Below are 72,089 nucleotides of genomic sequence, written 5' to 3'. Positions count from 1 at the left end.
CTGAATTTCTGATTTGACCGCTATCGACTTCACGTCCCATCACGTTTTATCACATTAGATCACCGCCTTTATGTAAGGTCATCACGGGTTCGTCTTTGAAGTACCATTGGATCGCCAATTCAAGAGATCGCTCTATCGCCTTGTTCTTGCACAGAAATACAAGATTAACTCAGTTTAATTGCTTTTATGTGATGAGAGTTAGCGATCGCGATTTTGTTTTTAGTTTGGTGCGTTCAATCGTAATATTACCTATTTACTGTCGCTTTCTCTCATTGTTTTAATAATTTGAGCTTTAATAACTTGTATTTCTACAAGTTATCACCTTTCTTATTGGTGGTTTTAATTTGTCATTTGTGTCCATTTCTACTTATCCACCTAATTCAATATTTTTATTAGTTCTTACATTTTTATATGTAAGACAATTCCTCCATTAGTCGAGTTTGAGTTTCAAAATATAATGCAAACAACATTAGAAATTACAAATAATGTATTAGTTAGAATATTAGAATATTAGTGAACAATCACAAAAAAAAAAAAAGAAAAAGAAAAACAAACTCATAACGAGCGGAGAATTTTAAGGTCATCGCAAGCCTAGCTTAATTATTTAGAGTCAATACTTTTGGCCAATAAATGAAGTATCTTTTTTCACCTTTAATTTTGGGGAAGTTGGAAATATAGCAATTAGGCCAAAAGTCTTCAATGAAAACCATATTGTTAATAGGAGTCTATCAACGATATAGTCTATTACAGATAAAATTTTCTATATTTGAAATTCTTTAAAAATGTTGGTATATACTTAATTATGAACCATAAAATTGTAACTCATTACAGTTGAGTTTTTTTTTTCTCTTGTACGAATTACCTTTTTACAGGCCCTTTATGATTAATGACTCACCCCTCACAAACGTATTAAATCTAGCCTTAGCTTATGTCAAAGTGCACTATTGTATTTTATAACATATCATGTTAGGGATGGTCATGTCTATTGTAACACTAACAATATTGTCATATCTATCGTAGTCTTCATTTTTCTCACACTTTATTGTGTTTTCTCCATTAATATTGTGGAGTGGAGAAAAACAAAAGATAAGGCTATGATAGACTTAACCATCCTAATGCGATATTTTGTAAAACCAATAGAGAAAAATGAAGATCGCGATAGATATGACCATCCCTAACGTAATACATTATGAAACGATGTTCTTTGGTGTGACCATAAGATCATATTTAGAACGTTTGTAAGGAGCTGGTCATTAATCATATAGAGGATCCAAAAAGTGTCATATGTAAAAAAATCACAATGCAATTACACTTAATTTTCTCTGAAATTGGGGTTTTCTGGTTGTAAATTAAGCCCAGTTGTTAGACCTCTTTGTTAGTAAAAAGTAGGGGAATTGAAGCATATGGCATAACTTAAAGTTTCATTTTGAAAAATAGAAAAACCACCCAAAAATAAGATTTATGGAAATTCACGTGACATGCACATGACCACAAATTTCTAAATCCCTGATTTGCCCTTGCATAGTTCGTAGGTATTGTCGATGAAACTACAAATACCAAGTAATTCTAGAATAAAAAACAACATCGAGGTATATACAAGGTAATTGTTGATATTTGTCAAGGACATCTGCCCTCCTAATTTTGCTCATGTAATTAACATAATCTCTATATTTTATTATTATTTTAGATTCCATTTAACCATTTTTCGAATGTATCTCATCTTAATTAAATATCCAAATTTTTCTACCAAATTTATATTTGAAATATCCATATATTATTAAAATTTATTTTATCCATATATTTTATTCAAATCTGTGAATGGTTTATACGTATTCAATTATATTCAGATCTTTATATTGTTTTTTCATAATTTTATGCATACATTCTTAATAAATTAGTTTTATATTTCTCATATTCTTAATAAATTAGTTATATATACTATTTTTCATATTATTTTAACAATTTAAGAAAAATAAATATCACTTCCTAAAAAAATGACCATAACTTTTATTACTCACACAAAGTGTTCATCGAATTAGGTTTTCTTGTGGTTTCTTTAACAAACTACCATTTTGCTATGGCTTTAAAGCGGATTAGACTCCTCTTTGATGGTCGATGGGATGAGAATTCTCACAACCATGATTTGTGGAATTTTAATGCGCATATTCCATCAAATTCATCGTTCCAACAATTTGTGAAATATATCCAGGGTAAACTTTTTCCCTCCGGTGAGTTAACTATATCTCGTTTGACAATGTACCGAATTGGTTCTGTCAATTCGAATCTTGTTAGCACTGATGAAGATAAAGATATTTTGTGGTTGATGTCAGTGTTATCAAATTCCCCCCAAATTGATTTATGTGTAGTGGTTGACCATGTATCATCTATTGTCGCGAACACTCGAAATACATTGTATTTGAATAATGAATTAGCAGACATTGATCATTCTTCCCTACCTCCTGAAGGCAACATTAAAATCGTTGATTTCCAATAATTAGATTCCTTTCAATCTTGTATTTCCATTAGAGTAGGTTTAATTTTTAGTAGTAAGTCTGTATTGAAGAAAGTAATTTATTTGCTTGCTCTTAAAAAACGATTTTGAACTTACTATTACTAGTTCAAACAAAACTTCATTTGAAATTCATTGCAAGGATATGTCTTGTGGGTGGTATCTACGTGCATCTGTCTATAGAGGGGGTGGAGTGTGGATGGTTCGGAAATACATCAATATCCATCAATGCTCTAATGACATTGTTAAAGATGGTCATCGACAAGCAACATCTTGGATTTTATGCTTAGTATACAAAGTTATCTTTTAAAATGAATGAAAAAGTCTCATGTCGACCTTGTGATGTTGTAAGCTATATGAGAAGACAACATGGTGTAAATATAAGTTATGATAAAACTCGAAGAATTCGTAAGATTGCTCTCAATTCCCTCAGGGGGACTCTTGAGTCCTCATATGTCGTTTTATTTGAAAACATTCCTGGTATTTTTCTTGTCTATATTTAGTTTAAGCAATTATATACAATCTATTTTGTCTTATATAATCAATCTAAATGTTTATTCCTTACAAGAACATATATAGCACACGAATATGATAATGAAGGTGAAGGAAATCGAAGCCAAGGATTTCCATGAGTAGCGAAAAGATCATTCCAAATTACAATTGTATATGAACATTAAAATTACAATCATAAACAGAAACATGTGGTTATGCAAAAAATACAGAAATTATAGCATGCTATACAAAAAAATTAAGGACAAGAATCTACACACTTTTGTAGACTCATCTTCAAGCTCTTTGATCACGAACGCTCGATCACAGTAACACCGCAACACACGAATGCTCATCCAACACGATCGCTACACTACATGATCACCACGTACTTGAACTCAGCGATTGCCAAAGTCACGAACACCCCGAACACCACGCATAACCTCCACAGAACCTCAACAGTGTCAGTTGAGTATGACACCATCAAGAAGGCTACCTTGGTATTCTCAGTGTGAGAATCCAGAGGGTGGGCTCTGTGTGGACTTGGTTTGAGGTAGAAAGACTGGAGGAACTACAATCGTGTAAACGATTGAGCAAGTGGGAGATGGACGAACCTATCGTATAGGTAGATGCCCAATCATTTAGCAAAAGCTAAGTGATCGTCTAGCAAAAGCTATGCGATCGTTTAGCTCATCACTTAGCTGAGTGTCTATCGCCTAAGAACACTCCACGATCGTTTAGCTAACTCCAAGTTGTTGGTGGCGGAAAATTAGAAGTCAATTTTACTCCACAACCAAAATCTCGTGGACGCGGTATGCGATCCATGTTCCTAAGATATGCGTTGATAGTCATGCGTCGATGGTCATGCGTTGGAATACTAATGCGTTAACAAATGTATGCGATGACCATGCCTCCTGTCACAAGTTTTCTTGCGCTCACGCCAAGTATAACGCGAACGTAAGTTTCTCGGGTAATTCGAGGTGGAACACAGGGACTTGTAACTATATGTATGCGATAATGTGCATGCGGCGGTTTAAATAAAAGAATGGAAAGAAGGTTGCTAAGTTAACCCTACTCTTACTCCTATCTAACAGACAATGCAATGAGAATATGCATGAGAGGTAGAGACGCAACAACACTTGGCGTGAAATAAATGTATGGGAAAATAGATAAAATGCGGAGATGATTTCATTGCAACCCTTAAGAGTGACCGCAAGGGCAACCTTAGTCAACGCAAACCATGCAATCATGCTACACATACGTGAACCTAACTTTAGGATGTATGTGGTGTATCTGCAATATTGCTGAGAAGTCTATGCCTGCCTAGACCTCTATAACCAGCTCACTAGCTCTCGCCGCATGAGCATGGCTACTGCATAACCCCTTATCCTACTTCCTGGACACATGTAAATCCATTATATAGGGTGCATATGCTGTGTGAAGCAAACAGAGCTTATCTCTAAGATCCTCATTCTTGCCTATGTGTTCCAATCCGCTCTCCCAAGTCTTAGATTTGAGTTTTAGACTACTCTCCCAAGTATGCCTAAATGATAAATGAAGTGCTCATAGGATAAGGTAACCACATGAACTTTGTTGACCTAAGATTGTTACTATCCCTATTGAACAATGCATACATTGCTTAATGCGACCAACCACTTACCCTCTCGGGCAGTGATTGTTGCTGACTTTACTCATAGACAAGAAATGCGTTAGCCTATAGACAGGCGTTGCAGCAGCTTCCCACTAAGCAAATAAGATTACTCACACACTCATGCAATGCACACCTCTCGGTGGGTTGCTATATGTTTCATATCCCTAATCCACATGACTAAGTATGCGATACCCAAGCAATCCCACTAATTGTTGCAGTGAAAGTAAAGATGCTAAGCAAAGAAGATGGAGATGGAGTCGAAGGAAACAGAGAAGTGCATTGAAAACAAATTGTATTAATTCCTTAAGCATAAAATGTCATACAATACAATATAAGAAAAGAAAGGGTGCATGAGCATGGCTACTGCATAACCCCTTATCCTACTTCCTGGACGCATGCAAATCCATTCTGTAGGGTGCATATGCTGTGTGAAGCAAACAGAGCTTATCTCTAAGATCCTCATTCTTGCCTATGTGTTCCAATCCGCTCTCCCAAGTCTTAGATTTGAGTTTTAGACTACTCTCCCAAGTATGCCTAAATGATAAATGAAGTGCTCATAGGATAAGGTAACCACATGAACTTTGCTGACCTAACATTGTTACTATCCCTAGTGAACAATGCATACATTGCTTAATGCGACCAACCACTTACCCTCTCGGGCAGTGATTGTTGCTGACTTTACTCATAGACAAGAAATGTGTTAGCCTATAGACAGGCGTTGCAGCAGCTTCCCACTAAGAAAATAAGATTACTCACACACTCATGCAATGCACACCTCTCGGTGGGTTGCTATATGTTTCATATCCCTAATCCACATGACTAAGTATGCGATACCCAAGCAATCCCACTAATTGTTGCAGTAAAAGTAAAGATGCTAAGCAAAGAAGATGGAGATGGAGTCGAAGGAAACAGAGAAGTGCATTGAAAACAAATTGTATTAATTTCTTAAGCATAAAATGTCATACAATACAATATAAGAAAAGAAAGGGAAATGGAATGACCGGCTGAAAGAAAAGACTTGCTTCCAGCAGATGTGCGTCAAGGCTGCCGATGGTGCCATGGATGGGCAGAGGAGCTGACTCTCTCGAGATCTAGCTCCGGTCGAAGGCTCCGGTCGTCACTCGGAATGGATGAAGGAGGTGAAGAACTCTCAGCCATCTTCTCACGCAGTTTGTCTGGATCACGGGGAAAATCCCCGGTTTGCAAGAATCATCCTCGAATAACTTGAATTTCAGCTCATCGACTTCTATTTATAGATAGCCTATAGACAGGCGTTGCATTAGCATTGGACTACTCTAAGTCTGATGCAATTCGGCATTGCATTAGTCCTTTCTGAACCTCTGCTACTAACGGCGATGTGCCATGGATGCAGAGGAGCTGACTCTCTCGAGATCATCAGCTTCTCAGGCATGTCTTCACTCGCAAGGTAACTTGAATTTCAGCTCATCGTATAGATCGCATTAATTGGTAAGTCTGATGTTCACACTTTCTGAACTGCTACTAACGGCGTTGAAATGTTAGCATCAGCATTAGATAATGCGTTCATTCCACCTATTGATCCCCTGTAGCCGCAATCATTTAATGGTCGCATTTGCTTAATATCGCAACTTTACATGATGACCACAATCATTTGACGAGCGTAACTCTCATGCAATGGACGCATACAGCTGATTATCGTACATCCATGCATTAACCGATGCGTTCGGCTTTGCGATGGAGTGTTTCTCGCATGAATCGTCTATGCGATGGTCTAGTTTCCGCGTTTGCATTCATTTCCTGCATTAGCTACAAAAATAGAACATTGAATGCATAATTATCGCGAAGTAACGGGTTACCTGAGATTCATCCATTGATAACGCGTATATGTAAAGGCCTAAGTCATTTCTGCATGCATGTCATCATTTACTTGAGTCTTGCAAATCTCCTTACCATAACTAACTTCATAATATATTTATCTATATATTTCCTTATAATCTTATAATCATGGTACTTAATGTAAATCTCATTTACATTAATCCTCCACTTGATGTATCTCATACACCATACCGATCATATCATATATAATCGAATTACCTCTTGTCAATTTGAACATTTCAAATCAACACCAAGAACTGATCCTCAGCTGAATCCATTGAGCTACCAAGGGGACTTTATGGACCTGTAGCTCGAAGCTTCAACGGTACGTGAATAACTGACTAACTCTTTAGTCATGAGATCCACCATCCATTAACCAAGCGCTCTACTAAAGATCGACAGCTGAACTCTCCTTACCACAGATATATTATGTGTCCATCTTAACCAACCAACAGTGCGACAACCTTTCACAGATCGCTCGTAAGTACAACTCGTCCAATAACTGTTATGCCCCTGTAGTTACATCTAACTCCTTAAGTGCCACTGAATCCTCTAATGAACATAAGTCATAGTCCTACTATGATTGAGTCCTCTCTTTCAAATAGAAGTTGTGGCCACTATGTTCAAGCCCCGGAATCAGCCTTTAAGGGAGCAATCTCTCTACTTACCCCTACTTCGGGGAAGGAGTGAATTCCATCTTATGTAATGAGTTCCCAACTCCCAGATCAGATAAGTCCCCAAAAAGGTAGGCATATTGAGTTGGCAATCTGGCTACTCTCACCCATACTAAGCAAAGGACCGCCCTCAAAGGCAGAAGTTTCCAAAACACTCAACATTGAGGTCGTGTCACCTATTATCGTTTAGGTGAGATGTAAGTCTCCAGTATTAACGGCGTTATATACAAAGTCTAGTAATCTCGTGGTTTGCTCTTATACAAACTCTTTGTATTGGACACCCCCGCTCGTATGTCTCCACATGAATGGTCAGGATCTACCATCTGTAGTAGTTTGCAATACTTGCAAACCTCTACAAAGCGGGTTGTATCCGTAATATCACTAAGATCAAGTATCCCACCTTAATCCTTATAATACAGACCTATTTAGATTATCACTTAAGGCGTATATCACATATACATTCTTAAGTTTACATAAGATAACCATGGAGCTTTATTTATTAGATATGAGTAAATGCCAGAATGAAATAACAACTATTTTATTCATCAAACAATGTGTATCATTACAAATAACGAGACTCCATGAGAATTAGGACACTAATCTCAATAGAAAGTAGGTTTAAGTATTATTTTATGGCCCTTGCTGCTTCCATAGATGCATGAAAATTTTGTTTTCCTATTATGTCAGTTGATGGTGCTACTCTAAAGAACAAATATTTAGGGACATTATTGTTTGCTTGCAAATTTGATGGCAATTCGCAGATTGTACTTCTTGCATTTGCCATTGTTGATTATGAAAATGATGTATTGTGGTCTTGGTTTTTCTTCGTAATCTTAAAGTTGTTTTTGGGGATTCTAATGACCATGTTATTGTATCGGATGGTCATAAAAGTAGCCAAATGAGTTAGTTCTGTCTGTGATTTTGCTAAACACGGGTTGTGTGCATTTCATTTTTATAAGAACCTTGTTAAGAACCATAAATCACGTCCAATGAAGACACTTTCCATATGTGTACAAGAGCAATACAATTATTGAATTTGAGTACTACAATGTCTTCATATGCAGAGAACATTATTCAATCAGCTTTAAGAGATAGTACGTCAATGGATGTAAGTGTTCTTTTATTTACACAGTATTTGTATTCGATTGAGCCTATTATTAATAGTAAATATTGTAAGTTTATCATTTTTTTTTTTTGCAATTATACCCCATTAACCGATATGAATTTGAAATGCATGATCGCTTCAATTAATTTATTGTTAACATTCTGAATCGTACTTACTCATGTCAACGTTGGGACCTAGACATGATCCCGTGCTCTCATGCATGCATTGCATTGTCTCATAGGAACCTTCAACTACAGTTATATGCACATGACTTCTATCGTGTTTCCAATCTACATTTTTTATACAGGAAACGTGGCCTATTGGCAATGTTCAACAATTCACTGCAATTCATGCAGTTGGCAATGATCCAGTTCTTCCTTCTAATGTCAAACGTTCGGCTGGGAGGCCTAAGAAAAAGGAATCACGTCTGGTTTAGAAAACAAAGCTACAGTCCGTTGTAGCCAGTGCTCATAGGGAACCTTCAACTACAGTTATATGCACATGACTTCTATCGTGTTTCCAATCTACATTTTTTATACAGGAAACGTGGCCTATTGGCAATGTTCAACAATTCACTGCAATTCATGCAGTTGGCAATGATCCAGTTCTTCCTTCTAATGTCAAACGTTCGGCTGGGAGGCCTAAGAAAAAGGAATCACGTCTGGTTTAGAAAACAAAGCTACAGTCCGTTGTAGCCAGTGCGATAAGAGGAGTCATAATTATAGGTCTTGCAAGGATCCCATACATCATTGAATGCACTTATAGTGTTATATTTTTTAGTATTGTTTTTCTTTACTTTTCAGTTTGTTTTCCTTTTCAAACAGTTCTTTAATGTTCAAACTTACTGACGTTTATGAAAGGAATTGTTATTTGTATTGATATTGCAGTTTGTTATCTTGCTTTTATGTTGGTAGTTCAGTCATTTGTAATACTTAAACCTAATTCATGTTGGTAGTTCAGTCATTTATATTTTTCAGAATGGCCAAAATTGAGCTGAATGTTTTAGAATTACAGTGTGTTTGTGAAACAAATCCAAAATGGTCAAATTGTATACCAAAAAAATAATGATATAACAATGATTGTACATGGAATTGGAAGTTAAATATTACTAATTTATGTTGGTTGTTTAGTCATTCATATTATTCATAATGGAAAATTGAGCTAAATGTTTTATAATTACAGTATGTTTGTGAAATCAATCCAAAATATTCAAATTGTATACAAAAACAGTAATGATATAACAATTATTGTACATGGAATTGAAAGTTAAATATTACTATGTTGGTTGTTCAGTCATTTGTATTTTTCATAATGGGAAATTGAGCTAAACATTTTAGAATACAGCGTGTTTGTGAAATCAATCCAAAATATTTAAATTGTATACCAAAACAATAATGAGATAACAAGTCCAAATCACTTGATACATTCATTGTTCATTTATGTTATTGAGGATTGGAAATTGAGCTGCACACTTTATAATTACAGTATCTTTGTTGTTATTAAACTTTATGTATGTGCAATGTGAAAAGTTCAATTCACCTAAAATTAAAAATAATTTATGTATATGCCATTTAGACGATTGAGACTTTAACAAACCCATTTTATCGAGGTTATTTAGTATAGTGCTGGCTAGACAAACTGTTCCATATATTTAAAATACATCTTGTATCGATATGAATGGGAATAATATATTTTGTGCCATTTTAGTCTATTTTAGTGTATCCATATTAAGACTTTAGAACTATAGTGTATTTTGTGTCACTTACATCATGTACCCATATGAATGGGAATAATGGAACACATGGTATATTACAAATACATTTATGTTATACTAAAATTTAATAATAACTTCGTATAAGACAGCTGCAAATTTAATAATAACTTCGTATAAGACAGCTGCACCAAATCCAAATCTATTATATTTTTAAAATCCAAAATAATTAAACTGTATACCAAAACATAAAATATATCAATATATCCAAATCATTCCCTTCATTCAATATAGAAACTAATTCTACTAAAAAGTTCTAAAGTTTAAAATATATACCAAAACAAGATTATAAAATTGGCCTAAATAGCTGCACAAAATCTAAATGTATTCTATTTCAAAATCCAAAATGGGAATGTCATAGAAAGTCAAAATCAGTTGGTTCATTCATTGCAAGTTCAGGCTTGGCTTAGGTGCAAGTCAGATGATGGGCCATCCGAGGGGTATTTTCATCCATGGTTTGAGGTTTTCGTATTATCCCTATTGCTGCATCTATCCATATACCTATCGTTGGTGGATTCACATCATTCACTTTTGGCAGTTTCCTTTTTAGTTCCAACTGGCTTGATCTTCTTTCCTCCTCTTGATTAGCCATCATGATCAACTCTTGCTTAGTTACGTTTAACTAACAACATTTAATGACTAATTAATTGTTGTTAGGACTTGACGAATTATAATAGTGATCAAACTTACAAGATCAGATATTCTTACATGTTTGAGTATGATCCTTGTAGTAGGGTTATTTTCATCAATATTGTACAACTTATCAGTCATGTCCAACTTTCTTTTGACCTTTTATTAGTTATTCAAGAAACAAAATTTGTTATAGATATGTATAAATACACATTATAAATTCAAGATCCACATTAGTTGTAGTATTACACCTCTTGCCTTTTTGGTTGTTGGTGTTGACCTGTGCACCACCATGGTTGTACCTTTTCAAGAATCTTAGTTGTTGAAGTTTTAGGAGTGTGATTCTTCATCCTCGTTGTCATCTTTTCTTCGAACTATTGTGGAAGCATCAGAAGCATCAACCAACTCCTTCTCTTATTCTTTCTCTTCTTATTCTTTCTCAATACCATCTAGTTCCTTTTCGAACTGGGATGCAGACTGCTTCCATATAATTCATAATAAGTTTGTACTATGAAATACAATTAATACAATCTAGTTAGCTACTATAAATAGATTGTTTATCGATGCTTATGATTGAATAGCCTGTGTAGTCTTCATATAGTGAATCATTTTGTTTAACAATTCCACCAAGTCATTTGTCTTCTTCATCAACCTTTGCTGACTAATCTTCATAGCATCACAGTTTTCATTCATCCTTGTGTTCATTAATTGTTGTATTTTCTCTATTCCTTCAAACCTTTGTTTCATTTCATCTTTGTCAGATGTTAAACCAAGTCCTCTATTCAAGGATAGTTCAACCACACTCTCTCTCTCGACCTATATCTTCTCATTTCTTCTTCAACCTCTTGCAGCACCCTTTTTTCCTCCTTGATGAATGTAGCAAAGTATGGCATAGTCATTTCCTTCGGGGTTGCAGGTACTGGACAAATTTCAAGCTTTCAAGTAAACAAGAAAATAAGATGTTAGTTTATAGTTTAGAATTTAAGACTGTATGTCAATTTTGTTTGTATAGATATTTATACCTATTTTGAATCAAATACTCCTTGTTTGAGATCCTTCCATTTGGGTTGGTTGTCTATAGCCGAATTTACTATCCTTTGAACATTATTAGAAACCTTCCTGACAAAGAAATTTTGTGATAAGCTCAAGGTGGGTATGACCTTGTATGCCTATGCTAAGATTGGGAATATAAATCCTCCCATTGATATTCCTGTTTTACCTTTGATGTGTATTGCTCTATGCACAATATCAACAAGTAAATTAAAAGCAATCATTCTCCATGGATAGTTATCAAAGAGGTCATCGTCATCGACTATTAGGATGTGGTCTATAATCACATTCACCGAATCTTGTTTTGGGAGAAGAAAACTTTCCAAGAAATACAACTTTGCCATTTTTATACTGTCACTTTCACATCATGCCTTGCTAACATTAAAAGCTATGTTAAGGAAATACCTAGTCACAACTTTCATATCTTCGAAGTACATTTTTCTTATATTACCTTCTTCTTTTATTTCACTTTTATCAATTATTTGCAATTCACCATAATTTAGACAAGTTATTATTGCAAACTCTCTCAAACCAGATTTTAGTACTCAACCCCCTAGGAAGAAATCAACTTAGATGACGACTTTGGTTTACACTATCTTTGTATTAGGTGTCACAATAGCCGGGAAGATTGATTTGTAATGGAAAAATCAAGGAAATGTCCAAAAATAGTTTCTCTAAATCTCTGTTGTAACTCCTCATTTAAATTTTCCTTGAGTTTATCAATTACAAAAGTCTTTGTATGCAAGTTTATTTTTAGTGGTTCATTTCTCCTTATACTATCCATCAGATACAAATAGTCCTAACACATTTGAAATAAACCATAAATACAAGCTTAATAATATGCTAATATTAAATACAATTACAGAGTATTTAAGTAAAAATACCTCACGTGTATCTATCATTTCGATTGTTTTTCCTTTTGGCATGTTGTTACTTTGCCTTTTCCTTTATCTGACCTAGTTATTACCTAATATTTACAATTATTAGTAAATATTTAAGTAAAAATACCTCACATATATCCATTCCATAGGTGATTAGCTTTTTTTCCTTTCTTTGTTTCCATCCTCTTGTCTGATTGTCCACTGGATGATCTTTTTTCCGATAGTGTTGTTTCCTCGTGACTTTGTGACTTATCTTCTTCATTGTCTTTGCTTTCATCTTGCACGTTTTCACATGTCTCTTAAAAGTTCTCTTCTTCCTCTTCATACTCATTACTATCTTGTTTATCCTGTTTCATTATTTATTAATTATATTATGTAAATACTTTAATAAATACATTGTATTAATAGATGATTCCATAAAATCTACATTATCATATCTTTCCCTCATGTAGTTCCTACTGTTTTTCTTCTTCTATTACATCATTTCTCCCTTTCTTTTTTGGCTCTATTGTTTTTTCACAGCCTGCATCGCAATTTAGATCTATAAGATCTTCAACCCTTAACATTTCTTGTTGAATCAAATAATCCTGACCTTTCTCTTTATCCTTGGTTTGTTTGCTTAAACTTTGACCTCTAGTGTAGAAGCATCCTGCTTTCGTTTGTTGCTAGTTATTGGAGTTTCACGTTTTATGTCTGATCCCTCTGCCATTATCTCTGTTTTCCCCTGTTTTACATACATGATCAAAATTTGATGTTCACAACTACTTGAAAATAAAAATAAAAACATACCTCGTTGTCACTGTTGAGAACTATTGGCCCTTTGGTTGTTTGTTTTTTTCCACCAGTTATTCCGGCTACTTTTAATCTTTTGCTAACTCTGCTTCTTCCTTCGACTTTCTCTTTTTTCATAACTTGAAATGTTTGATTAATCGTAGACTTATCAGTTTTATACAAACAACCCAAGTGTGAGATTTTATATCATTTTCATTAATCGTTTCTATTTACAAGTCCTAAGAAGACAACATTATTTTATATCCCAAAAGATTTGAATCTAAATATTTAACAATAAAACCATGTTCTAATATCTAAAAAACCAATATTAAATATTTGTTTATTTTTGAAAAAAAAAATGTAATATTTGTATATTATACATAAACAGTTTCATTCAACATTTTTTCATCTCTTCAATGTGCAAACAAGAGTTAGACCAGATTGCAATGCATGGATTAGAAGAAAGTTTAGGAATCGCAATGTTGTATGAAATTAGAAAATTTAAGCAGATTCCAGACTTGACCTTCCTCCCTCACTCGAATCAGTAAAGAAGGGGCTTCAATGTCGAAAGTTTGGGAATCGGTAAAGGAGGGGCTTAAAAGGATTAGAAGCAAGTATTAAGATTCAATACCTGTGGAGAAATATTTGATGCAGTGCAAAAGTCCCTTGAAGCTGCCACTTGAAGTTGTCGAGAAAGGGCTTCAATGTCGAAGGTCAAGCGTTTGGAGTTGTCAAGAAGGTATTTCTTCTCTTGAACGATTTTTGAAGAGGTCTTTCTTCCGTCGAACGATTGTTGAACAATTTTTGAAGTTGTCGAGAACCCTCACACCTACTTCTTGCTTTGAACGATTTTTAGGGCGAAATGTTTGGTTGAGGTTTTGGTTTAAATGAATGTGAGTTGTTGAAATTCATTGATTACCATATGAAGTACGAAGGTGGATTAGACACTTTGTCATAATACATTGTTTAGTGTGTGATAGTTGTAGGTAGAGCGTATTTGTTGGTTTCAAACGGTTTTGAAACCCTCAAACCTTTAGAATTCCATTAAGTTTTGACAATTGTTAATCATTATTTTTTAATTTTATATTTCGTTTGCTATTTTTATAATTTTAAAAGTTTTTGCTATTTATCCAAATGAAAACTTAAATTTTTCTATTTATCTAGTCAGCCCTAAAAAGTATATGTGGGCTATTAACATGAATAACCTATAATACTCATATGGGCTAGGTCCATTTACGCTTTGAACTCCTCTAATGAATACAGAGAGGAAAAGGTCAATCATCTAAAAGCCCATTGCCAAGGTCCAATAATATGTTCCTTGAAGCCCATCATTCCCTTCTGGTCCATGAAACACAAAGAAGTCTTTTGAGGCTCGGGCTAGGCCCATTAACACTTCATTCTATTACAAAAAAGACAGAAGCCCATCATACTGATACCCGTTAATTGAAGAGTCCATTTTAACGATCCTTACAAAAATGAAGGGAAAAAAACGGTTTTTAAATATATCATATTTCAAAATACTAAAACAAAGTTTTATTGCAAAAATGCCTAAATCTAATTTAAAGTATTTGTTAGATTTCTTGTGAAAAATCTACCAATCCTAAAAATATTTTAGAATCTATTAAACCTAATCTTATCACACAGATGCAAGCAAAAATAATAATAATAATAATCTGCATCTGGTAGATAAGATTAGGTTTAATAGGTACCAAAAATTTTGATTATTTTTTCTAATGTGATACTTTATTTGCACTCCAGTAGAGAAAAAAAATTTGGATCAAGTTTTAAACTTAACATTATTTTACATTGAAAATGGTGTTTTCCTTGTACAATTCTCTATGTTATGTGAAGTCACAAATACTCTTGATATATACTCAAGAACACTCAAATTTTTTGAATATTAGTATTAATTTATATGTATTTATTCATGTATACGTCATGAAATTCAATTTTTCGATAAGTTTTGAGTCTTTGAGTTTGGGCATAAGTAAAAACTAGTAATTGTTGTCTTTTTATCTTACTCTTGGTCTTGGATCTATGTTTTTTACTCTTCTATACATGTTCATATTAATAATAAGTTTTTTAATAGATGGAAAAACTTACGAACATGTATGACGTATGTATGCTTATAATCAGGTAAAATGATAATGATATGAAAAAAAATGTTTGGTTTTTTTTTGAGTATTTAGGAGAACTCTATGGGCTAGAGATTGTGGCTTAAATATGGGTATACAAAAGTAGAAAACACAGATCCAAGACCAAGAGTAAGATAAAAAAACAAACAATTACTAGTTTTTACTTATGCCCAAATTCAAAGATTCAAAACTTATCGTATAATTGAATTTCATGACGTATACACGGATAAATACATATAAACTGATACTAATATTAAAAAAATTTGAGTATTCTTGAGTATATATTAAGAGTATTTGTGACTTGGCATAACATAGAGAATTGTACAAGGAAAATACCATTTTCAATGTAAAATATGTTAAGTTTAAAATTTGATGCAAAAATTTTTTCCTCTGCTGGAGTGCAAATAAAGTACACATTAGAAAAAAGAAGAAGAATGACTCGTGATACGTGGAGTAAGTACAATTATTTTTTATTAATATAATGTCTCTTAGATAAAATTAAAATGAAATACATGAAAATTTATGTTCATAGCAAAGAGTTTCATATCAATGAAAGACGCGTGTACCTTCAAATATTATGATTTGGTTCTTAAATGGAATCATTTTAGGTTTTGCTCTTACTTTCTTGTTAACATAATTCAAAGAGGGATTTGGATCCAATTTCAAAGAGCTACTGTACATAACTTTTTTAAGTTTTTTTTTTTCCCAAATAATAGCTCATATTTATATATGCCTCAAGGGCAATTTGGGAATTTAAATTCTTCATAGCTAATCAAAGGAGATTGGAAGGAGAATTTTCATCCTTGGCACATTTAGCTACAGAATTGGCTTAGATCATTACATGATCAATGAACAAACAAAAAAAGAATCAACAAAAGTAAAAGTATTAACACAAGATAAATTCTATTCAATCCAGCAACTTATTTCACCATCCACCTTAATTCAACATATAAATAAAAAAAAAAAAAAAAAAAAAAAATCAAGACACATTTTTGTTTTTATTTTTTGATAGTGGAAATTCATTAAAAACCTGCCCCAAATTAGGTACAAAGCTCTCCTCATTAATTAGAGCGAGATGCCCCATTAAAAAAAAATGTCAAATGCCTCTTCATTGATAAAACCAAAATGATTCTTCACGAAATCATCTAAAACATTAAATTTAGCTTAATTCATGTGTAACATGGTTACACTTTCTTGTATGCCATCACAAAAATGAATGTTGTTGATGAGATTATTTAGGATTTTTATTTTTTAAAACGAAAGATTCAAATCAAAAGAAATTTACTTTATATAAAGTGAGCATATTTAGGAAGCACAATACCATAGTAGTTTAGATATTTTTATCATTCTTAGTGAGCCTAATATTATTATTTTTTTATAAAAAAAAAAGAAAAAAAAAAAAAGAAAAAAAAAGTAAAAGTGCTGAAGAGAGAGCCAATAAGAAATGGACAGCAGCAAAATTTAGAAGAAAGGAAATGGTGGGACCCAGTTCAATGAAAGGGAAGATTTATGGACTTATGACTTGACCATGACCATATGACTTTCTTAATTGCTTAATAAAGGGTTCTGCCTTTTATGCTGTAACCAAAGAAATCCATTACATTTTTCTTCTCATCCCATTTCCCATTCAATTAAAAAGCCTAAACTTTTGGGCTTACCATTTTCTCTTTCCCTTTTTTACTATTATTTTCTTTTTCCCTTTCCCATAAAGGAGCATGGTTTTTAGAAGTGCAAAATCCCTTATTTCGCCCTTCTCATGTTTATCCACTCAAATTCTTACATTTTTATTCCATTTTATTACAAAAAACCTCACTCATTTATCACTAATTTGATTCTATGCCTAAAGTTACTTTAATAATAGATTAATATAATAACATCCTTCAATGGGAGAACAACATTTACCTCTAAAGTAATTAATAAATGTTTATTAGAAAAATAAATATGTTGCTAAAGATAGACACTCACACAAAGAACAAAGCACTTGAGACGAGCATAAATTTATTAATTATGGCATTATGTTCAATGAACAAGAATTGCATGTTGTAGTATATGAGAGTATGAGAAACTATATAGATAGATAAGTTTTCTGTGTGTACTTTTTCTCTTATTCGTTGATGTTTTTATATATGAATTCTTTAAATTATCATTAAAGATCAGATTTGTTGTAATTTTACTTTGATATAGTGTATAAAAGTCGTTTGTTCTTAAAAACAAACAATAAATTGATTAATCAATAATCTATGGATCAACAAATTTGAACTGGATTATGTTTACACATTTATCAATCCACTCTCGAAAAACTACCAAGGTTCTCTTCAAATAGTAAGTTTGCTTGATTGATGCATTTGTTCATAATTCTATTATATGATTAACTTTAAGTTTGTCCTTAAATTCTTACAGTAGTATATATGATAGTACTCAATTACAAGTCTAAATCTCGTATGGATTGTTTTTATCTATAATGTTTCATATCAATAAAGATATTATTCTTACTCACCTCATGTAATTTTTTTGGTTAGAAGGATGAAGTATCAAATTTTTGACATGTGGCATGGAAATTTTGATTTCTTATCTACGGAACTATATGTTATTTTTACTCGTATAACTCGAATCTTCCTATATTCCAATCAATGTGTTTTCAATCTCAAAGTATTCTTTCTTTCTTTGTTTTTTTTTTAGAATATGTGGAGCAAATGAATCGAACCGTCGAGATTGATAGTACAAATACTATGTAAGTTGAATTATGTTCAATTTGGTGTGATATATATATATATATATATATATATATATATATATATATATATTGTGTTGCTCTTTTTTATCATATTGATGATTCTATTCAAGTCAAGAGATGAATAAATTGATACAATATTTCAATAATTGCATCAACTAAAAGTGTTCTCCAAAGATTGAGTGACTCGACAACAAAACAAAAAGTAGATTTACTTACATCAAATCAACAGAAGTGCTTTGTCAATTACCTCAGTAAAAAACAAGAAAGAAAACAAAAGACAGTGCTTATAATTCTTTGAACTAGGACTTCACTTTTGATATTCTACCACATAATCAAATCAACACAACCAACCATTATGGGATTAATATTCTTTTTGGGAAAAGAAAATAACACTATTTCGTAATTCAACAAACACTTAATTATCACTTATGATCACAACTTCACATCCGCCTCCCATACTCCCCTTTCTTTCTTAATTATTATAAACAACCCATTATTAACTAATTTACACCATAATTAATCTACTTTCCATGAGGTTTCCACCACGGTAAATTCCCTCATTTTTACACAACTTACAACCCATTTTACTCTCTCTCTTCTTTTTTCTTTTTTTTTTTTTACCTTGAATTTTCCGATTCACCGACTAACCGTACAACAATTCAGAGGCTTCTTCATTTCAAGAGATAGCTTCAAACACTCCGATAAATTAACCGACTTAGTCGAGGAACATGGAACCCATCTAAACCGGTGCAGAAAATTGGCTAGCCATAGGTGCACAGTGGCTAAACCCAAGGCCCTTCCTGGGCACGCCCTTCGCCCAGCTCCGAACGGCGCCAATCGCAAGTCCGATCCCATAATCGACATGTCGTTTTCAATGAATCGTTCCGGTTCAAATGTCCATGGGTCTTTCCATATCGATGGGTCGTGAGCTATGGCCCACATGTTCACCATAGCCGTTGTGCCAGCTGGGATTAAGATCTTGTCCACGTGGACATCGTGGACTGCCAAGCGGGCCCACGATAGTAATGGCCCAGGTGGGTGTAGACGAAGAACCTCTTTCACAATTGCTTGGAGGTAAGGAAGGTTCGGAATGTCGGAATCACGCACGTGCCTATTACTCCCTACGCACGTGTCAATCTCTTTTTGAGCTTTGGCTTGGATATCTGGGTGTAATATCATCCTGGCCATTATCCATTCTAGAAGAATTGCTATCGTGTCGGTTCCACGAAATATCATTTCCTGCATGGCATTTTTTCACTTTAAATAAATGAGATTATTTTATAAAAAAAAAAAGAAAATAACATAAAAATCATATATCACTAACATGCTTTGTATATCCTATTATGACATCGGTTTTATAATGATTTAGATGTTATTATATGTATTAAAATATAATTATAATTTATGTCCATTTCTAGTCAGTGGCCGATGTGCGTTATTATGTGGTCAATTAGCAATCATTTTTTCTAGAGATGGATACATATTATGATGATCATATCCGAATTTTGTAAAGCTTATAAAACTTTATGGAAAAAAGAATTGGCATAACATAAAAAAATTAAAAAAAAAAACAAAAAAGTATGGGCTGTGGGTCATATAATAAGATTGCCGATTCAACCTACAGCACACATATAATACACATAGGAGGAATATTGTTCATTTTCATGCATGGCCATATACTTTATTGTCTTCTAAATATAACCCTTAAAATCAGTAAATCGTTTTCTTATTATTTCTTTTAACAAAATATATTAGACTGTACAACTAACATGTAAACACCAAATATTTTGTTATTTAATAATAAAAGTAAATAAATCATTACTAGCGTAAAACACACTGGATGTTAAAAAATAGAATATAATGTGTATTTTCAAAAAGAAAAAAAAAAACATATAATGGAAGCATCCTATTTTAAAGAGAGTGACTAAAATATATCACCTTGTCACTCAAGGAAATTGTTAGACATGTAAACTCAACAAGAAAAGACTAATTAGAAATTATTTGGAATGATAGTGATTGAATGGGGTAGTAGCTAAACTTATATTCTTCACTTATTTTATTATTTAAAAGAAAAGAGTTTAAAAATTAAACCCATAATGAATATATAGTAGAGAGAGTGTGTGAGAAATATGTTACCCATAAAACAGCCACCATATCTGAATCACTCAACCGATCCTCCTTCGGCAAAGTTAGCAAAGTAGAAAGAAAATCATTATTAAACTCATTAATTTGTGTTTTTCTCTCTTCAACAATCTGTCCAATTACCACATTAACCCTGCCGGCCAATTCATTGCACCTTCGTTTCACTCCACCAAAATCCAAAAAGCTCACCGGAAAATAATCTTCCCAATTGAACATGGCGATCAATTCATACCCTTCTCTCACCATATCACTCAGCTCTTCCTTCCTCCCCATCTCCAAACCACTCCCAAACACACTCTCTATTATGTTCTTCAAAGAATACTTTTGCAGCACCTGTCTCAGCCTCACCACCCCCTCCGCCGCCATATTTCCCGACACCTCCGCCACCATTTCATCCGCCACCTCCCTACGGAGCCCCTCCAGGTCGGAGATTTTCCGTGGGGAAAACATGTGGTTGGCGGCAATTCGTCGAAGATTGCGCCAATAAGCCCCATTTGGAGCAAAGCCAATGGCTCTCTCGAACATCATGAGCCGAGCCGATTGTTTGACAGGTCGGTCAGAGAAAGCGGAGCCGCAGAGAATCTGCTTGGCCGTGTCAGGGTGGCTGCTTATGATAGCTGGAGTGGCACCCATGCTAAAGGACATAAGGCGTGTGGCTTTGAAGGAGTGAGCAATGGCAGCGAGATTCCGGTGAGCAAGCGGCCCCATTTGCGGGAGCGTGCCAAGGAGCGGCCAGCCAGAGGGACCAGGGAGGTTGAGGGAGGAGCGGTGGTGGTTACGCCAAGCAAATCCACCGGGGATGAGCCAGAAGTTGAGAGAGAGGGCGAGGAGAGAGCAAAAGAGGAAAGTGAGGAAGCTGAAAGGGAAGAGGAGTGAGATGGTGAGGGTGGCCAGAATAAGGAGCTTCATTTTCTTTTTCTTCTTCAAATTCTGGATAGGAGAAAGGGTATTGGAGTGCATGGGCATTCAGATGGAGAGTGGTTTATATAGTACGTGGGAACTGATTCTGGTTAAGCCTGCGGTTACTATTTTCCTAACTCTAGTTAAGCTTTTGGCCATACATTTCGCTTTCATGTTGCTCCTGTTTTGTTTATGCTTTTAAAGTGCACCTATGCTGCCGATAACTTGTTAAAGCGAACATAACTCAACTAATATATCGATACATTATGAAGTTGGCTATTGTAGTCAGTGGATTATAATAACTTGTAAGCTATATAATAGTCTGTATTTGAGGTATATACTACTTTAATTTGAGTTACAAGGATGAGAGAAGATAAGTGTATATATATATATAAGTTTTAACTTTTAGGGTTTAACTTTAGGTTAATTCTTAATGTTTTTATTAGAAATGTTTCAATGCTTGTTTATTTAAAGTTCATAATAGATATCCATTAAACATTTGAGTTTTACGGTCAAAACGAACATAACTTAATTGACATATAACGTACTAAAAATCATGAAGTCATTGGTTTGAATCCCTCGTCACCAAAAGGTTTGAGTTGGATTGGGTTAAAGATCATGTCTCTTGGGTAGCCAACTCACCAAACCCAAATTTTTGGGATGGTCCAAAGAAATCCCCAACGCAACCCAATATGAAGATTTGAACAAGGTACATGCTAATTTCAATGAAACTACTATGCTCACTTGGGTGAATAAATAGCCCTTTTAATTAATAGAATTGATACAAATAAACCCTCAAAATGGTTGCAGTTACTTCCCACATTCATTATTACTTCAACAATTCAAAAGTTTTCATGGATTATTGATAAAAGGTTTATAATCAGCCAATAAAGTAAAATGAAATAGAAAATGACATTATATGGATATGGAACAAAGCTTAAAAACATGGAGGCTTTTCTTATTATATTGAAAAGCAAAAAAGGAAAAAGAAGCAGAGCTCATATTTTGGAAAAGCAACAAAGTTAGTGGAGACATACCACCATTTAATACAGCCAAGGCCGAGGGAAAACAGTTCGAAGCATGCCAGTTTTTGGAAAACTCAGAATTTACCTAATTTTGCATCGGAATTTTATGTTAAAATAATTCAAAGCTAAAATGGGAAAAACAAAAGAAAACAAAAAAGAGGTTTTTAAAAGCTGGAGAGTTGTCCATGTGACATCACTATTTCTTCTTTCTTCTTTTTCAGCACAAGCATCTTCACACTTTGCTTTTCTCTTTAATATTTGTATGGTTTCTTTTGCAAATAAATCTTGTCATTGTGACATGTCCATGAATTATATGCCTAAGAATCTCCATACACCCACAGGTACAAACTTCAACTCTCCATAATGGATATAGACACCATAATGAGCACGATGCACTTTTTTTTCAACTCATCCAACAATTGGAGTACACCACAAAAAACCCAAAAACCAAATTCATCAACTTTTTTGGTTCAGCTTTTTAGTATGAAATTGGACATCTTTTGTTATTCATATTTAAATAAAACCAAAAAATATTAGTTTGAATTGATTTTTTATTTGAAAAACCAATCAAAATCAAACTAAACTGAGCATATATATATATATATATCCTAAAAAAATAAACTCTAACATTAGGTATTTTTTAGTATTTTAATTATTATGATGCATATATATTTGTTGTTTAGAAAAAAAAATACCAATTATTATGGACCGTATATATTTCTTATTTACAAAAGTGTCAAGAAAAGAACAAAAATATCCAATTTTAATCTACAGAAAGAAAAAAGAAAAATAAAAAGATTCAGTTTTAATTTAAAATTAGCAAAAATGAAAATAAAAATTTAAAACAAAAAAGAAAATGTCAAAAATCGAGAACCAAACTAATAATAAACGAACCAAATAAAAACCAGTCCATTATTTTATATTCTTTATTAGACATTGGTTTGGATCCGTTCTTTATAAAATCTATTGGTTTAATTTGATTGTTGATTGACCCAAAACCGATTATCATTTCTACATCCAACCAATCACACAACAGATAAAATTAATAAACTTGGCAAGTGATAAACTATAGTTAGACCATTAATTGAATTGAAACGCAAAAAATAGTGCATCAAAATGCATGCAAATATATTTTTCAGGATCATATTTTATACTGTCCTTTGTAAAATAATAATAATAATAAATCTTATATTTAGAAGTGGACAACAATCAAATATGTGGCACCTTCCACCGTCCTTGTTTTCTTGTTTACATGAAAGGGGTCAAATCGAAAAATAGATTTTTGTATTTGACTTTCTAAATTCAACTTGGTGCAAAAAATAATGTCATATGCAGCGAAAAAGATAAAGAAACATCTGAATAATTGGTCACCTCCTTTCACTTCGAGGTTAGAGGATTCTTGTAGTTTCATTGGTTAGGATGTCTTTCATACTTCAATTCTTTTATAAATAGTCCTTCCTCGACAGAAATAATTGTAAAAATAATTTTAACCAAATAATATTTATGTCTTTCAATATGATAAAATAATAATAATAACAATCATATATAAATTTAGGACCCATTTTGATTGATTTAAGAAAAAAAAATGTTTTGTTTTAAAAAGCTGATTCATTTTTATTTAAACACTTTTGATAAAAATTAATAAAAATATATTTAAAAAACTATTTTGAATGATTGTCAAACACTTCGATTTCTTTCAAAATATTCTAAAATGACTTATTTTTTAACTTGAAAACTTGAAAACGTATTTCAAACACACTATTCTAGGGGTGTTTGTTTCAAGGGTTGAGATTAGATGGGTTAGACATCCTAAGTCAACCCTTGTTTGGGGTATGGATTTAGGAAGTCTAGCTTCCTATATCATTTTCCCAAGGGTTTGAATAGTGTTTACTATTCAAACCCATGGGTTACACTTTTTTCTTCCTAATTTAATGTAGGAAGCACGTCAGTCAACCTCCGGACACCACCTTCGGTGACCACTACGGCCAACTCTGGCCACCTCCCTCTGACGACCGCTACCGTCCAACTCCGACCACCACCCTCCGACCACCACCATGGGCCAATCCAGCAAACGTCGTCAGCCAACTTCAGCACCACCTCTGACGACCTTGGTCGACCAACTTTGTGTTAAGGGTATATAGATGCCCTAGTTTATTGTATTCTCTCATTACTCAACATTGTATATATCTGTATATATGTAAATTCACTGGAGTTTAGTCCACATGGGAGTTTGTTAGGTTGTATGTCTTAAAACTTGCAGTTTGTAATGTAAATATTTTTCTATTATCAATAAAGAAGTTATTGACATTTATTCAATAAAATTGTTGTTGAACAAGCAAATTGTACTTGTATAGACTAAATCCAATAAACTAAGATCCATGACTATTACATGAATACTTGAACTTTATGTGGAAACATAAAGATGGATAAAGTTCAAGTAAATAAATAAAACGATCTATAGTATATGAATAAGGTTGGGTACCTTATTCTAGTAACACTATTGGACACAACCCACTTTGTAGATAGTACAAACGATGTGATCCTGAATCGTTCATGTGGAGACATATGAGTGGAGGCATTCTATGCAACGAGTTTGTATAAGACCAGAACCAAGAAATAAGTCACTCTTACTTTATAACGTTGTTTACTGTTTAAGACTGACGGTTTCAAATCGATGACCTACGTAACTCGACCTGAATCTTGAGCTAACTATGAATTCCTATTTATTCGAGATTATTCTTAGATTTGCATAGGTGAGGGTTGGCTAAACAACGCCGACTCAATAAGTCTTCCATTTTAGGGGTGAGACCAAGTAGATAGCTAAGGACATCGGGTGCAAGATGAAATTCACTCCTACCTGATTTAAGGATAGTAGAGAGGTTGTTCTTGTAATTATTGATTCCAGGTCTTAAACAAGGGGCCTCACCCTCTCATTTTTAGATTTTAGAGGTTAAACCCAACGATGCTTCCGAATTGAATAGTCAAGGTTGGGTATTGACTTAAGAAATCTTATCCATTCCCGGAGTTTGAGTTGTTTTGAATCCCATGTTATGAACCTTCTAGAGGATAGCTGATTGTTAAACGACTAGCGTAGGTAAAGTCAACAAGCAGGTGTAACATAAGAATCTCACGATCCAAACTAACAGAAGAGATCGCAGGACATGTTGACACATATCCTTCATCCACTTACTATGAACTACTTCCTCTATTCACCTTGCTATTGACTTATGCAAACACTTTCCGAATGGAGGTCACTCCTAGGGTGACAGAAGCCGAACATGAATCTCATATTGTGAACTCTTAGGGATGTGAGAGCTAAGAACAACATATCCTATATGTTATTAATCTCCCACTGAACTGTTATATGGTTTGGGTATCTTTTATACTTAGGTATATTTCGACTAAAAAATATCCTAAGTTTATGTGGTTTATCTAAGTGTAACGTTAATATTTTGATTTAATCTACGATGTCTAAGTGATAAAACCATTTTATTATCTCACATCGATCACGCATGCTCATAAAATCGGTTAACAACGCTCAATAATTCGACTAAAATCCCCAGAGAGGTGTTACGTAAACCGTCAACTTAAGTACCTCCAGCCTTAGACAGGATTATAGACCGATTGAGTTTGTAACTGTTGGGATTGATGTCCTAAATCTCGTAGGGTCCTATAGTTTGCAAATCTTGTATGAACAAACATTTGTGTGATTAATAATATTTGATATTTTATTCACTTTGTCTATGAAATATATGATATTTTAGTTGCATTAATCACAAACGAATGAACTAATATTCGTGGTTATCGTTGTAACTTAAACATGTATGTGGAGACATACAGGTGGATCAGGTTTAAGTGATAACCTAAATGGTTTGTAGTATATGGATAAGGCTGAGTACCTTATCCTGGTAACACTACAAATATGACCTACTTTGTCGGTGTTATAAATGTTGTAAAGTGCTACAAATGATTTGATCCTGATCATTCGTGTATTAGACATGCGAACGGGAATATTCTATATAAAGAAATTTGTATAAGACCAGACCACGAAATGTTTAGTCTCATTATGAAACGTCGTTCTTAATAGAGACCTTCATTTCACTAGAATGACCATAGATAACATGACTTTAATCCTGAATGAGTTGTGAACTCCTGCCTATGAAGGCGGTCCTTTGATTTGTATGGGTGGGAATGGCCAAATCACCGACTCAACAAGCCTACCATTTTGAGGATTTGTCTGATTGTAGAGCTGGGAACTCAGCTACAGAAAATGGAATTCACTCCTTCCCCGAAGCAGGTGAAGTAGATAAATTGCTCCCTTAAGGACTGATTCTGGGTCTTGAACAATGTGACGCCATACCCTCTCTTGGCCAGAGAGAGATTTAGTCATAGTGGGACTATGATCTATATTCATTAGAGAGATCAATGGTACTTAAGAAGTTAGATGTAACTACATGGGCAAAACGATAATTTGGCCCAGCTGTACTTACGAGCAATTTGTGAAGGGTCATCGTACTGTTGATTGGTTATATCCAATGGACACGAAAATATATCTATAGTACGAAGAGTGCAACTGTCGGTCTTTAGTGGAGCACCCAACAGTTAATGAATGGTGGATAATGTGATTAAAGAGTTTAACCAATTATTCACGTACCATTAGATCTTCAAGCTACAAGTCTATAAGGTCCCTTTGGTAACTCAATGGATTTAGTTGAGAATCAGTTTTGGGTTACTTTGAAATGTTCAAATTAATAAGAGGGAATTTAATTATATTTGATTCAATTATATATGATATAATTGACATAATTTATTTGATACATTATATTTTGATTGGAAGAATAAATATTTGAATATGATTGAAATATATTTTCTATGAATAAGATTCATAGTTTTTAAATTCAATATAAATATGATTTATATTAAATGCCATAAAATAGAGAAAAAGAACTATAGTTTTAATATAGCATGTGATGCAATATTAAAACTATAGGTTATAAATATAACATGATAAGTTGGTTATCATATTTATTTATAATTATTAATTATTTGATAATTATCCCCCTTTTCTCTCTAACCAGTTTAATGGGTAGTTAATCGATTTTATGGTAAAATGGAATAAAACAAATTATGATTTTATTATTCCAGAAGATAAGTGTTACACAATTGAGATCTTCTATACGATTTGCTTGAGAGCCTATGTGATAGACTCAGTTTAGTACATGATTGGAGAGTTCATCTATGCGATAGAGTTTTTCCTCTTCCATTCGTCTTCCTCCTTCAAAGAACAAACTCCCTCTAACCAAAATAGTCAGAGCCTACCACTCCTGGGTTCTCACACCGAGAATACCAAGGTAACTAAGTGGTAGTGTCCTCTACCTTTTGGTTCGAGTTTTGTTGCTGCTTGTTCGAGGAGAGTTCATGTTGTTCGTGAACAAGTTAGTTCGAAGGATTTACTTGAAGAAAAGTTCTTCAAAGTTATAATCTCTTAAACCTTGTTTCTTTGTTAGAAAGCATGTTGTAGTTTAGTTTTATGCATAATTTGTATTGTTGACTATAAATGTTTGTTTCAATCAAAATAGGATTAGGACTATAAATGTTTGTTTCAATCAAAATAGGATTAGGATGATATGCTTTCGCTCATAGGTTCTTTGTCAAAAGAATTCCTTCAAATGGTACCAGAGCTAGGTTGTGTTCTGATTTTCAAATTCCATTTTCTGTATTGAATTCATTTACAGTTTGGTAGGTTTTACTTATGCATTGCATTTAACTGTTAAATGTATGTGGATGTTGTTGATGGATAATTTTGGGATAGTTGTCTTGGTTTATGGCTTTCTTTTTACGTTACAAAAGTTAATTTGTAAGGGCCCCTGTGTTTTTGGGATTAAACCTTGCAATTGACTTTGTATTCGTTTAGAGTTTTGAGTCGTTCGTGAAGCAGCAAACGCAAGAGTTGTAGTCTGTTTCACTGGAGAAGACGAAACGATGGTCGCATCGTGTAGCTTAAGCTAGACGATCATTTAGATTTGGCTATGTGTTCGTGTAGATTTTTCTATACGATCGCGTAGCATCTGCTAAACAATCAAATAGCTAATGCTACACGATCATGTAAAGTGCTTACTCAATCATGTTGAATTAGCTGCATGATCGCATAGGCTCTCGAGGGGTAAATGATCGTGCGATATTTGATACTTGATGCAAGGCATGTGTGCTAAACGATCATGTAGACTATCATGCTCATCACATAGTCAATAGCTACACGATCGCATAGTATACGATACTTGGTGCACGCTACTCGATCGTGTAGACTATCATGCTCATCGCATAGTCTTTAGTTACACGATTGCATGGCATGCGTTACTCGAAGCGTGTTGCACGATCGCGTGGACTTTCACTCATCGCATAGTCCAAAGCTATGTGATCGTTTACACTCGACGCTCGTCGCTCGACGATCAGAAGCTTTGCTACACAATCAAGTGACAAGGTTTCAAGGCGGGCAGTTCAAGACCCGGTTCACCTGCTCGAACTGGAAGACTCAAACTTTTGTAATAGATTAGCCTTTATTTTTCCGGTTTTGAGATATACTATCCTGGCCCCTCAACTTCAATTTAAATATGCATGTGATGTATGTTTATTTTATATGTCATAATGTATTTTTATTTTATATGCCATAATGTATATCATATAGTTTTAAAACCCACCATATTGCATCATTTTACATTATAAATGTTATAATACATTAGTATGCATGATTAAATTACATTAAAGCATGCTCATGCATCATATGATATAAAAGTTATAATATATGCATGTATTATAGCATATCCATGCATCATCTATATTATAAATGTTATAATATAAAGTTGTATGTATGTATAGGTTGTATGCTTAGTTCATTACTAGATTATATAAAAGTTATATATTTGTAATGAATGTTCATTGCATGAAGCATGACATTACTTAAGTGTTATAAATAACTTATGTATGTCTAGCTAGCAATGTGGAATGATTTTAATTGTTTCATTTTTTGTAAAAGTTATAATTAATGAAATTAGAATTAAAATCAATAACAAAGAGTTGCATGCACACCTTAAGCTTTAGTCAATTTTTAGAAGTGTTTTAAAATTTGATTGAGATAGACCTAAGAACACATTTCTAATAAGATTAGAAATCTAAGTTTAATCCTTTAAATTAGTTTGATAGGATTAAATTCATTCTAATAAAAGATTAAATATGTAACAAATGTATCTATAAGGGACCTTTTGGCTAAGGCTGGTTCTGGTCCATCAGTTGGGGTATTTAAGACGATGGAAAAGTCGCACCCCTACCTGAAAAGGTGAATTAGATAGATTTGTTACATGCATACAAATTTGATGAAAGTCTGTTAAAGAGTTTAATAAGACTTGAATCAAAGTTGTTTAATCATCAAAAGCAAGTGTTATTTTTTAGAAAATTAAACAAACCACTTAGTTAAAAGCAATAGTCGGATTTTCTAAGCTAATGAACCCTAGGTAGAACATTCAGTGGGAGGTAAATAGGGTTTATGATATTGAAGGAAATCGAGCACGAGGATTTCCATGATCAGCAGAGGATTTTTCTAAATTTTCAATCGTATATGAACATTACAGTTACAATCATAAACGGAAATGAACGGTTATGTATAAAATAGAAATTACAGCACGGTTTACTATAGATCAAGGAAAGAATCAACAAACCTTTATAGACTCATTGATCACGAACGCTCGATCACAGCAACACAGCAACACACGAACGTTTGTCTAACACGATCGCTACACTGCACGATCACCGCACACTCGAACTAAGCGATCGACAAGGTCATGAACACCTTGAACACCACGAACAGCCTCCACAGAACCTCGACTGTGTCGAGTTGAGTAAGACACGACCAAGAAGGTTACCTTAGTATTCTCGGTGTGAGAATCCCAAGAGTGGGCTCTGTGTGGACTTGATTTGAGGTAGAAAATGGGAGGAGGAACAATCGTGTAAATGATTAAGCAAGTGAGAGATGGAACAACCTATCGTATAGGTCGATGCCCAATCGTTTAGAAAAGTTATGCGATCGTCTAGCACAAGCTATGCGATCGTTTAGCTGAGTGTCTATCGTATAAGAACACTCCACGATCGTTTAACTAACTTCAAGCTGTCACTAAGTAAATCTAATTTACTTGACAACTATCTATGAGAATTATCTGGGAATGGAAACAGTTTGTACAGTTTGTACGAACGCTTGTGATAGACACAGTTGTGTCGCACTACAATGAATCTCTCTCGAGCCATGAGAAGGTGTGTAGCGCCACATCGTTCAAGCCCTGGGATTAGCCCTTAATAGAGCTATCTATCTACTTACCCCTGCTTCGGGAAAGGAGTGAATTCCATCTTGTGTAATTGAGTTCCCAGATCCCAAATCAGACAAGTCCCCAAAAAGGTAGGCATGTTGAGTTGGAAATCTAGCCACTCTCTCACCCATACTAATCAAAGGACCGCCTTCAAAGGCAGGAGTTCCCGAAACACTCAGGATTGAGGTCGTGTCAACTATGGTCGTTTAGGTGAGATGTAAGTCTCCAGTGTCAGCGACGTTATATACAGAGTCTAGTCATCTCGTAGTCCGGTCTTATACAAACTTTTTGTATAGGACACCCCCGCTCGCATGTCTCTACATGAATGGTCAGGATCTACCATCTATAGTAGTTTACAATACTTACAAACCTCTACAAAGTGGGTCGTATTCGTAGTGTCACTAGGATCAGGTATCCCACCTTAATCCTTATACTACAAACCTATCTAGGTTATCACTTAAGGCATGATCCACTTGTATATCTCATATACATGCCTAAGTTTACATAATATAACCATGGAGCTTTGTTTATTAGATATGAATAAATGCCAAAATGAAATAACAGTTATTTTATTCATAAAACAATGTGTATAATTACAAACAACGAGACTCCGAGAGAATTAGGACATTAATCCCAACAGATACTTCACCTTTACATATTTCTCCCTAAAAGTTCACACAGTGAGATCTATCATCGGCCTCGAGGCACCTCTGGAGTGTCCCCCTACAGGTGGAATTTGAATAGGTCAATACTAAGGTGAATGGAGAGAATGTTCATAGTAAGTGGGAGCAGGACGTGTGACAACATATCCCTCGGTCTCTCTCATTAGGTTGGATAAAATTTTTGTGCATCGCCTCATAGCACCTTGGGAGTGTCCCCATAATGGATGGCAGTTCTGCACAATTCTTTATTTGATCTCCAGAAATGGATAAGGTTGCTTTAGTTTCTTGTCCTAATCGGATTTTCCCTAAGGTTGGCTCATTAGGGCGGGACTCTAGAGCCTAAAATGAGAGATTGCACTAACACAGAATTGTTAAGGATGTTAACAAATTCTAGACTGAACAATAGTGACTATTAGATTCAGTTACAAGGAGTTGTTTATGTCTAATGGTTGTGATTGTCTCATTTCAATGAAGGGGCACTTGATCACCCTACGATGACTTTTGTCCTGCCTCACTAAAGCATCATTGCAAAATAGATGTCACTTAGGGTACACTAAAACTATTTTGCTAAAACTTGATTGGTTTTAAAGTGGTTTAATGCAAGTAGACTTATTAAGTTTGTTCATTTTTCAGCAATTTTAATACGGCTACCGCTACTCTTTCTTTACTTGCCATCGATAAACTGACTGTGAAAGTTACACTAGTTGGAAAAACACCATTAACACGATACTAATCATCAATGACCTAAGATTCGTCCTTATGGAAGAGTGTCCTCCTATTCCACCTCCTACCACTGCTCGAAATGTTCCAGAGGTATAATTCTTGGCGGTAGGTAACCAGTGAGGGTTGACAAGGAAAATATTCCCAGTGCAACCAGGATGGGCACTGGAAGCAAAACTACCCAAGATATTTGATTGAGGAGAAGAAGGCCAAACAAGGTAAATACGATTTACTAGTTTTGAAAACTTGTTTAGTGGAGAATGATGATTCTGCTTGGATTATTGACTCTGGGTCACTAACCATGTTTGTTCTTCATTTCAGGGAATTAGTTCTTGGCGGTAGCTTGATGCTGGTGAGATGACGATGCGAGTTGAAACCGGACACATAATCTCAGCTGTGGCAGTGGGAGGTCTCCAGTTGACTTTACAAAATAAATTTATCATTCTGAATGATGTATATGTAGTTCCTGAGTTAAAGAGGAACTTAATTTCTGTAAAGTCTTTGCTTGAATGTAATTATCAAATAAATTTTTCTGTAATAAAGTGTTTATTTCGAAAAATGGTGTTGATATTTGTTCTGCACAACTGGAAAGTAATTTATATGTGTTAAGGCCGTTAGCAACAAATGCCCTCCATAACATAGAGATGTTTAAAACCGTCGTAACTCAAAATAAATGACTTAAATTTTTTCCTAAAGAAAATGCCCAACTTTAGTAAGGTTATGACACATTAATCTCAATAGGATTGAGAAGTTGGTGAAGAATGGACTTCTAAGCTAGTTAGAAGAAAATTCTTTACCTGTGTGTGAGTCATGCCTTGAAGGCAAAATGACCAAAAGACCTTTTACTGGAAAAGGTTATAGGGCCAAAGAGCCTTTAGAGCTGGTGCATTCAGACCTTTGTGGTCCGATGAATGTACAAGCCATGGGAGGTTATGAATATTTCATCTCTTTCACTAGTGATTATTCAAGGTATGAGTACGTTTATTTAATGCAACATAAGTCTGAGTCCTTTGAAAAGTTCAAGGAATTCAAAGCTGAAGTTGAAAACACATTTAATAGAATGATTAAAACACTTCGATCTGATCGAGGTGGAGAGTTTTTGGATTCTGATTTCTGGAACTATATAATAGACATGGAATAGTATCCCAACTCTCAGCACTTGATACACCTCGGCCAGATGGTGTATCAGAGAGGAGAAATCGAACCTTACTAGGCATGGTTCGGTCTATGATGAGTTACGCTTCCTTACCTGACTCGTTTTGGGGTTATGCAAAGGAGACTACAACTTATATCTTGAATTGTGTTCTCTCCAAGAGTGTAACGACCTGACCCCCTAGGACTTAAGTTAGGCCGTTACTAAATACAGGCATGCATGGAACTCAAAACGACACTCGGTTATGGTGAAATAAATGCTAATTAAATAAGGTAAGTTTAAAAGACTTTCATTAATTTCAAATATTAAAACAATAATAGGGTACCCATAAATCATAAAGGATAATAAATAAGTCTAAAAAACGATTCTTAAAAAACTAGTCCCAGTGGCTCGATCACGAATTTTGCTTGTCCATCGCCAGTGCATCTCTACCCTTACCTGAAACAACAACATGAGAAAGAATGAGTATAAAATACTCAGTAAGTAACCCCACTACTAGGGTCAGGCTGGACATCTATGTCCTCTAGATACCCACCTCTGGTGAAACATATAACTACTCTAGTCCTCATGGGACACATATGCACATGAAATAAGAAGGAGACTGAGTCCTATCCTATTGTAGTTAAGTATGCCCACTACCTCTGGTGAATCCCGAAGGAGATACAAACTGATGAATCCCAAAGGAGACATAAACTGGTGAATCCCGAAGGAAGCACAAACTGGTCAATCCCGAAGGAAGCACAAACTGATCGATCCCGAAGGAAGCACAAACTGGTGAATCCCGAAGGAAACACAAACTGGTCAATCCCGAAGGAAATAAAAACTGGTGAATCCCGAAGTAAACACAAAATCTAATGGGCATCTAACTAATCAGTAAGGACATTTGCACAGTTTCAACATCATAATCATCACTGTACGAATCTATGACATACATATAAACCTCAACATCATGGCTCTACAACATACACATATACCTCAACATCATGGTTCTACAACATACATGTATACCTCAACATCATCAGATCAAATACAACCATGGAAGCACATACCATCTCATACTAACATTCAAGTGTCTATGTGTATAAATAAATAATTCGGATCTCGTAACAGAACATACTTTAATCACATTATACTATCAATCTTTCATGTTGTCATTCTGCCATAACCTTCATTTAACATGCTAGCATACATCTAATGCCTGGCCTGTGGGCAGTTCCAGTAGTAAGATTACTTACCTTGATATTAGGTCGAACAAAAAAGCAATTGAATCTTTGTGAAATTCTTGAATCCTTAATCAAGCCTAAACATAAACCAAGCTTTAAAATTAATAGTTAAGGCCAAACTCCAAACACCCAAATATTACAAAATATTTTCAGATAACCTTACCTAAGGTGTGGTCCAATTCGAATTCACCTTCCAAACCTCCAATTTTAAGTCCAAATAATTAGTAAATCAAACTCTTCTTCATCTTGAATGAAATTCTTGAATCAACCCCCTAATTATAATTTGAAATTAGGCTTACATGATTAAAACTTGAATCAAATACATACTTCACTACCAATGTCTCAAATAAATTATCCATATGTAGCTTTGTCAAAAAAATCACTTCCAAATGACTTTACCAAAATTTCTCAACAACCAAAATTAATCCACAAGAGGGTCATTAAAGCATAAAACTTACCAAAACTCGCTAAAACAAACTCCAACTTCACTGAACAACACCTCAATACCTTCACAAACTTGAATCCAAAGTTGAAACACAATGGGTATCAACCAATTGATGCCAAAAGTAAATGAGTATTCAAGAATCAACCGAAAACAATCCAAACGACAGAAATCTTACCCAAATCGATTCATGAAGAAGAAACTGACGCGGCGGGCTTTGGACGGCGGCTAGGGTCTCGGTTGGAGGAAGAAGAAATTGAAGGGGGGAGGGTACCGGTGGGTGCGTGAGGAAAGAAATGGGGGTGGGGTTTGATTTTTTATTAAAAAAAACAACAACAATAATAATAATAATAAAACAAAAAAAGAATTAAATATAATTACATTTAATTCCTTTTCGTTTATACCATTAAATTCCTTTTCGTTTCAAAAGAAAATTAATTCCTGCCATTAATTTTCAGTTTGAATAATTTCACGCCAACAATTAAATTCCTGCACTTACATTTGAAGTCCAAAATTCCAAAAATGCCCTCCAACTAATAACAATTACTGAAATTCCAAATAATAAAGTTACTGAAATTACATTATTACTAAAAAAATGTGCGGGGTGTTACAAAGAGTGTTACCAGAACACCTTTGGAGTTATGGAATGGTCGTAAACCTAATTTACGTCATTTCAGGATTTGGGGTTTTCCAGCATATATGCTTGAGGCTAATCCTAAGAAACTGAAACCACGTTCAAGGTTATGCCTATTTGTAGGCTACCCCAAGGGAACGAAAGGAGGTTATTTTTATGATCCTAAAGAAAACAAAGTGTTTGTATCGACAAATTCTACTTTTCTTGAAGATGATCATATAAGGGAGCACAGACCTAGAAGCAAGATCGAGTTGAATGAACTTTCCAAAGAAACTACTGAATCTTCAATAAGAGTTGTTGAAGAACCTTTTACCTCAACAAGAGTTGTTGAACTAGGTTCATCTAGTAGGTCAAATACATCTCAAGTGTTGAGGGAACCTCAATGTAGTGGGAGCGTTGCAAACCCACCTATTCGCTATATGGGTTTAACTAAAATCCTAGCTATGGTAGTTAATGACGAGGTTGAGGATCCACTATCTTATAAGAAGGCAATGGAGGATGTTGATAGAGATGAATGGATCAAAGCCATGGATTTCGAAATGGAGTCTATGTACTTTAATTCTATTTGAGATCTTGTAGATCAAACTGATGGGGTTAAACCTATAAGTTGCAAATGGATTTACAAGAGGAAATGGGGTACTGATGGGAATGTACAAACCTCCAAGGTTAGACTGGTGGCAAAGGGTTATACCTAGGTAGAGGGAGTCAACTATGAAGAGACTTTCTCACCTGTTGCCATGCTAAAGTCTATTTGGATCATCATATCCATTTCCTCATATCATGATTATGAGATATGGTAAATGGATGTCAATTTTTTTTTTTTTTCTGAATGACAGTCTTAAGAAGACCATTTATATGATGTAGCCCAAGGGATTCATAGTCCAAGGTCAAGAGCATAAGGTTTGCAAGTTGAATCGGTCCATTTATGGACTAAAACAGGCATCTCGATCTTGGAATATAAGGTTTGATACTACGATCAAGTCTTATGGCTTTTATCAGAACATTGATGAGTCTTATGTCTACAAGAAGATCATCAACAGTTCAGTAGTTTTCTTAGTATTGTATGTAGATGATATCCTACTCATTAGGAATGATGTAGGCTTACTGGCTTCAGTTAAGAATGTTAGAGTAAGAAAACATGCAGCGAAAGTATCAAGGATCCATAAGCATTTAAATTCACTAATTTTGGTAGAAACTATAGCATGCTCATCTAAATAAGACGGTTTTTAGATCATACCTTTGTAGAACTCTTGAAGAACTTGATCAAACAACAACAGTCTTCACTAAAGATCACCGTGAACCACCTCAAGATCTTCCTCACTATCCTCTTGGAGCTTTAGACCGAGTTGTGGGACTCAAGAACAACTTGAAGTGATGAATAACAGAGAAAAGCACACAGCAGCACACTTCCAAAGAACCCTTTCTTCCAGTTGAAATTTTCTCTCGAAATTTCTGTGTAATACATGCCTTCAATTCATTCCAATCTTCTTTATTTATTACAAATGAACATGCAAAGAAGATATATACATGACTTGCAGCTCATGCTTAGAGTTTTAATGAAGAAGAGGAAGTGGGCTTTGTATGAGCATGAAGAAGATGATATTGGAAAATCAAGTTTTTCCATTTTGTGCATGCAAACTAATTTTCCAATTTTTCTTTAAAACCAAAATTTTGTTTTAAAAACCATTTTGATTTTTAAAACTGAAAAATCATATTTCTAAAGTTAATTTCATAAATTAAAATATTAATTAATTTAATATCAAATATTAAATTAATTTTTGCACAATAATCATCTTCATATATTTAAATCATATTTAAATATATATTCTCCTATTCCATTTAATTTGAACGTTTCAAATTAATTTCTCAAGCACTCTAAAGCTTAACCATTTACAAGCTAGTAAGGGAACCTTGCGGACCTACAGATCATGAGCTCGAACGATTCGAGATTAATCGGCTAAACTCATTATCCGATCTAACCCCCATTCGTTAACTAATGGGACACTCCACTATAGTCCATAGTTGAACTCCCCCTCACTGTAGATATATTACGTTCACTTCATAACCATAATCAGTAAGTCGATCCTTCACAGATTATTCGTATTCACAGCTAGGTCAAAACTACTGTTTTACCCCTGTGAATACATCTTGTTTCTTAAGTACCTACTGACCCTCTAATGAATAATTCTGATTCATAATCTCTATGAATCAAATCCTTTCTCTATTATGAGAAGGTGGGACCCCGATTGTTCAAAACCTGGAATCAGTACTTAAGAGAACAACCTATCTACTAACCCTAAATCGGGTAGGAGTGAATTCCATCTTGCAAGGCTATATCCCCAACTATTCATCCGGTCTTATCCCCAAAATGGGAAGCTTATTGAGCAGTGCTATTGGATTACTCTCATTGTTTGCAGATCAAAGGATAATCTCGAACAAACAGGAGTTCATAGCTAGCTCAGGATTAAGATCGAGTTAACCTAGGTTATTTGATAAATGAAATAGTCAGTTTTAACAGTAAACGGTCTTTATAAAGAAAAGTTACTATTTTTATGGTCCACTCTATATGCAAGCTCATTGCATAGGATGATCCCACTCACATGTTCAACATGAACGATTTTTGGATCACATCATTTGTAGCACTTTACAACTTCTTATAACAACTATAAAGTGGGCCGCATCCAATAATGTTACCAGGATTAGATACCCAATTTCATCCATATACTTATTATACCATTTAGGCTATATACTGTCAACTTGATCCTGTTTATGTCACTACATAAAGTTACAGTATTCAAATTATAGCCATGGATATGTTTATTGGATTTTCATAATAAGATACAAAATAAACAAGTCATTATTATTGATAAATAGAATGTTTAACACGAACTGCGAGTTCTATGACATTCCCAACAAAGAACTGGCTAGCGACCCAATTCCAAATGAAATATTTAGGAGAGACTCGATTTTTTCTTTGTATACAGATCTTTTGGGATCGAAAGAACAAAATGCTAGCACTGTCTCAAGCATCGTATATTGACAAGATGTTGATCAAATATTTGATGTAGAACTCCAAGAGGGGCCTATTGCCTTTCAAACACGGAGTTACTTTGTCTAAGGAACAATGACCTAAGACACCTCAAGAGGTTGAGGAAATGAGATGGGTCCCCTATGCATCTGCTGTGGGCAGTTTAATGTATGTGATGTTATGTACTAGACCTGATATCTGCTATGTAGTGGGGATAGTCAGTAGATATTAATCTAATCCAGGATATGATCACTGGACAACCGTCAAGAACATCCTTAAGTATCTTTGGAGAATGAGGGAACATGCTTGTGTATGGTTCTAAGGATTTGATCCTTACAGGATACACGGACTCTGATTTTCAAACTAATAGGGATTCTCGGAAATCCAGTTCAGGATCAGTGTTCACTCTTAACGAAGGGGCTGTAGTATGACGAAGCACCAAGTAGAGGTGCATCACAAACTCCACCATGAAGGTTGAGTATGTAGCGGCTTGTGAAGTTGCTAAGGAGGTCATTTAGCTCAGGAAATTCCTGACTGATTTGGAAGTTGTTCCAGACATGTCAAGGCCCATCACACTTTATTGTGATAATAATGGTGCTATGGTGAATTCCCGTGAGCCTAGGAGTCATAGTTGTTAAATTTAATATAAATATGATTTATATTAAATTCCATAAAATAGAGAAAAAGAACTATAGTTTATATGGTATGTGATGCAATATTAAAACTATAGGTTATAAATATAATATGATAAGTTGGTTATCATATTTATTTATAATTATTAATTATTGGATAATTATCCCTTTTTTTCTCTCTAACCACTTTAGTGGGAAGTTAATCAGTTTTATGGCAAAATGGAATAAAACAAAATATGATTTTATTATTCAGAAGACAAGCGGTACACAATTGAGATCTTCTACACGATTTTCTTGAAAGCTTATGCGATAGACTCAATTTACTACACGATTGAAGAGTTCATCTATGCGATAGAGTTTTTCCTCTTCCATTCGTCTTCCTCCTCCAAAGAACAAACTTCCTCTAACCAAAATAGCCAGAGCCCACCACTCCTGGGTTCTCACACCGAGAATACCAAGGTAATTAAGTGGTAGTGTCCTCTACCTTTTGGTTTGAGTTTGGTTACTGCTTGTTCAAGGAGAGTTCGTGCTTGTTCGACGCGTTCGTGAACAAGTTAGTTGGAAGGATTTACTTGAAGAAAAGTTCTTCAAAGATATAATCTCTTAAACCTTGTTTCTTTGTTAGAAAGCATGTTGTAATTTAGTTTTATGCATAATTTGTATTGTTGACATTAAATGTTTGTTTCAATTGAAATGAGATTTGGACAATCCACTTTCGTTCATAGGTTCTCTATCAAAAGAGTTCCTTCAGTAACCGTGTTTTATAAGATAATGACTTATTTTAACTATTAAAACAAGTTGTCATTACACCTAAGTGAGCATGTAATTTATCTTTGTTATAGATTTTAAATGTCTAATTCATTTTACTCTTATAAAAATATAGACATACTATAACAAAAACTTAAGTATTCCACTCATTAATATAACAATTATATTAATCTTATTTACCCTATTCATGCATACTATGTACATTACAACCAATTTTATAACATATATCAATGCATGAAACATGCTTTCCTATGTTAGGATTTTAAATCTACATGACATACAATATGCACATACATGTTTAATTTAAATATAACATACATCACATGCATAAAATATTTAAACAACACTGATATGGATCAACTTTGGCATCCTAAGCAAGCACTAAACAATTTTATAACAAAATTAAATAAAAGACAACTTGAAGTTGCCTCTGGACCGCTTGAACTGACTCGAATCACTCGAACCGGCCTTCCAAAGCTTCAAAGAAGTCTAAACTGGTCCATTGAGAGTTGAACCGGACCCTAGGCCACCGAGCTATCGAACCGGACCGCTCCCGCGAACCAATTCATGGACACGAGCAATTCTGGGCTAGGATGAGCAGTGTCGTAACGCTCCATCCCAGCATTGCAACGCCTCGATTTCATGAAGAACAGCATTGCAACGCTATCTGGGCATCGTCGCGACACTGCCTGACAGTGGCTTCTTCTCCAGATTTTCCAGTTGAACTTGCTTCAATTTTCAATTACAGCCTATTTTCAACTCTATTGATTGCAATAAAATTACAGACCCTTGCACATACATTAAGGCTCATCAACCAAGAGCCAATTATAAATTTAACAATTGAATCAAAGAGAATTCTAATGCCAAAGTTGAATTAAAAATCATATCAGTCATCAAACATGCATTGCTAGAAATTCACCCACCAAACTCAAATTAACATTAATTGAGTGTTTAAATCATGCTCTGATACCTATTGATAGAATAAACATACATAAAGCGGAAGCAAATAAAATCATTAAGCAATCTAATTACACTTAATTTGAATTTAAAACATGCAAAAACCGTTTTCAAGTAAAAAGGTTTCAAGTATGTATACCTTTGTAGATTCCATCTTGATCCTTATTGTACTCTACGAATTTAACCTTCAAATCCTTAATAGATCACCACGAGAGTCTTCTCTACTATTCTCAGCCGAGAGAGTTTGAGAGAATTTCACAAATTCTCAGAATTTTCAAAAATTTAGCATGCAAGGACAAGTTCAATTTTGAAAATTGAAGTATTTATTTAACATAAACATGCAAGCATTAAGTCCTTCAGCCATTTGACACTTCAAATGACATTAATATAGTGGGCTAGGTGTTGAAATTAAGATTAATCCATCAAATGTTGGATAATTCCACTATGATAATTTAAGACCATTTTAAATTCTCAACTTTCAAATTCAATTTCCAAAATTCTTAGTTTTGAAATAATTTAATTTAAATAATTAATTAAACAAATTCAATTAATTAATTTATCCATTAATAATTTAATATGAAATATTAAATTAATTAAACAGCTAATTCAAACATGAATCCCTATTCATGTTTTCAATATTTAAATCAATATTTAAATATTTTGAACTCTCTAATTATGTTTAGTTTCAACAAAATTAAACGTTAATTATATCAAATAAAATTGTACAAACAATAAATTGAAATTGAACACTTCAAATTAAAATCCTAAATTGAATTTGAATACTTCAAATTCACTCAATATTCTAATCCAATGTGTAATATTTTACGAGCTAGTAGAGAGACCTTATCGCCCTATAGATCATGAGCTCCAACGATTTGAGATTAATCGGTTAAACTCTTTAATCTGAATTAATCAATATTCGTTAACCACAAAGACATACCACTATGGTTCAATGGTTGCACTCTTCTATATTTCTATCCACTTGATTTAATCATAATTAGTAAGTCGACTCTTCACAGGTTGTTCGTAATAACAGGTGAGTCAAATGTTGTTTTACCCCTAAAATTACATCTTGCTCCTTAAGTCCCACTAATCCTCTAAAGAACAATTGGTTTATGATCCAATCACTAAACCGAGTCCCTCTTTGATCAATGAGAAAGTGCCCCTTGTTCAAGACCTGGAATCAGTACTTAAGAGAACAACCTCTCTACTATCATTAAATCGAGTAGGAGTGAATTCCATCTTGCATCCTATGTCCCTGACTATTTACCGGTCTTACCCCTGAAATAGGAGACTTATTGAACCGACATTGTTGCTATGCAAATCCAAGGATAATCCCAAATAAATAGGAATTCATAGTTAGCTCAAAATTCAGGTTGAATTACCTAGGTCATTGATTTGAAATAATTAGTTAAACAACGTTATAAAGTAAAAGTAACTTATTTATTGATCTGATCTTATACAAACTCATTGCATAAGACGTCCCTACTTGTCCCCACTCGCATGTCTCCAATGAATGATTTAGGATCATATCGTTTGTACTATCTACAAAGTGAGTCGCATCCAATAGTGTTACACCAACCTTATTCATATACTATAGACCATTTTAGCTATTTACTCTAACTTGATCTGTCTCTACATAAAGTTCAAATATTCATGTAATAGTCATGAATCTTAGTTTATTAGATTCAGTTTATACAGGTACAATTTGCCTATCCAACAACAGTGTTATTGAATAAATGTCAATAACATCTTTATTAATAATAGAAAAATGTTAACATTACAAACTGCGAGTTTTAGAACATACAACCCAACACTCTGCTCGCCACCTTCTACGATCGTCATTGGCCAACTCCGGCCACCACCTCGGCGACCGCCACCGGCCAACTCTGGCTGCCACCTTAGTGACCACGTCAGCCAACCTCTAGTCGTCATTGACCAACTCCGATTACCATCGACCAACCTCTGGGAACCCAACCAACCTTGAAAAACATTAATAAAAATACTCTTAGTATATAACAAACTAAACAAATTTGTATATAAAAACACTTTTAAGAAAGAATTGCAATACATGTATGTTTTTTTTTATTTTAATGATTTTTATCAAAAGTGTTTAATTAAAAATTAATTTTTGAAAGATATTTTTCTAAAATTTAAAATGTTTAAAACAACTTAGCGATCAAATAAAAACTAAAACTCAAAATTAACAACCAAATAAAAACTAAAACTCAAAATTTATGATTTTTTATTCCTCAAATGAATTTGGTAAGAAATATATAGTTTTTAATCATTGAATTTAATATTAAAATATTAGTTTATTTCAATTTTAAGTCAACTTATTATGGTAAAAAAATTTATCATTTTTAAATTAGTTAAAGCGACAAAAGTCTGTGAAATTTTATTTCAAAATCTAATAAGATTAAAATATCAAATTATTAAAACAATAGATTAAATAAAATTATGATTTTAGTCAAAATCTCTATTTTAATTTTTTTTTTTTAAAAAATATTCTTCGAAATTTTTTAAATTTATTTTAAAGTTAACTATATTAAACTAATTAAGATAACAAATTTAAACTAATATAAAATCTAATGGATGATTAAATACAAAAAAAATATATTTCACAAACTAAATATTTATAAATTTGTATTTCATTCCCAGGTTACTTATTGCACTCTAAACACAAACTTCTTAAATCCAGATTTCCAAAACCAAAACTCCAAATATAGTTTCTTAAACCCAAGTTACCTAAACCTCCCAACCTAATCTAGACTTAACATTCTCAAGTTTAAGATTCCAAACTTGCACACCAAACGCTCCCGTAATGTCTAGATTTTCAAATTTGTAGCTAAAAGGTCCATAACTATCAATTTTATATCTAAAAAGTCTTTAAAATTTCAAAATATGTAACATAACTTTCAATTTTATATCTAATAGATCTTTAAATGCTAAAAATTTTTAAAAATTAACAAATTAGATATGTAGTTTAATTTTATAACTAATAGACTCCGAAACTTTTAATCTATTGTTCGCAAGTTTGTGAACTTTAAAAAATTATTAAATAGACAAGTGATTTATTATACACAAAATTGAACTTTCAGGAACTTATGGACAAAAAAATGAAAATGTTTGGACTTATTACTTTTTAATATGAACTAACTAAATATAAATTTAATAGTTCAAGACTTATGAGTCTCATACACTTACTTTTCATAAACACAAATATGAAAGTTTTGTAATTCAACCAAATATATAATTCAAACGATGAAACAGGTTATTATTATATTTGTTTGGGATAAACATGAAAATTATTCATGCGTTAAAAACAAAGTGAAAGAACAGGCTGTAAAGCTACACATCGGAATGAGCCTTTTCTCCCCTGTTTAGTTTAGTTTTTTTTTTTTTTTTTTTTTCCTCTTCTCTTCTTCTTTTTCCTGTCAACTTTTAAAACATCCGCAAATATTAATTATTTCCTCCATTTTATTTTCAGTCAGTTTATTTTGTAAACCCAGTAGTCTTTCCAATTTTAGCCGGAAAGAAAAAGCCCATCCTTTGGAGAGAAAAATCAATGTCCCAAATTGAGAATGACTCAACGATGGAACACACTAATAACATTTTCGGCCATAATGAGCATAGCTCAATAAACATCAAATATATACTATAAACTTTAAGATTAGAGGATAATCCCTTATATATTGTAAAAATTTAACAAAAAAAAAAAAAAAAAACCCAAAAGTTTAAGCTGATGGGTAAAGGTAAATTTAATTATGTATCACTAACATTCCCGAATTATGGGCTTGAAATATGAAGAGGATCTAACAAGTGGAAATCAATATTAAATGAAAGGAAATAACATTGCATGGGCTTGAACCTAGGACATCTTGAAGCAACCTACTCTGATATCATCTTAAATCATCGATTGACACAAAAACTTAAGCTTATGGACAAAGGTAAATTTAATTATATATCACTAATAAATAATATTCCTATACCTTGAAGGTTCAATCCTCTATCTAACAATTATGATGTTACATTCTGAAAAGGAAAAGAGAAAACAATCAAGTTCCCTCACCCCAAACAATTTTAAGGGGCATTTAACCTACCGAGTGGAGTTAATAAGTCTGGAATTAATATATTAGAGTTAGTAAGTTTGTGTTTAGGGTGCAGAATTGTAAGATGAAGTTTCTTGATAATTATGAAATGTAAATTAAGAACGGAAGATGAAGTTACTCGATAAATGTGTAAAATATAATAGTGTTTCACAGTGAAGTTGAGTTGTTTATAAAAAAAAATTAGTGTTCAAACGGCCCATTAATGCCCAAAATTGGTTTTGTTGAGATTAATTTTTCATAACAATAATGAAACTAATCATCATCGATAGTGGGAGAACCTTTCAGTACATTTCTTCTCAGAAATGAACCTTTCTGTATATCCTAATAAATTAAATTAAATTAAATATATAAATAAAGAAATGCCTAGGTTTCATACCTTTGTGCGCATGAATTGGTGTATAGTTGCCTGACATAAAAGGCCGGCGGCTGCTCTAATGATTTTTTATCTATTGAAAAAGAAAGGATTCGACATTAGTAGGAAGATATCGACATGAAAATGAGGGAATATGACCAATAATCGATCGAAATGTCCAAAATGCCAAAATCAACTTTACACTTTCACCTGAAATGGGCAACGGGGCTGACCAAATTAGATTCACAAAGCTGCATACCACAAACCAATAATAATAGTCATTATCGTATAAAAACAAAAATAATAAAAAGAGGGGGGGACATATATAACAGCGACCCATTTGTTGAAATAACTATGACATCCATTACTGCACGATTCAATACTAGTGAGAGAAGAAAACCATAAGAGATATTTCCAGTCAGTATTATTATTATTTTTTCTAAGTATTGAATTGCTAAAAAGAGAGGTAGACCTCAAAATCACAACTCGAGGTCAAAGTACAAAAAAACAACATAAAAGCATGAGAACAAGTAATAAAGCACACATGACTCGAGGAAAGAAGTTCTGAGGACAACAGGCCATTTGAGTCCAAGCCCCACGCCACTTGGAACAACAAATAAGAACCTTAGACCGAACAGTTAGACTAATCACCCATGAAGGACTCAATGTAGTACCATAGATATGCTTACTACCCTCATGCCAAAGCTGATAAATAATAGCACACTAAGTAAATCTCCAGGCCTTACGCCTTAACTGACTACTTGTGCTAAAGTAACAAATCCAATTGAACTCCCTATCCCAAATATGAGATTCTATGACAAATCCAAATAACCGTCAATTTTGTTCGATTCATTATTTTACAAGGATAAATTCACTAATAACCATCAAATCCTTAACCAATTATCTACGCTAAAGTGACAAATCTAATTGAGCTCCATATTCCAATACGAAATTTCATGAGAACACCTTTAACCATCAATTCTATGTTGATCAGAATTTTACAAGAACAAATTCACTAATAACCGTCCAATCTAAATGATTATGTCACCATTTGATGACACCCCGGCCAACACATAATACATCATCCCGTACGAAGGCCCTGTGGCAGTGCTTTCTTTTTACCCCACCCCACTAATGAGTAATGAGTAATTAGATAATTCAGCAAAAAGAAGAGTCTCGCCGACATGAGCACCCAATATATTTTAATCCTCCGCAGTCCATCCGCAAAGCATCCCCCATTATTGGGGCCTATAATCCACACTGCATATCATATTGGAAGAAACAAAAGAGTCCCCAATATGTACAAACTTGGATGTGCCAAACAAGACGCGTGGCTTCCTCTACTTGGGTTCAATAATAAAAAGAGATCTTTCAATTTGGGAGGATGACGATTCTACTTTGCTCAAAGCAGGGAATATAAAACCCCCCCCCACTTACTCCCATATTCGCTGGCGTGCTATATGACCTGTGGTTTTCCCAGGCTGGTGATTAAAAATTTGGGACAAAGACCACCAATTAGAACTGGACTAGCAGGAATCAAAGAAATGATTTGTTTAGAACACAAGTGCTAAAGCAAATTGTCTTTGTTCTACAAAACAAATTCTTTAGTAGACTCTTCTTGAAGACTTTCGTCCTGCAACAGAAAAATAAAGCCGGCATAATTCGGAATGCTGGCTAACTTTTAGATTAGAATAATATCCTTATCCTAATCTTTCTTATATCCACTAACCCCAGTCGCGGACCACCCCCCTGGCTGTTACCTGTTACTTTCTTCCCATGAAACCTCTTTCCACTAGTACCAAGGTAGATTTGCCTGATTGGCACCCTAATACTAATAACAAGGTGTCCTCTATTAGATGATATTATATTATATTTACTTTCATCTATCAAGATCCTCTACCTTCATGTAATGTAAAATACAGTAAGAAATAGTCGTCACAAGATGTAAATGTTGCTTTCTGAAGATAAGAACAGCAAAGTGCTAGCCCATATGATGGGACCCCCCCCAAATAAAGTATTCAATAAACTAAAAAGATTGCTTAATCCGGAACTTATATTTCATAGTGAAGGAAAAACATGTAGTGCAAGAGAATCACAATAAAATAAGCTTAATGGCCACTGCTTAATAGCCAAAAAGCTTCTCTACACCACTTTTCCTTTATTAGATTTCAAGTATCCAGATACGTCCAAAAGGCCTGAATTCTGAAGCATATGGAAATGTTTTATTCTGATATCGTATAAATAAAGTAATTAGAAGCAATCTCAGAAATAAGAATAATCGTTCAGTTAATTATACACAAAGAATTTTATATATAACTAATGACATTGAGGAATATGTAAAAAACACCATGTCTGCATATCATAAACGTTTCAGCATTTGTTTTTCAGAATATTCTAGCTTAGTTTAGACATTGGAGAAAAAGCTTACATCTTTACGACAATCCATTGCCAAAATTTAGTTTAAAGTTCACACAGAATCAATTCAACAGATATAGAACAATCAAATCTAATCTTGCTGGATAAGGCAGGATCTTCTTCACAACAAAACTAAAACCAACTATTACAGTCTCAATCACTAGTAAGGCAGAAGTAAAGGCATACTTTCACAAGAAATATATACATAACAGAAAGTTTGCATCCTATCGAGCATCAAGTACAGCTTCTAGCATCAGGATTATTCAAGGAAAAAAAAAATGGGGAGGGGTGAAGAGAGAAAAGAAGCTCTACTTTGTACATGGAAACAAAAGCACTTCTTCTTCGTCTTCTTCTTTTTATATATATATTTTTTTAAATTATCTAGGAGTAGTGAAGACCAACTCACACCTTGACTAATCTCAGAGGACAACTACTGACCCTACAACATTTAGTGTCAAGGAAGCTTGTAGGATATTAAATCCTAGGTAAGTGACCACCATGGATTGAACCCATTACCTCTTAGCCTTTTATCAAACTCCAACCTTTTATTACTACTAAATCAACCCATGATGGTTAGAAACAAAATCACTTCAAATTGCATGCCCTTCAAAATTTTATTTAATAATCAGCTTCAGTCTTTAGAAGGAGATCTAATGTGGGACCATTAGAAATATATGTCTCTAACCTATTCTTAACAATAAGTGGTTCAATACTCTCGAGAAAACAATGAGTGAATCAACCAATGAAGTATGAAAAATGAAATTTAATCACGTTTTCAGCATATACGTGCCTTAATATTATCTTGTTATTTAAATAATATTTACAGATGCTAGTTTTTCTTTATATTATTTTCTAGATATTTTTCCAAATGGCTACTTTCATTCCACATCCTTGTTCCATATGTAATTAAAACTACTATATGTTAAAATCTATGTATATCATATATAAAATAAAGAAATAAATAAAAACAACTTCCTTTGACAACATATCTGTGTGTGGACATTGCCAACTGCAACTCTTGGCAATCAAATGTTCCCTGGATCCATTATTAACAATTTTAGCTATACAAACAGAAGTTTCCTTTAGACCACAAGCTACAGATTTACCAAAGGCGCCCATCAACCAGATTATTATCAAATATATTAATGTTTGATCATTTGTAAATACTAAATGTTAAAAGACAATACTCTCTACATATCTCCACAATGAAATGATAGTCCACTTCATAAGCCTTTCACAGCTTTGCTTTTGGAACCACCCAAAAGATCTCATACCTCATGATCCTTTCCTTATTTAGCCCATATAGAACTTTTGCTGCCTATCCAATAGAGTTCAAATTCACCATTTAAGGACAAAAACTCTTCACATATCTCCACATTGGTGTGATATTGGGCATAAGCCCTCAAGACTTTGCTTTTGAAATCACTCAAAAAACCTGATACCATTTGAGATAGTTGTCTTCACTTATATGTTCATGATCTTCCCTTATCTGGTTAATGTGGGATTTTAGTCGTACTCCTAACACTAAAGAAGATCATTGATCTCAAAAGAGGGGCCAGTAAATTCATTTATTTATGTCCCATTCATTGACAGGATAGATACTTGTGTTAGCAGGCACAAGCAGGATTCTAATGTTTTTGGTCTGTTCTTAAGGTAGTATTTTAAAATGAAACCTTCATAATTTTTAAAAAAATATATCATAACAAGTACTCCTTTTGGAAGAATTTTAATCATTAATTTATTTGTTATTTTTGCAATTAGGAAAATTCGCTTTATAAAAATATTGTAAACTAACTATTCATCAGTTAGGTCATCTTCAGCTCATTGTTTTAAACTTCGACATCTGGCATGGGAACTTTAGGTCGTGAGGATGTAATGCTAATGCCACAACTAGAGAAAAAGAGAGAAACTTCTCCTTGTCCATATCTTTCTTTTCTGTCCTTTTTGCTTTTTCTTTTTTGAAGCGGAGAGGTTAATGATATGTCTATTTCAATCGAGAAAATGTAAATCATAAAGCAGAAGCTCAGATGAAAAAAAATGGAAATATATTAAAATCAAGATGGAGAGAATATGCTATGTATGCGGATCTCCAATTGCATTCCACGATAGACCATTGGTATTTCTAATGACAGCATGAGCACATAAAGAATTGTTTGTTACCAACTTACAAAAGAAGAAATCACACAGACGAGTCCAGATAGATGCAGAGCAATGGAAATGCAAGAATAAAATAATCACAGGAACGAAAACTTTTGTATTAAATAAGGAGAAAAAATTTATGTGCATTATTATGGGATCCCAACGCACCTGTACTGCACCAATCGCTCCTGTTTCAGCCAAAATTCCAAACCATATGATCAACCAACCAATCCTTCCCTAGCAGAAGCTACACGCCTCTGATTCACAGAATCGATTATCAGGAAAACGTTCCACACCATTTCGTTTAACCAAAACGTGTGTAACAGAAAAATTGGGAAAATTGTAAATCAGTTGGAAGTAGAAGCTAACAAACGGCTGCGAATACTAAGTCCAGATTTGTGTTTAGATTCATTCATTCTCTAATGGCAAATTTGGTGATAACAATTGGAAATCACAAGAAAAGTGAATCAACATTGCTGTAGTGTTCTTAGCAGCAGAATGAAAAATTACATTCAATTTGTAACATATACGAACAAACAAGGAATAAGAACATAGGAATCGAGAGAGTACATGACGAGATAGAGAGTTCCGAACAGCGGGCGGCGATCAATGTGTTGTGAAACTAAAAAAAAACTCCATAGCTAATACTTGAAACTTATTGCATTTCGTCTGAAATTCTTCCATGGACATACAGAGTAACGATAACTGAACCAGCGATAGAAGACTGTTCGGTGCAATCGCCAAGCGGCTTTGCCGATGGTTCCTGCTCACACCTGCGAAACGAGGGAAAAATAAGCCAAATGTTGAATTCTTACCAAATTTCAAAATAATAATAATAATAAATAAATAAGGATTATTTTCAATTATAGTAAAATGATACAAAATATTTACAAATATATTAAAATGTCATTGTCCTAATAAATATCGATATGACATTTTATTATATTTTTAAAAATATTTTTAGTAGTTTTGTTATTTAAAATAATTTTCTTTAAAATATAAAATAAAATAAAGGGTAAATATCAAGTATTTATCATTAGATAGACTGTGACATTTTACTATATTTATAAATAAGTTGATCCATTTTCTTATATCTAATAACAACTCAATGTCAGTTTATATTCATGAACTTTGGGTTGTATCAATTCAAACCCCAAATTAATAATTATATCAATTTAGACCCTAAACTTTGAGGATTGTATTAATCTAAATCTTTAATTTTGGGGAGTTGTATCAGTTTAAACCCCAAACTAATAGTTGTATCAATTTAAACCCTAAATTTTCAAGTGTATCAATTTAAACTTTGAGGTTTCATAAATATACCAATTTAAATCATGAAGTTTCATAAGTTTTTCTAAATAAAACATAATGGAGGGTTTAAATAGATACAATTATAAAAGTTCAAGATTTATATCGACACATTAATAAAAGTTTAGGGTTAAAATTGTTATAACTATTAGTTTGAAGTTTATTTTGATACAATTTAGAAAATTAAGAGTTTAAATTGATACAACGTAAGGAGTATAAATTGATATTTGCCCAAAAATAAAAGAAGTTGCCTTGGTTTTTTTTTTTTTTTTTTTTTTAGAAAAAAAAACATTGATAAAAGTAATAGATTTAGAAGTTGAAACGATATTTATGGGCTTAACTTTCAAAAACTAAAAATCAAATACCAAATGGTTGTATGCTATTATATTTCTTTTTTTATGATGAAATTTAATTTGTAGGTTAAATTCCTGAAAATTTAAGTTTGACTAAAAAAATAGCTCTTAAATTGTCTAATAAATTTATAAACTTACAATTTTGTATACAATAGATATTCAAGTATATATTTTAAAAAAATTAAAATAACTGATGGGTTGAAATCTTTAACTAAATTCTTGAACTTGAGATTTTTGCATGAAAATCATTTGTACACCATTTATTTCATAAATGTCATAGATTTTGAATTATTTTGTTATGATCGTTAAACTTTAAATTTAACTATTTCACCATTATTTCGAAATTTTCGAAATATTTAATTATTTTCTTATAATATCATTTTCAATATTGACTTTGTTTTTGTTATTTATTAATTTTGGTCGATATTTATTTAATGCATGATATTTCAAATTCATGTCTTATTCATTTTAAGAAAATTTGTTTATTTTCTTCAATATTCCTAACTAAAATCAATCACCTCTCCATTTAGATATTAAGTATATATCAAATATATGGAGAATGTAAATGTAAATATACATGTTTATATCATGTTTTATTTTTTGGTGTATTTACAAATATAATGGAAAATGTAAATATATATTACATACATTGTTTGGTATGTAGAAGGATATATTGTTTGAGACTCTCACATTAGCTACGAAGGAAGAGTCAATAAAACACATTAGCTTAAGCCATGTCACTGAGGTGAGTCAGTATTCCCTTAGTGCTCCAAAATTCTGTTAGGATTGGGTAATAATAAACATGTATTGGACCATGTGTCCTCATACCATTAGTCATTCTTTAAATAATTTTTTAATTCTTTTGTATCCCTAAAATAAGAAACAGTGTATAAATTGGGCAGGTTGCACCTTTCCAAAGCTATCGTTGAATACGAAGAGGCAAGTGATACAATTCCCTTTCTATCGTTTAGTATTTCTAATCCTATCGTATACAATGAAGAGGTAAATGACTCAATACTCTCATTATCGTTTAGCTCCCAGACTCCATCGTGTACAACGAAGAGGTAAACGATTGACTCTATCGCTTAGCTTCCTGACTCTATCATGTACAACGAAGAGGTAAACGATCAATACATTTTTTTTCGTTTAGCTCCTTGACTCTACCGTGTACAACGAAGAGGTAAACGATACCAATTCCTTCCTCTTTTATTTTCCAAACTTATATTATACAAATTGTCTTATTCATTCACTTATGAAATATATCCTAATTTATTCCTACAAAATTCAAATAAATATTAAATATATTGTGTTGTTAGATCAAATATACCAAAAGGATGTAGGATTGTATCAACGGCAGCGGAAGCACAAGGTTCATCTAAGCATTCAAATTCACTAATTTTGGCATAATATAAAGCATGTTTCTGCAGAAAAATGGGTTTCAAGACATACCTTTTGTAGAACTTCTTCAAAGCCCCTTCCCTAACTGCAATCTTCTCCATATCTTGTTGTAGACTACCTCAAGATCTTCCCCACTATTCTCTTGGTGCTCTAGATTGAGTTGTGGGACTCAAAACAAGCTTGAATTCAGCAACCTTTGTTGAAGAACCTTTCTTCAAACCGAATTTTCTCTCAAAATTCTGTAAATTGCATGCCCGATTTTCACTCCAATCTCTTCATGATAATGTAGATCAACATGCAAAGAGAAGAGTTGCATGAGTTGCAGCTCATGCTTAGAGAAGACAAGGCAAATATATTGCATATGTGTGAGCTAGTTAAGTGATGGATAATGGAAAAAACCATTTTTCCATTTTGTGTTTTTGTTTTCTTTTTATTTTTCAATTTTATCTAAAAATCAAATTTTGATTTAAAAAATCTATTTGATTTTTAAAATGAAAAATTAATTAATTTCATAAATTAATTATTAAATAAAACTTAATTAATTTAATATCAAATATTAAATTAATTTTAACACATATCCATCTTTATATATTTAAATCATATTTAAATATATAAATTCTCCTATTCTGTTTAATTCTAAAATTAAACATAATTATATCTCATATAATTACTAATTCCCCTAATTCTAATTTGAACGTTTCAAATTAGCTTATCACGCTATTCTAGAGCTAGTCCGTTACGAGTTAATAGGGGGACCTCGCGGACCTACAGATCATGGGCTCCAACGATCCGAGATTAATTGGCTAAACTCATTAGACCAAATTAATCCACATTCGTTAACTAATGGGTCACTCCACTAAAGCTCATAATTGCACTCCCAGATATATTATGTCCACATGATTTAACCATAATCAGCAAGTCGACCCTTCACAGGTTGTTCGTAATAACGATTGGGTCAAATATCTGTTTTACCCCCGAGATTACGTCTTATTCCTCAAGTCCCTACTGATCCTCTAATGAACAACTGGTTTGTGATCCAATCACCAAACCAAACTCTCTCAGCCCAGTGAGAGGGTGGGGCCCCTTGTTCAAGATTAGTACTTGAGAGAACAACGTTTCTCCTATCCCTAAATTGGGTAGGCGTGAACTCCGTCTTGCACCCTATGTCCCCAGCTATCTATCCGGTCTTACCCTTGAAATGGGAGTCTTATTGAGCCGACGTTGTTGAGCCAACCCTCAACTATGCAAATCTAAGAGCAAACTCGAATAAACAGGAGTTCATAGTTAGCTCAAGATTAAGATTGAGTTACCTAGGTTATCTAGGTGAAATAGTCAGTCTTAAACAGTAAACAACGTTATAAAGTAAGAATGACTTATTTCTTGGATCTAATCTTATGCAAACTCATTGCATAGGACGTCCCTACTCCTCATGTCAAAACATGTACGAATTAGGATCACATCATATGTAGCACTTTACAACTCTTTGTAACAACTACAGAGTAGGTCGTATCCAATGGTGTTACAAGAATAAGGTACCTAACTTCATTCATGTACCATAGATCATTTTGACTATTTACTCGAACCGGATCCACTCTTATGTCTCCACATAAAGTTCAAGTATTCATACAATAGTCATGGGTCTTAGTTTATTGGATTTAGACTTTCATAAAATTTATGAGATCAATAACAAGTATATTGATAATAGAAAATGTTTATCATTTTACAAATTGCGAGTTTTAGAACATAAACCCAACAATACTCCCACTTGGATTAAAACTTCAGTGGATCAATATATACAAATATATACAATGTTGTATTTACATTGAGAGAATAAAATGTACAAATACAATAAACTAGGGCATCACAATACCCATCAATTCTCCCACTTGCCCTAGTGATACAAAACTCGTAGACCTAGTCCTACTAGGTGACCCTCGAACACATTAGCCGAGAGGGCCTTCGTAAATGGATCAACTATATTTCTTTTGCTGATTCACTTACAGCAACATACTCAGCTTCCATTGTGGAGTCCGCAATACAACTCTACTTGATGCTTCTCTACACAACTTTTTCTCCATTAAGAGTGAATACTAACCCCAATGTTGATTTCCTCGAATCAATATCGGTCTGAAAGTCAGAATCAATATATCCGATAAGAATCAGATCCTTAGGACCATACACGAGCATATAATCTCTTGATCTCCGAAGATACTTGAGAATGTTTTTAATAGCAATCTAATGGTCATGACCAGGATTGGATTGAAATCTGCTGACAATTCCTACAACATAGCATATGTCGGGACGAGTACACAACATTGCATACATCAAACTCCGAACTGTATATGCATATGGAATTTGATTCATCTCCTCAACCTCATGAGGTGTCTTAGGACTCTGCTCCTTAGACAAGTGAATTCCATGCCTGATGGTAAAGATCCTTTCTTGGAATTTTGCATTTTATACCTAGACAACATCTTGTCTATATAAGATGCTTGAGATAATGACAATATTCTGTTCTTGCGATTCCAAACTATTTAGATTCCAAGAACATACTGTGCTTCTCCCAAATCTTTCATTTGGAATTGTGAAGCTAGCCATCTCTTAACGTCAACTAGATATTCTACCTCATTCCCAATGAGTAGAGTATCATCAACATATAACACCAGAAAAGTGACAGTTTTGTTGATGATCTTCTTGTATACATAAAGTTCGTCAATATTTTGTTCAAAGCCATGAGATTTGATCACAGAGTCAAATCCATATTTCAGGATCTAGAAGCTTGTTTTAATCCATAAATGAATCGATTAAGCTTGCAAACTTTTTGCTCTTGACCCTGCTGTATAAACCCTTCTGGTTGAGACATATAGATACTCTCTTCAAGATAGCCATTCAGAAAAGCTGTCTTGACATCCATTTGCCATATTTCATAAAAAGTGGCTATGGATAAGAGTATTCTAATTGACTTTATCATGACAACTAGAGAGAAGGTTTCTTCAAAATCTAACCCCTCTCTTTGGGTAAACTCTTTTGCCACAAGTCTAGCTTTATAGGTCTGTACCTTACTAGCTTGGTCTCATTTTCTCTTGTAGGCCCATTTGCAACCGATGGGTTTTACCTCTTCCGGTTGATCTACAAAATCCTAGACAAAATTGAAAGACATAGATTCCATTTCAAGGTCCATGGCTTTAATCCATTAGTCTTTGTCCAAATCATTCATTGTTTGATTAAAAGACAATAGATCCTCTAAACCATCATCTGGTATGATGACTTGAGTTTCAGTTAAACCCATGTACCGGTCAGGCTGTTGCACAACCCTCCCACTACGACGAGGCATCCTCAACTCTTGAGAAGGATGTGAAGTATCAGTTTCATCAACAACTTTTGTTGACAGGCCTACTCTATCAATAACTCTTGTTGAAGGACTTGCTCGATCAACAACTCTTATTGATACGTTTGTCGTTTCTCTAGACATTTCTTCTATTACTAGCTTACTACAAGGTTGATGATTCTTTATATAATCTTCCTCCAGGAAGGTTGTATTTGTCGATACAAACACTTTATCTTCCTGAGGATCATAAAAGAAGCCACCTTTTGTTTCTTATGGGTAACCTACAAATAGGCATACTTTTGAACGGTGTTCCAACTTTTTAGGATTTTGCACCAACACATGTGCTGGACAATCCCAAATTTTGAAATGATATAAATTTCCTTTACGTCCTCTCTAGAGCTCATAAGGTGTTTCAGAAACACTTTTCGAGGGAACCATGTTCAAAATATAAACCGCGGTCTTAACTGCGTGTCCCCAAAAAGAATTTGGTAACTGAGCGTAACTCATCATGGAACGAACCATGTCCAGCAAAGTTCTGTTTCTCCTCTCTGCCACACCGTTCTACTAAGATGTGCTAAGGGCTATGAATTGAGACTGAATTCCATGTTCTATCAAATAGTTCTAGAATTCTATGTCTAAATACTCACCACTTCGATCCGATTGAAGTGTTTTAATCTTGGTTCTCAACCTCAGCCTTATACTCTTTGAACTTTTCAAAAGTTTCATACTTTTGGCGCATTAGGTAAACATGCCCATACCTGGAATAATCATCAATAAAAATGATGAAATATTCATACCCTCCTCTTGCTTTAACATTTAGAGGTCCACAAAGGTCTGAATGAATCAGCTCTAGGGGTTCTTTGGCTCTAAGACCTTTTCCAGAAAAAGATCTTTTTGTCATTTTACCCTCAAGACAGGACTCACATGGTGGTAATGAACTATCTTCCAACTTATTTAGATGACCGTTCTTAACCGATCTCTCAATCCTATTGAGATTTATATGATGCAGTCTTAAGTGCCAAAGATAGGCATTTGGAGAAATCTTCCTTTTCTTATGAGTCCCAACAGTTGTAAACATCTCTATGTTCAAAATAGCTTTGACCTCAGTTGGTTTTAATGTGTACAAGTTATTTTCTAATTTTGCAGAGCAAATTTGTTTATTACCCGTTTTGATGAACACTTCACCATTTTCGAAATAAACTTTATAATTTTGTTCTAGCAAACAGGAGATAGAAATTAGATTCCTTTTCATAGAAGGAATATATTATACATTTTTCAAATATATGTACTTATCTCCTATAAATAACTTCATATCTCTCACTGCTTTGGCTGAAACAATCTCCCCGGTCCCTACCTTAAAGATTGTTTCACCTTCTGTCAACTGTCTCCAGGAACTTGTTTCTTGTAAGATAGTACATACATGATTAGTGGCACCTGAATCAATTATCTAGATTTTATCGTTTTCTACTAAACATGCTTCGATAACAAGTAAATCATATTTATCTTGTTGTTCGAATTCAACATCCTCATCTACATAATTCATAATTTCAGATGAGTTGGGAGATAGAGGACAATCCTCTGTTAAAACTCTGTTGGTATAATCAACCGCTAGTAATTTGTTTGTTGATTTGATTTTACTGTTATGTACATTGGAAACGAGTATTCTAGAATTCGACATGCTGATAAAATTCAAATAAATTCTAATTAGCAAATTGTAACTAAACTCAAAATCAAGTTTTAGTAAAATGTAATAATATACCCATAACCATTATTTATTTGCAACGATATTTTAGTGAGTCAGAATATGTGCTACCGTGGGCAGTCAGATACTCCTTCACTAAAACAAACAATTTTAACTAAACACTATCCTCGGAATAACTCTTATTGCTATTGTCTCCGGAATAACTCTTATTCCTATAGTCGTTTAGTTATCGTTTTCTGTCAAGATCTTTACTAACAACTTAGTAATTCTTGTAAGTGTGACCCGCCATTTTCAAATCATATAGGACGGTATGAATTTGCATCCGAAATAGAAGACAACATCCAAAACGGAACTATAAGACCCTATTCATTTTATTGAAGCCTGGGTTATTCTGAATCCTATGTTACAACCCTCCAGGGATAGTTGTCGCTAAACGACTAGCAAAGGGCCGCCTAAAGCAAATCAACAGGCGCAACATAGGAATCTCACGGTTCAGACTAATGGAGGAGACCATAGGATATATTGACACATATCCTTCACCCACTTACTATGAACTACTTCCTCCGTTTACCTTGATATTGACTCATACAAAACACTCTCCGAAGGGAGGTCACTCCCAGGGTGATACGAAGCGTCATATGAATCTCACGTTGTAAACTATGTGGAGACATGGTAGTTGAAATCTATTTATCGTATAATAGACTTATATTTGAACAACTTTCTCCTATTCACCGAAATCTAGATTTAAGCTAAAAATACTTTTCGAAGGAAGGTCACTCCCAGGGTGACACGAAGTACCGCTTAAATATGAATTGTGAACTCTTAGAAAAGTGAGAGCTAAAAAATAATGTATCATATATGTTATAAATTTCCCACTGAAGTTTTCTAATAACTCTATCATATAAAAGTTATTAAACTGCCATTGAAGTGTTCTATTTGGGTATATCTATACTTAGGTTTTTTTCGGCTAATAAAAAAACTCTAATTCTATGTGGTTTATCCAAGTGTAACTCTTATAATTGGATTTTAACTTACGATGTCTAGGTGATAAACCATTTTATTACCTCACATCACTCTCGTATGCTCATAAAATCGGTTACCAATGCTCAATTATTCGGCCATAATCCCCAGGTAGGAGTTGTACCCCAAGCCTTAGACATGATTATATACCGATTGAGTTTGTAATCTAGGTTTTATAAGTTTTAACAATTAAAACAGGTAGTCAACCTACATGAGCATGCAGTTGTTGTTTATGGATTTTAAATGTCTAACCCAATTTTATAACAACTTATAAAACTTTAGACATGCTATTCATCCATAACATACATTAGGCATTCAAACATTTAATATAACATTTAAATTAAGTACGAGAAACCCTAACATGCATACTATATATTATAACAATTATAACATACTTTTAATGCATGTTACATGCTTCCTATGGTGGGATTTTAAATCTAAATGGCATACTATATGCACGTATAAGATTTATTTAATTATAACATACATTAAATGCATAAATAATTAAATACAGACTGATATGGTTTTAGTTTTGGCAAAAAAAAAAAAGCAAACAGAAGCCTAATTATTACAAAACAGCTTCCGAACCGCTCCAATACGAACTCAAGTAGCTTTAACGGGACCCGAACCGTCTAAACCGGACCAGCCAAGAACCATTCGAAGCTGAACCAGACCAAACCACAAGAGAACCGGTCGACCCGGCAGCCCTTGCACATGTTCTAAGTCTCATCGTTTAGTAATGACGATCATCGTCTTACATTTTGAAAGATCGTTTAGTAAATGCTTGATTGTTTAGCGCGCGAAAAGTAAACAATCTTTTAATGCCATCGCATAGCATTCAATGCATCGCCCAGCTACCGCACAAATTTATGCGATCGCGTAGTGCTATCACATAGCAACTCAATGCATCGCTTAGCTACCGCATAGAGGTAAACGATCGCGTAGTGCTATCGCATAGCAACTCAACGCATCGTTTAGCTTCCGATCAAAGATAAACGATTGAAGTAAGCGATTGCTCAAGGCTATCGTATAGCTCTTCATCACTATCACTTAGTTCTATCGCATAGAACCAAACTGATCGCTTAACAACATCATCGTTTTAGTATCCGCCGTGTAGCTAAACGATCGCTTAGCTCCATCTTTTAGAACATCATCGCGTCGTTCAACATCGTAGGAAGCGATTTGTTTAGTTCCATTGCATAGAAACTTCAACGCATCACACTATGTCTACACGATCGCTTAGCTCCGCATCTAAACGATTGCTCAGCGCGATTGCATAGCACTTCATCGCATTACTTAGAGCGCATCGTTGCTAAACAATCGCATAGTACCATCGTATAGTAAATTCAACGTATCGTTTAGTCCCCACGCCAAAACTAAACGAACGTTTAATGCTATCGTATAGAAAATTGAATGCATCGTTTAGCTCCCGCAAGTACACGATCATCTAGTGTTCAATATCATAACGACCAACACCCATTGCTATACGATCGTCTAGCTTTTCTTCACATCGTGTAGCATCTGGAGCTAGACGATCTTTTAGCAACTGGAACCTCAACGACGATAAGAACATAGGCTAATTTTCTAGAACTGCAACTCGGCCCCTTCGCTTGTTTCTTTAAATTACAGCTTAATTTCAACTCTAATGACTCCAAATAAATTTTAGACTCTTGAGAACACATTAAAGTTCATTAAGTAAGAGCCAATTACAAATTTAAATGAGAAATTAAAGAGAATTAAACAGCAAAAACTCAGAAAACCATATCAGTGCACTAGTTTCATATTTCTCATATAAAACACCCACCAAACCAAAATTAAACCGAATTGAATGCTTATATGATGCTCTGATACCAATTGTAGGATTGTATCAACGGTAGCAGAAGCACAAAGGATCATTTAAGCATTCAAATTCACTAATTTTGGCATAATATAAAGCATGCTTCTGCAGAAAAATGGGTTTCAAAACATACCTCTTGTAGAACTTCTTCAAAGCCCCTTCTCCAGCTGCAATCTTCTCCATATCTTATTGTAGACCACCTCAAGATCTTCCCCACTATTCTCTTGGTGCTCTAGATTGAGTTGTGGGACTCAAAACAAGCTTGAATCAAGGGATGAAGGAGAAAAACTCAATGTAGCAACCTTTGTTGAAGAACCTTTCTTCAAATCGAATTTTCTCTCAAAATTCTGTAAATTGCATGCCCGATTTTCACTCCAATCTCTTCATTATAATGCAAATCAACATGCAAAGAGAAAAGCTGCATGAGTTGCAGCCCATGCTTGGAGAAGACAAGGCAAATATATTGTTATATGTGTGAGCTTTGGAGAAGCCAAGGCAAATATATTGCTATATTTAAATATATAAATTCTCCTATTCCATTTAATTCTAAAATTAAACATAATTATATCTCATATAATTACTAATTCCCCTAATTCTAATTTGAACGTTTCAAATTAACTTATCACGCTATTCTAGAGTTAGTCCGTTACGAGCTAATAGGGGGACCTCGCGGACCTACAGATCATGGGCTCCAACGATCCGAGATTAATTGGCTAAACTCATTAGACCAAATTAATCCTCATTCGTTAACTAATGGGTCACTCCACTAAAGCTCATAGTTGCACTTCCATTACTGTAGATATATTATGTCCACATGATTTAACCATAATCAACAAGTCGACCCTTCACAGGTTGTTTGTAATAACGGCTGAGTCAAATATATGTTTTTACCCCCGAGATTACATCTTATTCCTCAAGTCCCTACTGATCCTCTAATGAACAACTAGTTTGTGATCTAATCACCAAACCAAACTCTCTCAGCCCAGTAAAAGGGTAGAGCCCCTTGTTTAAGACCTAGATTCAGTACTTGAGAGAACAACCTTTCTCCTATCCTTAAATTGGGTGGGCATGAACTCCGTCTTGCACCTTATGTCCCCAACTATCTATCCGGTCTTACCCCTAAAATGGGAGTCTTATTGAGCCGGCGCTGTTGAACCAACCCTCAACTATGCAAATCTAAGGGCAATCCCAAATAAACAGGAGTTCATAGTTAGCTCAGGATTAAGATCGAGTTACCTAGGTCATCTAGGTGAAATAGTCAGTTTTAAACAGTAAACAATGTTATAAAGTAAGAGTGACTTATTTCTTGGTCTTGATCTTATACAAACTCATTGCATAGGACGCCCCCACTCCTCATGTCATAACATGTACGAATTAGGATCACATCATATGTAGCACTTTACAACTCTTTGTAACAACTACAGAGTAGGCCGCATCCAATGGTGTTACCAAAATAAGGTACCCAACCTCATTCATGTACCATAGATCATTTTGACTATTTACTCGAACCCGATCCACTCTTATGTCTCCATATAAAATTCAAGTACTCATACAATAGTCATGGGTCTTAGTTTATTGAATTTAGATTTTCATACGATTTATGAGATCAATAACAAGTATATTGATAATAGAAAATGTTTATCATTTTACAAAATACGAGTTTTAGGACATAAAACCCAACAAAGGATGCATGCAATAGAGGTTCATAACTACAAGAAAACTTCCCTTACATGCATTGTTTGGTATTAATATTATCATATACTATTTTTTTAAAAAAAAAAAATCAATGACAAAAAGAGCTGAAAAAGTAAATCAGATCAAACTATTACATAAAATAATAATTTATATGACTAAAAATAGGAAACTTTAAACAATTGTGTAATTTATATATTTATCTAGGCTATATATGTAAATGACACTAAAAAAAAACTACTCTAGTTGGCACTAAAGAGCACGTTTGAACTAACTTTTTAAGTTTTAAAAAATTTATTTTATTATTTACTTCGTTACTGGATCCAGGATTTTAAGTAGGGGGATACAAATTCATATAAGTATAATTTTAAATATATCAATATAATATTCAAATTATATAAGATCGTCAAAACAAGCCTAACTAATTAACATATGGCAGATCCAAAATTTCATGTTAGGGGCACTAACTTTATCTAAGGTTAAAATTTTAGCCTATTAACGTCTCAATTTGTGTCATATATAGTTCTTGAACTTTAAAAAATATATATTAGATCACTAATATCTCGATTATGTGTCTAATATATAATACTAGACATTTTTTTTAAGAAAAACAATGTAACTATTGGCTACAAAATTTAAAATCTGAGATTTAATTAGAAACAAAAATAAATTTTTGTCTAATACGACGATGAGTTTTTAAGCAATTTTTTATATTTTATGAGATTTTTAGATACTAATTGATAGTTTATATATCTATTATACATTTTTAAGGGATTTATTCAAGTTAAAATTGAATTTTAGATATTTGTTAATCATAATTCTAAAAACTAAGGATTAAACTTGTACTAACTTGAATATAATTCTAAAGTAATGGTAAAGTAAATACCAAAAATATTATATGTAAAAATAGTGTTTATATGCTTTAGTTTTCAAAAATTAAAAATACACTAATCTAGTGGACTGCTAACCACTAAAGCAAACTCCTCCTATACATCCTAGGGGTAAGTCTATATACATTCAAAACATACGCGTATTTTTTAATATTTAATAATATATATATATATATATATATAACGATACAATGTGAGAGGGACACGTGTCCCCCTATTCCTTCATAGATCTGCCCCTAACTTCATTTAGAAGTACATTTTTCAACCCTTAAAAAATTAATCTAAATAGACCATAAAATGAAACTTGAACTAAACTATTGAAACAATGATCGGAGAAAGATCCATCCCCCCTCTCCATCCCTTATAAAATTGAGAGACATTTTCATCCCTAAAATATAAAAATGGGGAAGATTGAGACTAAAATTTGATAGGAGTTTCAACCTCCTACTCCTCAAAGAAAGTAAGTATATTCTAATTTCTAACCAATAGGCTATGTTTCATGTTTGTAAAATATCAACAGTTAAATGATAAACATCGTAATAACAGTAAACTAAAAACCTTCCTATTTAAATTAAATTTCTCAACAATAAGTCAAATTAAGCTTAATTCAACGGTAATTAACATGACTTTCATCCTAAAAGGTTAGAGATTCAATCTCTCACTTCACAATTTTTTTACAATAATAATAAATAAATCTCAACAATAGGAAAGTCTCGGTCCATTCTTCTGCTAAAGTAACATCATCTTACATCTACCTATGCTGAAATTTGAAACAATACAAAGAACATCAAGTAAATTAGGCAAGGGTTCTAGGGGCTTTTCTTCGCTCAAAACCTAATATCATAAAAATATATATATAATATATATATAAGAGTAATAAGTGAATACGTGTATATATTTCTAACTTCAACCCTGTCTTTGATAGTGGTGTGACAGATTATTCTACCTGTAATCTAATGTTAAAAGAAGGTTGTAAGAAGGCATATCTTCAATCCGTAATACATCTTCCATTAAAAGTTCTTTCTCCAACTGAGCTCTGGTGGACTTCAATACATCCTACCACAAATGGATTATTCGATTATTCATTTATATTGCTTTTTCATGCTATATTTATTAAATGAGTAGATGTCACTTAGAGTCTTAAATCACTAATGGATTAAAAAACTCAAACTAGTCGATGAAGGTAAATTTATTTATATATCATCTAATAAAGAGCAAATACGAGTTAGAATTCGCAGAGAGATATTTTTTTCTTTTTATTTTTAAAAGAGTGAACTCTTGAAGTGAATAAGCTGAGTCTGCAATTTATTCTTACATTGAACTCCATGTAGGTAGCATTTCTCTCCAGCCATTGTTTGTCCATGACAACGAAGGCGACGCAGTAAAGCAAGTCAAATGCCCATTCATTCTCTGTTAACAGAAAATACCATACCAAGGACAATTATATCTCTTGTATTAATAAGCAACTTCAAACTTGACATGTTGCAGGATTAAGTTTAGAAACTAAGAAGCACGGGCAACACATCATGTTTTAAGATTCTAGGACACGTTTATTAAAATATACATAATTTTTATACAGAAGAAAATTCAAAGTAAATGAGTTAATGCATTTATATGCTTAAAAATATAGTTTGATGTATTTCACCCAATTTATTATTATTGTCATATATATGTGTCTTTTTAGAGATTTACCTGACAACATCTGCAGGAAAACTGATCTGATAAAAGTCCTTGGTTTTGCTGCATTTGAAAAGGTGAGCTGCATTAGTTCTCTTTCCAAGAATTTAAAAGTCGCCATAAAAATGAAGCTCTAATAGTATACTGGAGTATTGCAGCCTACATGTATATTTGTATGTAGACCAGTACTTATAAATGGATTTGCTACTCACGAGAATCTAGATCAAGCATTTGCATGATCATAAATGTGATATTTACACCAGCAACAGCAAAGGGATATTCCCAAGCAGCTGGCTTTCCTCCTTGTTTTCTCAACAGAAGTTGGAAAGTTGTCTGAAACGATAAAAGGACAAATAGGATAAGTGGAAAACATAATAACATGTGGAAAACTTAATAACATGTTAACACTTGGGGATCTATGGGAAGTTTTTAACCTAAGTTAATAAACTCTTTGGCCCATTCAGGTGAAAAGAAACTAAAGAATTTTTCAAGTCAAATGAAGTTTAGGATCTTACCGAGAATGTCTTTGCAAAGAACAACAAATTCTCCAAAGAGATAAATCCAGCTCCTCTGGATTAGGTAAAAGCTTTTCAGAGCAATGAAAAGGAGATAACGTGCCAAAAGGTAATACAAGAGATAAACAAGCAGTCCTCAACTCATATAGCAAAATAATAACCTAAAATCAGTTGATGGGTCTCTTCCCTGCCATCCCATTTCTTTCCATTGATCTGATACCAACGCCTGAAGCTCTTGACCAGGATAAGCTGCATACCATAGAGCTCTTAAAGCCTCCTGTCCTTGGTGAAAATTTCACAATAAGCATACTAGAGAGCAAGTTGTACACAGAGAACTAATAACATAAAGATTTTGTAAAATGACATTAGAAGGAAATGTTATTAATAGCTTAGAAGCTATTCCAGATATGAACTCAAGTTGCTGTGCTTTGGGGAATCTTCTGAGTACTAAACTAAGGCATCAAATTTCAGAATATAAGCAAACCTCGTGGTCGTTTTTGTTTTGATAACAGACCTTTCATTGGTTAAATGAAATCGGAGAAACCCCAACATCAAGAGGCAAATTACAAGAAACATTTCCAATCGGAGACTAAGAAAGATAAAATGAAATGTGTAAAAGGGTGCTTATGTTTGCACTAATAAGAACCTGGTGGTCGATTCTTGAACCATCAAAGTAGACCTTCATGCGGTGCTTTAATCTTCTTAACCTATCTTCCTGAGATCATGAATGTAAATGGCACTCAGCAACACAATGATTTTCATCAAGTTAAAAGATTCACAGTACATGAATAGTTGGCAAGAATCGTCATCAATACTATTTGAAAATTATCAATCAGGAGGAAACGTCTTATATTTAAGGAACGTGTGTGACTGTTGGACTTCTATTAGCTTAACCCCATATTGTAATTAATTTGTTTATTTCAATAAAAATCTGAAATCAAATGTTTACAATGTGTTCGTTTTCAAACAAGCCAATGACACTGTCTGACATTAACAGCACAAAAAATTGAACTCGCAAGAGCATGATTGAGCCAGCAGGCACGAAGTACATTACTTCCGACTTATGTTTTAGAAAGCTATTAAGGCTTACGTCTTCAAGTAAGATTCTAACTTTTAACTTCGAGACTTTATGCCTCTGTGAAAAGGCGCTTTAGATTTAAAATCTCTACGCCTCACCTAACGATTAGAAAAATAATTTTGATTTGCCAAATTCTTGCAAAATGTAAAGACATAAATTGTGACAATTTGAAATATTACTACTTTTAGTGTTGTGACTTTAAGAACACTAAAGACAAAATTCTATAGTATAAATCAATCTTATTAATGATAATAATTGTGATATTAAAGGTATCCTTTTAGAATTTTTTATTTGGTGAAAATTGCAATGATATTTAATTTTTTACGCTTTTATATGACTATCATGTATAGCAATACTTGGTTATAGCAATTGAGGATTTGTAAAATGTCTTTAATTTAATTGGAAGGTTACACCTCGCCTTGGAAAAAGTCTCAAGGCCAACAAAACCTTTTAAAACATGGCTTGCAAGTAAAAGCCAGCAAAGAACAAAGACAGAAACAGAATGCCAAGGATCAGTATAAATTCATCAATAACTACATCCACGATGGAAGTGGTAACTTTATGGTTTATATCTCTACTACTTCCCCGTCTTACTCCAATCAATTTGATAGTTTTTTTATTTACTTGCCTGTACAGGAGTCAGGTTGATACAAATTCGTTCAAAAGTTCCCTTCCGCTTGAAGCAAATGCAAGTGATTCCCTTCCCAATCCAAGTTGGCGTTCCACACGTCACATAATCTGCACATTAAATCATTGACGTTCAAATTTAAGCTCACACTTGAAATTATTGCCACTAAATCAGCCATTTCCTGTATGCAGTTTGAATACATGCATTGCTGTCCTTCAATCCTGAATGAAATAAAACTTAAATAACTTGACTTGTGAATCACACTTGAGAAAAATCATAACAGCAGCTTGAGTAGAAACCACTCCAGATGATTTTACTATGCTCGTGGAGGATGACTTTTCCTATTTATCAATGAGTAACATGGAAAAACAGTATCCGGCCTTTCCCTAGACTACCTCATTTTCCATCTTCCCATTCCCCTCTTTCATAAAGAAAAGCGAATCAGTGGGGGCTGGAAAAAGTTTATAATAATATCCAGTCTAATAAAGAAAAAAAAACACTGTATCAGTTGAGGTTGTTTTGCATGCATCTGACTGAAACTTGCAGTAATCCCCAAAGAAGGCTAATCTTAATGCTGTCTTAAAACCAGCTAACTAGGGACTATACTATTATATTTGTATTTATGTTATTTTCAGTATTTAAAGGAGTATGCTATATAAATTATCGATTCTCTATCGTTTACGTTTTTTCTGTTTATCTTTAATCGTTGATTTTTTAATACATACATTAAAAATGAGATGGGAATGTATAGAATGACATACATGTAAGTATGGTTTGAAAGGATCCAAAATAGCAATCGCTAAATAAACATGTTAATTCTACCTAAGGAGGCAATAAACCTTCACCCGATGGCTCTGTTTCCGGCATGGTTGTCACCAGTCCAGAGCCAATGGATTTTGAAGTGCCACGGAATAGAATTCAGATCCCATTTAATGACTATTTGGTTTAAGCTTCTTTTCTCACAATTCCTTGGTCACGGTTTTCGTCTTGCTTAAATAAAGATTTGAATCTATAACCAAATTTCAGATTCCAAATTTTTTTTTTTAGTTCTCAAAACTTGGCATGAATTTTGAAAACACCCTAAAAGAAAAGTAGACAACAAACTAAAAAAAACTCACCAGGATGTAAGAATTAGATTTCATAAGCTTAATTTAAAAAAACCGAATGATTATGAAATGGAGCCTTAAATATCTCATTTCATCACACCAATTTATTATCAAAACCGAATCCTGCATTCTTTTGTTCTTCAAAGAAATGCAGAAAGGCTTTGATTTTCCTAATTAAGTTCCAAAATTGCCACAAAACTACGGGTATCCCTGAAAAACTCGAAAAATAAACAAAATGCAGTTTACTAATTCATTCAGGAAAGCGGTCCATGAGTTGATTAGGCGAATTGAGAAACAAGAGCAAATGTTTTGATTCAATTCAGGCAGAAAGTGGTTAGAATAAGGGGTAACGATGACGATGAGACGGTAATAAAGGGAAAAGAAAAGAGAAGAAGCGTTGAGAGAGGATAGGATTACCAGAGGAGGAAGTGTGAGTGTGAGAGCAGCGGGAAATGAAGGATGAAGAAGGAGAGAGGGAACGAATTGGCGCAGAGCTTCTATGAGTGTTGACTAAACTCATCTCACCGCCCAATAATCTCTATTCTCTGTGATTCTCCGACGCTTTATATCATCCCACTGACTGCAACTGCAATGAGATTATGAGAAACCAATGGGAATTTAAATACCATTTTCGACTTTCAAATGTTAAAAATTTTGTATTTTCAATAAATTTTAGAGGAAAATACCTCTTTTGTTTTTCTAGATTTGGATTATAATTTTTACTTGTTCGCTTTCAAAATGTTTAACTTTTAAATTTTATGTTTAATTTTAGTTTAGTCTATAAATTTCAAAATATTGTTATTTTGCTATTGAGATTTGAATTTTATTTTAATTTGGTCCTTAATAAGATTTTTCATTTTTTTTAATCTCTATTTCTCAAATTGATGTCAATGTGTATTATTTAACTTAAAATTATTAAGAATTTGAGATTTTAAATTTAGTTTAAATAGTGATAATAAAATAGTGAAACTTAATTAATTATAATTCTTTTAGATGTTTTAAATTAATTAACATGTGTTAACACTAAAAACAAAAATTAGTATTTAATGAAAAATTGAGGTTAAAAGTGTAAATCTTTAAATTTAGAGACTAAATTGAAACAAAACTAGAATCTCAAACATAAAATTGTAACATTGTCAAACTTATGGACTAAATTAAAACTAAACTCAAAACTTAAATATTAAACATGTGACATTTTAAAAGGGGCAGGTGCGATATAGTTATGATGCCTAAAATATTTGCAAATATATCACAATGCAAAAAAATTTGTAGTTATAACAAAATTTAGATTTTGATTTCGAAGTCTATAAGTGATAAACCATATTACTAATAGAGGTTTATTAGTGATAGACCATGTTAGTGGTAGGAGTCTATCACCGATAGATTTTGCTATATATGATTTTTTTTAAAAAAATATTGTTATACACTTAATTATTGTCACTAAAAGTTCTACCAAATGCCATTATCCATTTTAAAACCTATGGACCAAATAGAAACAACACTCAAAACTTAGAGACATATTTAAGATTAAGAATTAGTAAACTTAAGGTGACTGAAATATATAAATCTAGACATTTAAAAATATATAGATTAAAATATAATTAAAATTTATGGACTAAAATAGTAATTTAATCCGACAACATTAGAGACTAAAATAGAAATAAGGATGAAAGCTCGATGATAACTTATAAGGTAAAATATGAGAAATTTAGGGTCTGATAAAGAATTTGAAATAAAAAATCTAAAAACAAATTATTCAAGGAAAAGAGAATTGTATATCATGTCTTTGAATATATGTTTGGTAGAGATTTAGAAATTGGATTCTAATTTGAAAATAGTTTAAAATGTGTTTGATACCATATATTTATAAATTATAAAACTAGTTATAGTTGCCCATTAATATTTAGTTGACAATAAATTATTATTAATTTATTTTTTAAAAAATTATATACTTATTATTTTGTAACAATATATAATTGGGGAATTTTCAAAAATAGAAAAACCAGGAAAACTATTTATATAAAATAGCAAAATTTTAATTTTCGTTGATAGAGGCTAATAGAAGTCTAATAATGTCTATCAGTGACAGAAACTAATAGAAGTCTATCGATGATAAAAGTCTATTCATGTCTATCAGTATTTTTTTTCTATTTTTATAAATAGTTTTACATTTTTTCTATATGTAAAAATTTTCCTATATAATTTATAATACATGACATAATACATATTATATTTTTTTAAAAATGACTGAGTTTATAACCAGACATATTATATTTCTAATTATTTTTATCTTTATTTAATATAGTTTTATATTTTAAATTTTAAAATTCAAAGTCTTGTTACAATAAAAATATAAAAAAAAATGTTGTTTTTGTAATTTTCACTATTTAGATTAGATAATCCAAAAATAATTTTTAGAAACACAAATTTGTTGAACAATCCGAAAATATAAAACAAAATTCTAAACAAAAAATATCCTTATTTTCGCTTTTGAGACCATGAAATTAATTCATAAAATAAACAACTTTTCATCCCTAGTGGAAGCAGTGATTCAATTCCACATTTAGGTTATATTGACTTTCCGAATTATTAATCAAACTTTCTCAAGATACTTAAGGAAAATTTATATTTTCTTTCATATTTCTTAATAGTAAAGTTTTTTTTTATTATTTTAGATTATTGTACTATAACTGAAAGAAAATCCATAATATGTTTATGATAAATCTTTACAGTTTGGAGAATTATATTAAACCATTTTGTTGCTGTCCTCTCTAAACTACTGAATGCACAGTGAAATTATAGTTTTTTATTTTTTTTATTTTATATATCTAACAGTATAAAGCCAAACATTTTTCAGCCACATAAAATATTTAATATATAATCAAATACAAATATACCGATTAATTGTTTTTTTTGGCATGTATAAATGAAGCGATATAAATTACAAAATTTGTCATAATTATGAAATATACCTAAATCTAAATATATTATGTTTGGAACGTTAATGCAACACCCTTAAAAGACAATGCAGTGAAATTTTTGTGGAAAAAAAGATTCTACTAATAGTACAACCACATTTTGGAAGTTCGATCAAAGTCTTCGACTTTGGTAAATAAACTTCAAGCAACTCAAAATCTTCCAACGTGAGATAACAACATTTCTTATTATTATTAATTTTTACTATGGATCAAAAGCTTAAGTTATTTCTAACCTATAATTTAACTAATTAAAATAACAAAAATATCAAATATCTACTTCACAAAAAAAAATGTTCCAAATAAATTTGTTGCATATGTTTTGATCTTTGTAGATTAGAGATCTAAAAGGTGGGTGGCATTTAAAAATATAAAATAGAAAACATAATATAATCGATTAATTTTGATTTAAGATTAGAATATGTTTGGATTGATTAGTTGAAAAAGTTATTTTTCAATAAAACCAGTTTTATTTAAATTTTTTTGATAAAAATTGTTTAAAATAAACCATGAATTGTTTACAAAATTATTTTGAGTAGTTGTCATATACTTCAATTTTTTCTATTGATTTATTTTTAAAATTAGACACTTTAAAAGTTAATCCAAACTAAGGATTAAAGTATCGATATCGAGATTTCTATTTTACGGATATACCGACGGAATATTGATA

General features: G+C 33.2%; 2 protein-coding genes and 1 long non-coding RNA gene across 6 annotated transcripts; all 3 read right to left on the bottom strand.

Annotated features, from left to right (window-relative positions):
* Positions 1-18,624: 18,624 nt before the first annotated feature.
* LOC120082221 (cytochrome P450 78A5-like) lies at positions 18,625-21,371 on the bottom strand. Its single transcript, XM_039037499.2, has 2 exons — positions 20,391-21,371; positions 18,625-19,493 (listed from the first exon to the last, which is right to left on the bottom strand). The coding sequence occupies exons 1-2, from the start codon at positions 21,360-21,362 to the stop codon at positions 18,891-18,893; spliced, it is 1,575 nt and encodes a 524-aa protein (XP_038893427.1). The 5' UTR covers positions 21,363-21,371; the 3' UTR covers positions 18,625-18,890.
* Positions 21,372-42,524: 21,153 nt separating this feature from the next.
* LOC120082023 (uncharacterized) lies at positions 42,525-53,221 on the bottom strand. 2 transcript variants are annotated; one of them, XR_016530665.1, is made up of 6 exons: positions 53,023-53,221; positions 50,483-50,685; positions 50,081-50,169; positions 45,569-45,609; positions 45,383-45,452; positions 42,525-42,876 (listed from the first exon to the last, which is right to left on the bottom strand). It is a non-coding gene; the product is annotated as an uncharacterized LOC120082023 (long non-coding RNA). The 2 variants fall into 2 exon arrangements; XR_005483026.2 differs by lacking the exon at positions 53,023-53,221 and having other exon boundaries at positions 50,483-50,719.
* A 7,873-nt stretch (positions 53,222-61,094) lies between these two features.
* On the bottom strand, positions 61,095-69,053 carry LOC120081712 (ELMO/CED-12 family protein). Of its 3 annotated transcripts, none has more exons than XM_090315906.1 (10): positions 68,862-69,053; positions 67,335-67,448; positions 66,279-66,343; positions 65,794-65,909; positions 65,633-65,687; positions 65,330-65,450; positions 65,133-65,180; positions 64,756-64,850; positions 64,387-64,496; positions 61,095-61,239 (listed from the first exon to the last, which is right to left on the bottom strand). In XM_090315906.1, exons 1-10 carry the CDS (start codon positions 68,962-68,964, stop codon positions 61,110-61,112), a joined length of 957 nt encoding a protein of 318 aa, XP_090172032.1. In that variant the 5' UTR covers positions 68,965-69,053; the 3' UTR covers positions 61,095-61,109. The 3 variants fall into 3 exon arrangements, with proteins under 3 accessions (XP_090172032.1, XP_090172033.1, XP_090172034.1); XM_090315907.1 differs by lacking the exon at positions 61,095-61,239 and adding an exon at positions 64,017-64,200; XM_090315908.1 differs by lacking the exon at positions 61,095-61,239 and having other exon boundaries at positions 64,258-64,496.
* Positions 69,054-72,089: the final 3,036 nt, after the last annotated feature.

This window comes from Benincasa hispida, chromosome 7 (assembly GCF_027475165.1).
Source record: "Benincasa hispida cultivar pf3 chromosome 7, pf3_genome.v1.1, whole genome shotgun sequence".
Taxonomy (NCBI): Eukaryota; Viridiplantae; Streptophyta; class Magnoliopsida; order Cucurbitales; family Cucurbitaceae; genus Benincasa; species Benincasa hispida.
This window is presented reverse-complemented; position numbering and strand designations above follow the sequence as displayed.

Coding starts and splice junctions, on each gene's coding strand:
- LOC120082221 (XM_039037499.2), bottom strand. CDS start 21,362: ATGCCCATGCACTCCAATACCCTTTCTCCTATCCAGAATTTGAAGAAG. Junction 19,494..20,390: donor ATATGGTGGCTGTTTTATGG/GTAACATATTTC, acceptor AATGCCATGCAG/GAAATGATATTTCGTGGAAC.
- LOC120081712 (XM_090315906.1), bottom strand. CDS start 68,964: ATGAGTTTAGTCAACACTCATAGAAGCTCTGCGCCAATTCGTTCCCTC. Junction 65,451..65,632: donor TCTTTGCAAAGACATTCTCG/GTAAGATCCTAA, acceptor TTATCGTTTCAG/ACAACTTTCCAACTTCTGTT. Junction 61,240..64,386: donor CTTTTAACATTAGATTACAG/GTAGAATAATCT, acceptor ATTATAATGAAG/AGATTGGAGTGAAAATCGGG.